Genomic DNA, 69,042 nt, shown 5'->3' with positions numbered 1-69,042 from the left:
TTGACTTAATCTATAAATAGAAAGACTGCATCTAAAAGCAAATTAGTTGAAATGTTTGAAGTAAAATTCGCACGAATAAGTTATATATCTACCATAAAATATGACAACGTTAGAGACCTTTTGTGTAAATTTCAAAAAAGGAGGTGAAGTTTGTTGCTTTATTTATTTTTCACTTTTGACCTTAACTTCAATATTTATCATTTCCTTATGTGGGTATTAATTTATTTTCTACGTTTTTGTTTAATTATTATTGATAAAGTTTAAACCAAATTAACCTAAGTACCTAGTTAATTATGATTTCATCTAAATCCTAAATTTCGCAACAAATTTAATCAAAGCCGGAGTTAAAAAATATTCTGACAATTTCTCATATACTTTTATTCTATTGTATCTAATAATTAAAATTCAATTATTATTTCTTGCATGTTTTTCTTTCCTCAATGTGTTTTTCTTTTTTCAAAATCAAACATGGCATAAAAGTTATGAAGAAAATAAAATCAAGAGGATTGGTTTGGCTCTTTCTACGTCATGGAAAATGAAATAATTGATAAATTGAACGCATGAAATAAATTTGAGGAGAAAATGTAGAGTGAACCTTGAAAAAAATGTTGATCGAGTACATTGAATTGAGATAAAGTTAAAACACGTGGAAGAGAAATAGCAGAAATAGGAGATATTAGTCGGAGATAGAAACGACGGTGTTTTAGGACATACAAATAGATAATGTGTTTTAAGATTAGAAATTAATTCAATAGAAAAGTTAATATTGTTTCGATCTCAAGTACATTGAAATGTTTTGAAACTGGAATTGCATCAATATTTTGTACCTCGCAGAATTAAGAAATAAAGTTGCAAAGATATAAAATTTATGGTTTTTTTATTTTTTATCAGCGACATAAAATTTATGGTTAAGAGTGACTTAAAAGTGGAAATATATTTATTTGTGTAATTAATTTAACTTTTTTAGTTATGAAAACATTAAAATAACAATTAAAAACTATTAAAGTGTGAATGTTAAAGTTAATTTCATATATAATTTAAAGATGAAATAATATAACAAGACAATCTTAAGGGCATGTTTTCGTGAAGAAATATTTTTGGAAAGTGTGTGAAGATGAATTTGTGTAGATTTTGGTAGATAAATATGTGTTTTTTTTGTGTGAATTTAAATGGTTAATTGCCTGAATATGAATGCATGAATTTTGTAAAAGTTAATGAATAATTTGAGTGATGTGATAGATAAAATAAAAAATTATAATAGATGGAATTTAATGAATACTAAAATACCATTGGTGATAAAGTATATAAAATAATTTGTAGGTTAGTTAAAAATATTAAGTTTTAAAAACTATTATTTAATAAATTTTAATAAAAAATTAATAAAAAGTTAAATAATATTAAAATATTATAATTTTTTACGATAATTACTATTATTTGAAATTATTATTAATAAAAAATATTATTATTAATAATTATTTTTATTATTTATTGTTATATTTAATTGCTATATATATTATTACTATTATTATTTAATTTTATACATATATATATATATATATATATATATATATTATTCAATATATTAATATTATATTTTCAATATTATTAATTATTATAAAGATATATGAGTCTATAAAAGAAAATTAACTCTCATCATTACCTAATAAATAAGGGGCTCATTTTAATGCATTAATTACGTAATCGATACTAGGGTAACACAGGCACTATGGCGCTGTGTATGCACTTTTTAAATATGCGTGATATTATATTAGTAGGTGATAATATTATAATGTTATTAAGTTAATATATAAATTAAAATTATATTTATTAAAAATAAAGTGAAATATATCAGAACAGATAAAAGAATAACCATTGATAAATAAAGAAGAATAGAAGAAGCATAGACATCCGATTTTATAAAAAAATTGTAAAAGTAATGGTCAATTTTTAAAAATTTAATAAATTATTATATTTAAAGGGTAAAATCGGTATTTTGAAAAGTGGACACAAAAAGGGGAATCCCCTTTCTATATTGTTATAGATGATTGAAGTAAGAACATAAATACATGAGTTACATAATGTCTCTATGTTAATCATGTTAATAAATGTATGATTTTTTTTTTTTGCTATAAATACATGTAGGAATATTGTTATGGTAAAAAATCAATTTATTCCCAAAAATTTTCTCTACACGAAATGGAATGAGAAGTGTATCCTACAAATTTGTACTCTCCCTCTCTCAAAAATATATTCAAGGGAACATGACATGTTTTCGCACATATGTTCCTCCTAATAATTTCAAACAACAAATCAGCTTAGACGAATATAGCGTAAAACTTCACAAGATTCAAATTTTTCCTTCTTTTTAAAAGCAATTTTACTTTTTTATTAACAAAAAGTTGTAGTAATTAAAACATTAACTTTGATTAAGAATATGTAAATTCACAACTTATCCTTCATTTTCATACACTTCACTCATTTTCCTTCATATACAAATTACTGGTCAAAAAATTTACCAACGAAATTTACAACTATAATTACAATGATAAGTTATGGACAATAATAAAAGTTACAATTTTTTCACCGACAATGTTAACGAACTTTTGTTGTTGTAATTTATTGACAAAACAATCATTTGCTAATACTAATTATATTTTATTAATTGATTTTTATGAAGAAGTTGGGATTAACACAAGCGTTATCACTAAATTAAATTGTGAAATTCATAAGAAAAATTGGTCGAGAATTTTGAATCGGAAATGAAAATACAAAGTTTGAAGTGAAGTGTGTTTGAACAATATTAAATAATTTTTATTGTTAATATAGTGTTTAAAACTATATTTTAAATTAATGTGGATACCATAAGACAAAATCGAAATTTAAATTCAAAACTAAGTCACCTTAAATCCAATGGTTTTTAGAAAGATTCTTGGGATCGAAACATATTACCATGAATGTTTGATGTTCTTATATTTAATGTTATTTCTTCCTCCATATTAATATATTGTTTCTGTTAAAAGACCATTTTCTTTACCAATGTAAATTAGAAAATTTTAATTAATATTTATTGTGAATTTTTTATTAATATTTTTTGTATTTTTAATTATGAGTATTATTTGTTTAGTTGCTTAGGATTTGTTTCATGACATTTTAGACATAATATTAATTAGAATTATTTTTCATCAATGTTAATTTCTATCAATGCTGATTAAGATAAATTTTGAGAAAAACTTTTAATAAGTATTGGTAAAATTTTATAAATGAAAAATTCAATCGTCAACTTTGTAAAAACATCCTTAATAAATGTTAATTTAAATAATTATGCTTGATATTAATTAAAAAATTATTTCAGTAAATATCAAAAGAAAAATTGTCAATATATACCTTTAATAAATTTCGGAAAGAAATTTTTGAATAACTTGTTTTTTAAATAATTTATATTATTGAAAACAATTTCAATATATATATATATATATATATATATATATATGTATATATATATATACTTTACTAAAATTATCCATACTTCAATAAAATTTTCCCAAAGCTGAGTATTGTAGCTTGTAATTGACTTTTATAAGCTTAAAAATCATTTCAAAATTAAAGGTAAAAACAAACTAAATTTAAGGATAAAACACGTTGTAAATGTTTCTTATAATGTTGAATAAAAGTCTTTAACAAGTTTATAAAAGTTTAATAAAAGTCTTAAGGGTGGTAGACCAAGATAATAATAGAGAACACCTTTTATTATGATCTTTGAAAATATTGTTTATATCTCAGCTGAAAATATGCCATTATGGTATTAATTTTTAATTGAACATTGGGATTTTGGTATCAGAACTTTTTTTACACTTATTTAACATTATTTCTCATTATTTTTCAATCTCTCTTTTTCTTTAGAAATACAAAAGATAATTTTTGCTAAAACTATCTTATTTACAAAACTTGTTAAATGACGTAAAATATTTTTTTTCTTTTATATTTAATAGATATACGAGAAAAATATTATTAGAATTTGTTTAAAGAATTTAAAGTGAAAATAGTATACGGATGTACAAAATAAAATAAAATAGATTAATAATTCAAATCTATAATACACTAATCCCTCACAAAATTATTCAGTGAGGAAATGAAGAGGAAATATTATATATTAAACCTTAATTAATCAAGTTATTAGTTTCTTTAAGATAAAAATAGAGATTTTATATTACGAAGCATTTTTGTTTCGAAAAATTTGTACTTATAAAATGCTTATTTAATTATCTGTTAATAATTTTTATAGAGTAAAAAAATCATAAAAAGAAAATACAAACTTCCCAATTAATATATATATATATATATATATATATATATATATATATATATATATATATAAAGAATTTTGTTTAATATCATTATCTTTTTCTTGTCGGCAAATGAATCTTTATACGTTTGAATGACCTTCTAGTTTGGAAGTTCTGGTAATAGTTCTTCTACAAAGTCAAACGAAGAATAATATGTCATATAAGACAAAACAACAATTATTATATTGCGTTTTTTAAAAAAGAAATTGGAAATTAAGATAACTTGATTAAGGACTATCTTTATATGAAAAAATATTACCAAATTTAAGGGTTTTCTTCAGTTTCTTTTTTAAAATATGATTTAGCATATTAAAGCAGGTAAGTGTGTACAAATATTTCTTTATTACAACCCTTAATATGTGAATTTAAAATATAGTAAAACAAACACATAAAAAACTGAGATATAAGAGTAACTTCGATCATTATTTTTTAGTATGACACTCGACATCAATAATATTCCAACTGTAAGCATGTTACGTTACTATTTAAAACTCACTTTTAATTATGTCATCATTTTTTAAAACATGTTTCAAAGAATTAAGAGAAAATGATGTGTATAAATTATAATTATTAATTTCGAAAAGTATATATATCTCACTTCTGGAAGTACTTAAATATAAACAAACAATAAACATAAAATCCAAATATTGTGAAACTAATATTGGAATTGGATATCTGTCCTATCTTGACTATTTGAAAATTTCATTCAAAATTTGCTGCACATAAAGATTTTGGATAGATTTAGTCTTATCCATATCACTAAGTTAATTGATTTTTCCTAAAAGTAGTAGGAATTTTGGTTACTTTCACTACCCATGTGTTTTTTATTTGGGTATATAGGTGAGGCTCTGGAAACTATAATAATTATGAAAATAGTTAAACAAAGTTAAATATTAAGTAATTGATAAAATGAATAGGTGATATGATTTAAAAAATTAATATTTTATTAATTATTTAATTTTGAAGATTTATTTTACTTAAAATATTTTTCGATGAGATTTAATAAATAATTATTCAATTAAAAAGATATTAGATATCATATTAAGGGATGTTATTAAATATTATTATGTATTAATATAAATTATGAAATAATTTTAAATATTCTAATGTTTTGTCTTTACATGTGTTTTTTGGTATTATTTTTTAAATAAATGTTTTTTGTAAATTAAAATCATTATTTTATTAATTTTATATTTTAAGTCTGCGTTTCTTTAAAATTAATTATTTTTTTGATTTTTTTTAAATTTAATTATTTTTTAATTGTAAAATTATTTACAAAATAAATAAGAAATATTTACAATTAAAAAATAATTTTATAATTATAATAGTAATAATAATAACAATTTTATTATTTTTTTATTATTAAAAGATTATGAACACATGTGCGTGCATGTGTTTTAATAGTATTATTAAATATAATTAGAAATTATGATATGTTTTTAGATATTTTATGATTATACATTAGATATTTTTAGATATTATGAAATATCTTTAGATATTATGAGTTATTATTGAATATAATTATATATTATTAAATATTATTAGAAATTATGAGATGTTTTTTGATGTTATGATGTATTGTTATTAAAAAGTGAAATTAAAATATTGTACGTCTTTATAGATATTAGGTTCATGAGGCTAATGTTTAACGAAAACAATTTAATAGAAAGGATTAAATATGTTTTTTGTTCCTCATTTCTTAAGTTTAAGTAAAATTTAGAATTGGTTCTCTTTGAAATTTTTTACCAATTTAGTCTTTTATCTTTAGAAATGTATGAATTTAGTCATTTTAATCAAATCTTGTTAAGTTTATCTGACATTTCAAACGCATTTCATGATAGTATTTGAATTGTTTACACTGTTTGACCCATTTTCATTTAAATGCTAACTCAAATATTATCATAAAACTCATTTGAAACTTCAAAAAAACTTAACAAAATTTGATTAGAAGGACTAAATTCACGCATTTCTAAAGATGAATGACTAAATTGGTCAAAAATTTCGATGATGGATTAATTTCAAATTTCACTAAATCTAAAGAGACCAAAAACATATTTAACCCTAATAACAATTGTGGCAAGTAAAAAAAAAAAAAAAACCCGAATACTTAATGGTTGAGTTTCAAAAGAAAACAAAGAAATACCAAAAGAGTAAGATGAATGCATCAACTAACATTATTGTTTTTCTTCTTATTTTTATTGTCTTTAAGTTTGTATGGTGAATTGGGTTAAACCGTAACTATTTTTGGTTTGATTATTATACTTTTGAAGTTGGAAGAGATCTTATTTGAAGAGTGTCGAGATTTTGAGAGAAAGATGATATTTTCATGTGAATAGGGTATATGAATCTGTGAATATCTCGAGTCTTAAGAGAAACTAACTTTCATGCTTATAATGTATTGTTAAGTTAACTGGATTATGATTTTTATTTTATTTTAGTATGTTGTTGTTATTTGATTATCAAATTATATTTTTGGTGGTGAAGGTGTTTGAGGTTTTGATTTTTAATTATTATTCTAGAGTTGGAAATTTTATTGTTAAAAGGTGATTACAATAAACAGAGTTAAAGTCATGCTTTATTTATTCCTTTGTTATCGCTATCATAAAGTATAATATTTCACTAATCCATACTTATAAAGATTTTTTGTTCACATTTGTTTTTTAATTTAATCTTTTATATGATTTTTTTAATTAAAATAATTATCTTACTTATTTTGCTTTTAAGTGACCGTTTTTTTAAATGTTAACTGTCTCTTTTGGTTTTATGATTTCTCAAACTTAACTATTTTTTAAATTAAAAATTAAAATTTTATACTGTTTTTATTTGTTATTATCATAATACACATGTGTTATATATATATATATATATAATATTTATTAAGAAATAAAATATAATATATTTTTTTTATGTTTATTCTGATGTAAAATTTTGGTCAAAATCATATGTACAAAGAATGTCTAAAGCTGGAGCGTCTATATTCCAACATGATTTGAAGTGTGGAGAAATGAAGGGTGATGCGTGGTGACAGTAGTTTGTGGAAAATGAAGGGTGTAGCAGTGGATTATTTTGATAGAACATGTTTTCCACGTTTTAAATAATTATAAAATTGGGGTTGATGTTGAGAATGGTTTCAGCAGTGATCTCATACTAACAATGAATGAGTGTGATTTTGTTGATCTTGATTTGAAGGTTGGTAGGGTCATGTGAAGGGAGTTCCTCATGGGAATTGCTCTGTCACTTCAAATCAAACCACGTTCCTGCGCGACACTGACAGACACATATTATTATCCTCTCTCCGATATAATTTTTATTTTTAAACTTAAACTTAAAATTAAAACTTATTTTTATTTTAAATTTTTTAACTTTAAAACTAAATAAATATTCCTTTTAATTTAATACGTCAAATTTATATGTTAAATAATATTTTAATTAAAATGTATAACCAACTCAAACATCCACTTAAACATAGATTAATATATCAACAATAACTTATATATTTAGATTATAAAAATTATATTTATGAGTTTTAAATTTGATAATAAACTACATCAAAATTTAGAAAAAGTTAAATTTTAATTTTATTCAAATTTAAGAGTTAAATATATTCTTTAATCAAATATAAATAATATAACTGTTTTATACAAGAAAAAAAAAAGAAATTTATTGTTAATGAACCATAAATATCTAAAGGGTGTCTCTTTCATATATTTATAGTGAAAAAAAGTAGGTTACGTTATTTCTTTTTTTTCATTTTAGGTAGTGGAAATTGTCAAACATAAAATGAAGTTTTTTTATTTGAGAGCAATGTAGATTTTGTTTGTATAGATTGTTCGTATCTTAATATCTTGAAAGTTGTATTGCAATCCATATGGTGAAGCTACTCATAACCAAACATATTTGATTTACTCATCATTTCGGATATAGCAATATTATATTTATATTTCTAAATATCCAACTTTTGATGGGTAGTATATTATTTTATTCATTCTTTAACCAATACTAATTGACTTTAATGTCTTCCAGTGGCAATTGTGGGAGAACAAATAAAATGACGTCATTGATGACTCTGAATCTTTTGCTACAGAGACATAAGATCTACTTGTATTAATATCTAAATATCTAAATTTACTGTTCTCGAAAACCAAAACATGTTTTGTTTTCAAACAGTGGCAGTATACTTAATAGATAACAATAAAATGTGTCAATTGATGAGGAAACAGTTTTGTAAAATCTATCGCCGTGGGAGATAGTTTTGTAACCGTTTGTTTTTTTTTTTTAACATTTTAAATGTGATAGTTGAGGTTTTTTTTAATATTTTTCATTTTTTTTATATTACAGGTAGTGGTGGTGCAAGGTCATCGAATAATATAAGCTACTCAAGAAAGAGAAGAAAAAAAGAAAAAGGAAGAAATTAAAAATGAAAAAGTGAAGAGAAATATATTTCAAAATTTCTTTCTATCAATAACATAAAACTATGTTTTAAAATAAACGTATCATATCAATTATTTTACATTATGAAATAAATATATCAAACATGAACAATTCAATGTTTCAATTTCATGAATTTTGATCCGTCAACTATCAACTAACTTTCCAAAGTTTGACTAGATTTACTAAACATAATAATTATAGAATCAAAAGAAAAACACTTTGAGAGTTAAGAAAATTCTTGTTCTTATGACATCCTTTACTTGTATACCTAATTCTCATGACCCGGTCCAGAATAATTGCTGGACCTTCCAGAAACTTCACATGCCTCAAGAAGTTTTCAATGTACGAAGAAGAATAAACACACAAGTCAGAATATTTGACTAAGTAATAGTCAAAGTTTTCAATTAGTAGTTTGAGGTTGTATTCAGAAACTTCTTCAGAAGCAAAATAATGCACTTTGAAAGTGTAAACCCTCTCCCACACATATTTGGTAAGAAAAATCCATAGGGTTCCTTCTTCTTACACACCCATATTTTCTTTCTGCACCTGGTGTTTTCATTCAACCTCCAAAACTTTCTCTTTTATTCACTGGTATCTTTTATTGTTAAGGAAAATTTTCAATAGATTTTACATTGATTTTTGAGTTATTTTAAAATTATGTAATATGAAATTATATTATATTAAATGATCCAACATGATAATTTCAGATTTGGTAAAGTCAGAGGTCATATGATTCGGAAGTCCATCTTAACATTTTGGATTATTTAATTTGGGGTTAAATATGTTTTTGGTATCTCAAGTTTCAGTGAAATCTGGAATTAGTCACTTTTCAAAATATTTGACCAATTTAGTCCTTCATCTCTAAGAATGCGTGAATTTAGTCCTTTTAACCAAATTTTGTTAAGTTTATATGATGTTTCAAGCACATTTCATGATAATATTTGAATTGTTTACACCGTTTGACACATTTGCACTTCAATGTTAACTCAAATATTATCATAAAATGTGTTTAAAATGTCAAATAAACTTAACAAATTTGATAAAAATGATTAAATCTACGCATTTCTAAAGATAAAAGACTAAATTTGAGAGAGCAAAAGCATATTTAACCCTTTAATTTGTAATAGTAATAAATTAACATGTTGATTCTCAATCTAAAAGGACATCGCATAAGAACAATTTTAAATTGTACAATCCAAGTTGTAATTTTAATTTACAATTTGTAAAGTCCACTGGTTGTTTCCATAAAACACAGTAAAAAATATAAGGGTTAAATATGTTTTTGGTCCCTCAAGTTTCAGTGAATTTTGGAATTAGTCTCTCATCAAAACTTTATACCAATTTAGTCTTTCATCTTTCAAAATGTGTGAATTTAGTCCCTTTAACCAAATTTTGTTAAGTTTATCTGATGTTTCAAGCGCATTTCATGATAGTATTTAAGTTAACATTGAAGCTAAAATGTGTTAAACAGTGTAAATAATTTAAATATTATCATGCAATGCGCTTGAAACGTCAAATAAACTTAACAAAATTTGGTTAAAATGACTAAATTCACGCATTTTGAAAGATGAAGGACTAAATTGGTCAAAATTTTTAATGAGGTACTAATTCCAAATTTCAAAATTTCACTGAAACTTGAAGAACAAAAACATATTTAACCCAAAATATAAATAATGAATTTCAGATTGTAAAATGTAAAATATAATTTTAGATTTAATCCAGAAGTCATATTCACATTTGGAATACACGATTCAAAAATATAGTTTGAGTTATACAATTCATAAGTTTAATAATTTCAAATTATATAATTTATAAATATATTATGAATTCTGTAATAAAAAGATATTATGAATTATGAATTAAATGGTCCATAATATATGTCCAAATTGAATTTTTGTTTTAAGATACATAACTTGAAAACATATTCTACATTGAAATATTTTCATGTATTATATAGAGAATTTAAACTTTTCTCGTACCTCGCAAAGGAGCAGGGAGGAATTATGGTGGTACAATAAGGAGAAGGCAATCCATTAGTATCAGTTTAACAACATCAAATGCCAAAGCCCAAAAATTGAGATACAATGATGCCTATCCAATGATAAACAAATAGAAAGAAATTACTTCCTGCACGTCCCATTATTATAATGGGTACGACAAAGGAAAACATCGCTTTCTTCTGAGGATCGCAAATTTGGCCACCTTGGACTGGGGGCTTCAGCCCATCCAAAATGGGACGGACTGGTTTGTTAGCAGCCCAAATACGGTCCGGAATAACCTAAACCACTGATATTTTTTAATTAAAAATTTAGATAAAAATATTTTAAAAAATAAACTATTTAATATTATTCTTTTTTTAAAGTGTAAATATTCAATAATTTTATAACTTAAATTATTAACAATTAGAAATTAAGTTTATAATAGAATAATTTAACCTGTATATGTAATAATTATTTTAAGAATTAGATATGTTTATAATTCCTAAATTTGATAAGAAATTAAAATTTGTTATATTTTATCTCTTAAACTTTAAAATTAAATAAATATAATATTTTTGTGTTAAATGACATTTTACATCGGATTCTGAAACTTCGACTTAAAATGTCATCTAAGACATAAATATGATTAGAAAAATTATATTTATTTATTTTTAAAATTTGGAGACAATATTAAAGTATGAGGCAAAATCAAATTTCAATTTTATGTTAAAATTTAAGGCTGAAAACATTAATTAATGAGTTGAAAGCTTAAAATATATTTAATAATTAAATATGCTTTAATATCTATTTTTATATACAATTAAAAGTTTAAGGGTTAAGTATGTTTTTAGTCTTGAACTTTGACCTAAAATTAGAATTTGTTTCTGTCTGAAACTTCAATACATTTTGATCCATAAACTTTACAAATAGATGAATATAGTCCTTTTAACCCAATTATATTAACTTGTGTCGATTGCATTTTCCAACAAATATTGAATAAAAGATGTGTGAAACCGTGTAAACAAATTTAATACTAACATGAATTGTGTTTGACAAAAAAATAATAATAATGTAATTGAATTAAAATGATTATATTTATTTACTTTTAAAGTTCAGGAATAAAAATGAATTAAAATTTCAGACAATAACACATTTTAGTTTTAGTTAAAAGTTATGGTTAAAAAATACTTAACCCAAAAATTAATGGACGAGTTCAGTGATCCATCTTTTAACAATAAGTTAAAATTCTAACCCGTTTTAATGTGACTGACCGGTCGGATTTAACTTTTTTTCATTTATCAAATGAGACGAGTTAAAATTATCTGTGTTGGTACCCTACTTTCTTCGCTCGAATCAAATACCATGTGAAAATGTTGAAAGAAATCATGGACATGAATGAACAATTATTCAAAATAAATGTGACCTAGATGTATTTTGTTATAATATACCACTTGAAGAGTTAGCATTTCGTCTTTATAATATACCACTGAGTTCCAAATAAATATATAAATTCGTAAATTATAAAGCTATTTATTTATTTCCTAATTTTTATATTTAATTTTTGCTCTAAATAAGCTGTTTGCGGTCATAATAAATTTTAAATATACTTTTTTTTAAAGATTATTATGTCAATTAATCATTTGAAATGTATATAAATAATCTGAGTATCATTTATTTATTTGTTATATATTACGCCCTCAATCTAAACATTCTTCACACTTTGTATTTTTATTTCATATATTTAATGATAGTATATTTAAATCATTCGACTGTTGACAAATAAATAAATTATAAATATCATACTACTATATAACTTACACGATTTTTTATGCATCAAGTAAGTTAGTTCATTTTATTTTATAACCATATATAAAACTGCAGGATTTAAAAAGTAGTTAAAAAATTATTATGTACTAAATTGAAGTAAATATCATATCTTATTATATTACAACTTATTTTTAATTTTTATGAAAAATATCAAATTGAAATTTGAAAAGTATTTTTTCAAATTCCATAGAAAAAATTTCGAAAGTAACTCATCTTATATTAGTTTTTCATATTTGATTTAACTTATTTTGAAAATAATAATTACTATTTTGATTTCTTAAAGATATTCTCATTTTTTTATACTTTTTCACATGAAAAAAATACTTCTATTTATACTATTAATACTTTGATAAGTTATTTCGTACTATACGTCTACTAATTAATTCATATTACGCAGAACAACGTCAATTTTATGGTCTAGTAATATAAAAAATGGACAAACTATATTAAATTAAAGTTATTATCTGTAAAATCACAATTTACACCAGCAAAAAACACATGAGTTATCTACAACTTTATTATATTAAAATAATATAATTTTATTAAATTTTCCTACAATTAATTAATATAAAAATAATATAATTTATGAATATATATATATATATATATATATATATATAAAGATTATTATGACGGTTATTTTTAAAAAAGGGAATTGTTCAATTATTCGAAATAAAGTGAAATTTCTTAATTATTTGTTTTATCAAAGAGAGAAATTATTTTTTATTACATGTCCATTTAACAACATTGTAAATTAAATTACCAAATCTCTTAACATAATAACTTTACCAATCTTTTATTTATGTCTAATTTAAATTAACAACATTTTTATTTATGAAAAACAAAGAAAAATGAAAAGAGTGAGTGTGTAAATTAAAGAAGGTTGTATAAACCCATATTTTGACAGAACCTAAACAAAACCCTCGCGCTCTCGATTCGCATCGCAACTCACTCTCTCTCACTTGCTTCGCCCCAACCCTACCTTCTTCCGCGGTCAGTTTCTCGCGTTCTCTGTACTTGAAGTGTTCTACCATTTATGCATTTTGATTCTCGATCTTGTTTCGGTTCGCAAGCTCCTTTATGTTGTGTTCTGCATCAGCTTCTTAACTTCTACCATTTCAAATCGCGTTTCTTTTCTTCCTCCATTTCTCACCCTCGCGTAGTAAATCTATGCTGCTTTCTATTGTCCGAGCCAAACCCTGATTCTTTCGTTTTTTGATAGGATGGTGTACAGGAATAGCTAGACCTGAATTTTATTAAGACTTGAGAATGACTTAGTTGATAGAAGTGAGAATTGCATTTGCAGTGTGTAACCTATAACTAGACACAAAGGATTGAGGTTTTATTGTGTGGACTTTGGACATAGTGGATTATTTAATTTTATTTAATATACAGGATGTATATTGTTTTCCTGTTCTCTTGATAGATCTGTGTTATTTTAGTAGTTTGATGGTAAAAACTACCATATTTATAGTTTTTTTAAGCGTAACCCGAGTGATGTACATGATAAGAGGCTGGTTTATTGTGTAAGGTGGAAGGAACAATGTAATCTGGCACTATATATGCATAGGGCTATAGGGCAGTGCTTCTTTAGGGTGCATTTATTTTTTTACGTGATTGTGTTGTTGTTCTTTTTCAGTTGGCCTGATCCTCTCATATAAACGTAGATACTTTTTTTTTCTTTTTTTCTGTGATTGATTACGTGACATTATTTGATTCTGTATTCAGGTGATTGCATTTGAATTTTCCTGTAATGGCGGTAAGTTACATGCTATACAATTTTGTATTTTTCTATTCCTACCTTTTTTTTTTTCATCTGAGGATTTCTTTTGTGGTGAATGCTATAGATTGATAGAATTTTTAAAGATGAAGCCAGTGAAGAAAAAGGGGAGCGAGCCAGAATGGTTAGCATGTTATGATCTTATGTTTGTGCCTTGTTTTCTTGAGAATAGTATAATGTTTATGATCTGTATCAGTGAATGTTTCCGTGCATTATTATTTTTACGAGTCTAGGAATATTTGGTTTACTCTAATTATCTATGTTGAATGATTTGGTTTTGTGCAGGCTTCTTTTGTTGGAGCCATGGCTATTGCTGACTTGGTCAAGACAACCTTAGGGCCAAAGGGAATGGTAAAATCTCTTCTTGGCTCATTTTGATAAGTGGTGGTGATAAATGCTTTATTTTCTACTCTTAGCTAATTCATATGTCTTGGATGTGATTACTGCAGGATAAAATTTTGCAGTCTACAGGTAGAGGACGTGAAGTTACTGTCACTAATGATGGGGCTACAATCTTGAAGTCCCTCCATATTGATAACCCAGCTGCTAAAGTCCTTGTGGGTATCCTTATTAATTTTTATTGTTGTGGTGAAAACAGCTTAGAAAATTTGGATTTTGGAGAGAGCTAATGTGAAATTCTTATTCATGTTACCTAAGGGTTTGATAGTTACTTGATGAATAGTTTTTTAACCATGGAAAATGCGTAATATAATGAATCCAAAGTGAGAAGTCATGATTTTGAATTTCTGAAGCAGATGTGAAACTCCTAGTTTCATGGAAGTCTCTAATCACCGTAAAGTTAATTGATGTAGGTCTGGAGCCAAAACCAAAAAACAGACTACAATCTGGATATTTAAAGGATACCATTAATTTAAGGAACCAGCAATTTTAAAAGACATACTAGGATACATTTATCTCCTTTTTGAATCTGCAGAAGAAATGCAAAAGTACTATGTTCTAGTTCACCACTATATGGCACCCACCAATGTGAGGCAGCATAAGTGAACAAAAGCAGAAAAAGGATCTCCAAATTTCTCAAAATAGTAACTCAAAAGTCCCTTTACACTAGAATCATGGATGTGGATGGCCAATTTTTGAATAATTTTAAACTAGTGGTAATGTTATATGCTACATATTTATCTTTAAGGTGGCAAGCAATTTGTTGCAGAACACCCATCCAGATAAGGTTGAGTGTTTGCTCATTTGTAATTTTGCTTCCTTGTGAGTTATAGTTCATAGTTCACAGTTTCAAGTTTTGGAAGCAACCTCTCTAGTTTGGAATGCGAGGGTGAGGTATAATGTTGTGTGCATACCCAACCCAGATCCTACTTGGTGGGAACCATGTTTGTTCGGTCATCCTTACCAGTTATTAGAGAGCATTGGTGTGGGTATATTTTTCATTTTTAAATCTTAAGATAACCATCCTTAATATAAGTTAGACATATCAAAAGTACAAGATGATGAAGTTGGGGATGGAACCACCTCTGTCGTTGTTTTGGCTGGTGAACTTTTAAGGGAGGCGGAAAAGCTGGTTGCAGCCAAGATTCATCCAATGACAATAATATCAGGTTCAATTCTTTTCTTTTCTACAATGGCTCAACTGCCCTTATCCTGAAAATGTTATGTTTTCATATTAATGAATTTTCTACTGGCAACTTCAGTGGTTCACACTTTGAATACAAGACAATATATTCATTAAGTAACTGTATTGGATAAGAAAGCTACATCTTCCTTATTGTGCATCATCTGTTTCTAAATTGTATTTTGAATAGCATGTCTTTCGTTGATGTCTGACATATCGAGTGTTACTTTGAAGCTTGATATTAAGCAGGGAATGCAAAACCTAGTGTTAAACAAATTTCGTGCTTGTTTTCTAATTAAAGTAAGAATTAATTTTTTGATGCTTGTTATTGAGAGGTGTAGTAATATAAGTAGTCAATGAAAATTCCATTGTCAATCTTTTATTTCCCTTGTTTTGAATACTTCCCTATATGTACTTATTTTTCCACATGGTTTCTAGGTTTCCGAATGGCAGCAGAGTGTGCTCGAAATGCATTGTTGGTGAAGGTTGTGGACAACAAAGATGATTCTGGTATTTTTTTCTTCCACTCTTTTGTAGGATTTGTTTTCAGGGTTTTATAATTGTCTCTATTGTCTTGTAAACACTGTAGTTATGTTAGAAGGACCTGGGCCAGGTATTTAGGCATTCTTGTGTCGTGTTATCTGATATATTGATATAATTTACTGGAATGTGCAGAGAAATTCAGGTCAGACTTACTGAACATTGCAATGACAACTTTGAGCTCCAAGATTCTTTCACAGGACAAGGAGCATTTTGCAAGTTTAGCTGTGGATGCTGTAATGAGGCTGAAGGTAAATTCGTGCGTATCCTACTGAATACCAGTTTTCAATTTTAATAGATATAGCAAATGGAGTCTTTGCTGTTAGCCAAATTTTCTTCCTTAGACAATTTCTGAACAGCAGATGAATTCCAGTCTTGATACACCGGATTCAAACTTAATCAATTTATTTTACCACATACTTGACTGAACTTTCTTGAACCTTTCTTGAACGCATTAGTAGAAAGTTGGATTACATAACTATTTTTATAAGATTATGTGCTGCTTCATAATAATTTCTTATAGTGTGAATGTGGCTATTCAAATGTATTCCAATCCATAAATAACAATATACCTGTGGTACGATTTCATAATAGTGAATTTGGAATACTCTGTAAGAACTAACAAATTATTTGTTTAACTCTTTTTTTTGCTGGCTTATGACAGCTTTTCATGTAGAGTAGTGATTTTTCCCATTTCTAGATGGCCTTAAAATAGGAAGTTTCCTTCAGTTGTTTTGTTAATTTTGTAATATGGGCTATTCAATGATTTTGCAGTGCAAACAAATGTTTATTATTCTTCAATATTTATTTTATTAGTTTGAGTTATATTTTGATTAAGTATGTCTTTTCATTCTTTCATCTTATATTCATCCTTTCCATGGTGTTTTCAAATGCAGGGAAGCACTAATTTAGAATCTATCCAGATTATAAAGAAACCTGGAGGCTCACTGAAGGATTCATTCTTAGATGAAGGGTAATATTGCTGAAAAGTTGGACTATTTTGCAGTTTGCAAATAGGAATTCTTCAACTTGTTGCTGAATCTTTATTATCTTTTTATGTTGAGTTGCACAAGCTGTTTCCAAGAAACTTTCGCAGAGTCGTGCTCATAAAAAAAACATGATTATCAACTTCTGCAATATCTTGCATAATGAAGGATTTTGTGATAGCAATTTTTTCTTTTTTTCTTATAAGCATTACTCTGGCAAAGTGTAAGCTATATTAATTGAATTCATATTTTTTGCCAGATTCATTCTTGACAAGAAAATCGGTATTGGACAACCCAAAAGGATTGAGAATGCAAAGATACTGGTGGCCAACACTGCCATGGATACAGACAAAGTGAAGATATACGGTGCACGCGTTCGTGTTGATTCTATGGCTAGAGTTGCTCAGATTGAAACAGCTGAGAAAGAGAAAATGAGAGAAAAGGTGCAGAAGATAATAGGTCATGGTATCAACTGTTTTGTTAACAGGCAGTTGATTTACAATTTTCCAGAGGAGCTCTTTGCCGATGCGGGGATATTGGCTATTGAGCATGCTGATTTTGATGGTATTGAGCGTCTGGCTCTGGTAACTGGCGGTGAAATTGCATCAACCTTTGATAATCCCGAGTCTGTTAAGCTTGGGCAATGTGACCTTATTGAGGAGATTATGATTGGCGAGGATAAACTAATTCATTTCTCTGGTGTTGCCATGGGGCAGGCCTGTACAATAGTTCTGAGAGGTGCTAGGTACATTTTATTCTTGTTATTACAAAATTCCTTTCTAGTGTTCTTTTACATAGTTAGGCAATTTAATCTTGATAAATGCTACATCAAATTTTGTCAGCTGAAGTTTTTTGTATTTTGGCCATAGGGTTTGTTTGTGATGTTCTGCTTCTATCAACCTTGACCAGAATCATTAACTATTTGTGGTGGATTATAATCTTATGCTGTTTCCATGATAACACAGTGATCTAACTACCAAGTGCTGGATTTCTGAATGCTACTTACTTTATTTGCTTGTCTTAATATCTTCATGTCATCATAATGAATTTAGGCCTTTATGTAGTGCTGTTCCAATATTATATTTCAGTCAGTGCATTGTGAGCTGGACATGCTCAGGATTGTTTTATTTGTATGAATAGACCCTTTTTTTAAACAAACTAGAACAAATGTTGTTTGTATGTGCAACTTTAAGTCTGATGCATCTGCTTTTTTGGCAGCCACCATGTTCTCGATGAGGCTGAGAGGTCTTTGCATGATGCCCTGTGTGTGCTATCACAGACTGTAAATGACAGCAGAGTGTTGCTTGGAGGTGGGTGGCCCGAGATGGTGATGGCAAAGGAAGTGGATGCATTGGCTAAGAAAACTCCAGGAAAGAGGTCTCTTGCTATTGAGGCATTCTCCCGTGCACTTTTGGCTATCCCAACAATCATTGCTGATAATGCTGGTTTGGACAGTGCTGAGTTGATTTCTCAGCTCCGTGCAGAGCATCAGAAGGAGGGCTGTACTGCAGGAATTGACGTTATTTCTGGTTCTGTAAGTATTGAAACCAAGAGTTTGGTGAATTTGTTGAGTGATTATTATGATGTAGGATATTGCCTTGTTTCTGTTTTCTCTTGGGTCTGTTGTATGAAGTGCACTCTTGTCAGAAGAGCCATTTCATTTGTAATGTAATGTTTTATTGTCATCTTATTTATATTGGTAGCTGATCGATCGTTTTTATTTTTCACTGGTCATGCACTGATTTCTGGTTTAGGGTTAAAGGGTTTTTAGGTTCATATACTGATTTTTGGTATTTAGTTTGATGTGCCCCATCAAAATAAAAAATATATGTATATGTTCGTGGAGGGTATGTGCCTAAGACTGGGTGAGTTAGGACCTGTCATTAATGAGTGTGTTCAAGTTTAACATGTTAGTAAGAGCAGGATTTTACGAGGGTTTATGTATAGTTGTCTGCATTTTTGTTCTACTTTTACCTGTGTTTTTGTTTTTGTGGAAGGTTGGAGACATGGCTGAACGGGGTATATGCGAAGCATTCAAAGTCAAACAAGCTGTATTGCTATCTTCAACAGAGGCAGCTGAGATGATCCTCAGAGTTGACGAAATAATCACGTGTGCTCCAAGGAGAAGAGAAGATAGAATGTAAAATATGGTGAAGGTACCTTGGCATTTTCTGGCGTACCATTAGCGAGTGCTGTGATTTTGATATGGTGGTTGTGATTGGAAAAACTGTTTGTAATGCTAAAAGTTTGTTAGGTAAATTTTTGATTTGTTTTGCAACCCAGTCGCATGCTAGTGGATTGGGGTGGGTGGCAGGGTCAGGTTAATGGATAAATTTTGCGTAATTTATTCCTGCCCTGTACTTATAGTTAATTATGTTATTTGAATTTAAGACACTCTTTCGAAGATATCAAGTTTTTTCCTTTAACTTGCGTCATACACCCACTTCTTACAAAAAAAATTATAGACAATATTTATTCTGTTACAAATTAAAACTGGTTTCAAATTTGCTTAGCTAGTTAATTACTACCATTAGAAAGAGACAAGAATGACTTTTATGTTGTAGTGATTTCATCGAATGGGCAATGCCACAGAAATCAGAGTAACCTTTCATGATTGTAGTGAATGGGCAATGAATCATTTCAACATTTTCTTCCTGCACCCCACAAAAGTTGTAATTCCCAAACCATTTTTACTACAATTAAAATAAAAATCATTAAATATCATTATTCTTTATACTTTCCATAGTGGGTGTTGTCTCAACTAACTATGCAAGGGGAGAGGAGACGCAAAGGTAAAATGGAATATTTGAATTTAGGGGTTGCAGGGACAAAAAGTGGGGTGCATGAAGAATAGCCCATTTCAGCAATTTATAAACATCTCTATTCAATTGGTCAAGATGACAGAAAGAACATTTATTTTGAAATCCATTGAAAACTGTTCCACCTATTACCTTTAAAACAATATTATTGAAAAAAAAGAAAACTCTACATTTATAATCCCTTCATGCCCACAAGTTTTAACCTTTTCTTCTACTCTTATCTTGATTCTTTCTTCAACCTGTATCAAACATATCCAACAATTACGGCACGTGAATGCTTCTATTAGGAAGTTTCACTGGAAAATAATTATGGTTGAATACATTTATTATAAGGAATTGATTTGAAGAAGATTTTTTTTTCTCAAAAAGGTATTTTCAGGTCAATTGGAGAAATAATAGACTTGAATATATATATATATATATATATATATATATATATATATATATATATATATATATATATATATATATTGATTTGACAGAATTGTTGAATTTTGATGGTTCTTTTTTTAGTAGCAGATGAAAATTGTTTTTAAAAGTATTTTTTACAATACAAATGTCTTTGTTAGACGGATCAATTGACAGCATAAAAATGGGTTATTTCTTAAAAAGTATTAATAATTTTAAAACTATTTATTAGTTTTTAAACAATTATAAAAAATAAAGAAAACTTCATTAAATATATTTATTTAAAAGAAAATCAAATATTTATTTAAAACTTCACAAATCCACTCATACCTCATTCATCTCATATTATACTTTCTTTTCCAAAACTACTTTTCTACGTGTCTTCATAAATTACTAAATCAACTATTCATGGTCCTAACAAATCAACTACTTTTATATGAAAATTTCATATTGTAATTTAAGGATACGGTGATGGTGGAACCTGGAAGTGTAGGAACTATTATTTGCTGCATATAGTATTGGAGTGACAATCCATGAAGTACCCACACAGATTAGGACAAGACACAGACACGACGATATATATAAATTAAAAAAAAATATATTTTATGATCTAATAAAAATCAAGATAAACAATTATAAAAAGAAACAAAGTCTAAAAAAAATTTCTATAGTAAAAATTTATATATAAAAAATTTCTATAGTAAAAATTTATATATAACTGAAAATTAATATTTATATAAAAAATAGTCTATCAAGTATATTTCATAATCTAATAAAAATCAAGATAAATAATTATAAGAAAAAAAAATCTAACAAAAAAAACTTTTGTAACAGAAATATATATAGAAAAATATATTAATTATATAATCACATAAATTAATATAATAGAAATTAAATTATTTAAACATAAAAATAAAAAATGTCACAAATTAAAATTAATTATAATATAATATATTATATACTTTTAAAAAATATTAAATTATTAATTATTTAGTGTTATGTTATATTTTTAATTTTAATATCGTTATTGTAAAACATAATTTAAAATTTATTTGTGATTCTTTAAGTAAAAGTTCAATTTATTTTTCAGTACTTCCGTATCCAATATAATTTTGAAAGTATTTTCATAAAAACTCTTTCTCTTTCCTTACTTTCCTCTTTCAGCGACCCTATTTCTCTTTGCAAAGCTTCGAGAGTAAAATGGGGTTTAGAGAAACGGCCGCGTCTTGTTACCGCGTCTAATAACTGGGCCGTGTCTAGACCAGAGAAGAGTGTCCGACACCGCGTCGTACTTGCTTCCGACGAGTGTCCGCGTCCGCAACGCATCGGAAGCAGGGAAGCGCCGTCTCCGAGCCGTGTCGGAGCTTCCTATGGCAATGCAAATGCAAGTTCCGGTGGGAGGGAGAGTGCCCACATGGTTTTCTCGCCGGAGATTACTGGAAGAGAAGCTCTGCTACCTCCACAAGTGCACCAACCTCAACCATGTCAACCAAATCCTTGCCCAAATTCTCAAAGCTAATCTCCACCGTGACCTCTTCGTCGCTCCCAAACTCATCGCCGCCTTCTCCCTCTGCCGCCACCTCACTGCCGCCGTCAACGTCTTCAACCAGCTCCCCCACCCCAACGTCCACCTCTACAACTGCATCATCAGAGCTTACACCAACAACCATTCACACCCCTCTTTACCCTTCAACGCTTTCCTCCAAATGCAGAAAAACGGTCTCTTCCCTGATAACTTCACCTACTCTTCTCTCCTTAAGGCTTGTATCGACTCTTCCTCGCTCCCCTTGGTCCGAATGATTCATGCCCATGTTGAAAAAATCGGTCTTTACGGGGATATTTTCGTGCCCAATTCACTCATTGATTCGTACTCCAGGTGCGGGAGTTCCGGGCTTGATGCGGCCATGAGCTTGTTTTTGGTCATGGAGGAAAGGGATGTGGTCACTTGGAACTCTATGATTGGTGGGTTGGTCCGATGTGGGGAATTGGAGTGTGCGTGCAAGCTGTTTGATGAAATGCCTGAAAGGGATATGGTTAGTTGGAACACGATGTTGGATGGGTACACCAAGGCGGGGGAGATGGAGAAGGCGTTTGAGCTGTTTGAGAGAATGCCTGAGAGGAATGTTGTTTCATGGTCGACTATGGTTTGTGGGTATAGTAAGGCTGGTGACATGGACATGGCAAGGGTGCTGTTTGATAGGTGTCCGGGGAAGAATGTGGTGCTTTGGACGACGATAATAGCGGGGTATGCAGAGAAGGGGAATGCGAGGGAGGCGACGGAGTTATATGGGAAAATGGAGGAGGCTGAATTGAGGCCTGATGATGGGTTTTTGTTTAGTATTTTGGCGGCCTGTGCTGAATCTGGAATGCTTGAGTTAGGGAGGAGAATTCACACGTCTGTGAAGAAGTGGAGGTTTAGATGTAGCAGTAAGGTGTTGAATGCGTTTATTGATATGTACGCCAAGTGTGGTTGTTTGGATGCTGCATCTGAAGTCTTTATTGGAATGATGGCGAAGAGAGATGTGGTGTCTTGGAATTCCATGATCCAGGGGTTTGCCATGCACGGACATGGCAAGAAAGCGCTTGAGCTTTTCTCTAGAATGGTAGACGAAGGTTTTGAGCCAGATAGATGTACATTTATTGGCCTCTTGTGTGCTTGCACCCATGCAGGACTTGTTAACGAAGGGCGCAAATGCTTTTACTCAATGGAGAAAGTGTACGGGATCGTTCCTGAAATTGAACATTATGGTTGCATGGTGGACCTTCTTGGACGTGGGGGACACCTAGAAGAAGCTTTCACGCTTGTGCGCAGCATGCCTATGAAACCAAATGCCATTATATTGGGTACTCTTTTGAATGCTTGTCGGATGCATAATGATGTAGATCTTGCAAGAGCGGTGTGTGAACAACTGTTTAAGTTGGAGCCATCAGATGCTGGGAATTACTCCCTTCTGTCAAATATTTATGCTCAAGCAGGAGATTGGATGAATATGGCCAATGTAAGGTTACAAATGAAGAACACAGGAAGGCAAAAGCCTTCAGGGGCTAGTTTCATAGAGGTAGAGGAAGAAGTGCACGAATTTACTGTATTTGATCAGTCACACCCTAAATCTGATGATATATATCGGATGATTGATAGATTGGTTGAGGACCTCCAGCAGGTTGGATTTGTTCCAATGATACACCAATAGAGGCTAATGAAATCATTGGTTGCATTAGCATGAACAGCACAGCTGATTTGATGCTTCAAGAAATGTATATGATTTTTTAGCCGCGCTCAGCACTTTGCTTGTTTGCCAAAAACGAGTATACAAATCGTGTTATTGGTTGCAACCACTGGTTCTGCAACACAGGCCAATTATTTGTGTACTTGTGAGACATAGAGGTCGGTTGTGGGTTATTATGATTTTCGTTTTTTCATTTCTTGTTACTGATATCTACTTTTCTTCATTTCTCTGATATAACTTACATGTTCATGAAAGTGAATGACACTATTATTACCTATTTTCTCATATGTTTACTATGAAGATTAATCAGGAATTCTTGTTCGATCTTGTTTCCTATCCCACTATCAATGTTGACAAATGATAGTTGTAGAGGCTGTTGTTTGTACCTATCATTATACTTGTTTCCTATCCCACTATCACTCATTGTTATAGCTAATGCATACCACTTCTAAAATTTTCAGATCTATAATCTCTGTATAGAAGAAAGTTATGATCCTGCTCACTTTTATGGACGTGTGGAAGCATACCCCTTTGATGATAACCATGTGCCATCTCTTCAAATGATCAGAGATTTCTGTGAAAGTGTGGATTCATGGCTGTCAAGTGACCCCAAAAATATTGCTGTTATTCATTGCATGGTATGAGAGATCACACTTCTTGTTATAATCTTTTGTAAATTCCAAATAGGATTTAGAATTCATCACATTAAATTTTGGGGAAATAAATAACTCAATAAATATCATAGTATGCTACAAATGGGATTAAGTTGTTATGAACTTCACTTCATCTTCAGAATGAAACCTTCACTTATCTAAATTAGTTTTAAAGTTGTTTGACAGTTTGCCACAAATGGACTTAAGTTCTTATGGATGATTCCAAGATTAATTAGTTTGCTACAAAGAAGAGAATTCTTTAGATGTTAAATTTAAGAGTAAAATATTCTCTCCTCTAGCTCATCGAACTATAACTAGTTACATTTTTTTCTTATTTGTATTCTTTAGTATTATGCAGTAGGAAAAGGTAGAACTGGATTAATGGTGTGTGCATACTTAACTTATTGTGGCATGTCAGCAGATGAGGCTCTTCAACTGTATGCGGATAGACGAACAACCAATAATGAAGGAGTAAGTTAAATTAGGTATAGTTCCAACAATTTTAAAAGTAAATCTATCTTCACTAACAAAAGTTTTTGCTAATGTTTTTATCATTTTCAAAAAAGCAATGACTATCCACTAATGGTAAACTGATAAGAAATGAAATGGTTCTGAAAGTGAAAATAATATGTACTTTCTTTCAACTCAAGGAAATTAATCAAAGAATTAAGTTCATTAAATGTTATTGCCTATGTGGGATCAGGTATCAATACCAAGTTGTGGCATATTGGGATAGTCGACTTTCTAATTGTGTTCCAAGAGGAATTGGAAATGGAACACCACAAGTGAAGTTGCCTCAACCGTCTAGCTGAGAATTGCGGCGAATCAGGCTTTATGATACAGTCAACATTGACACTATATTCTTTGTCATCTCAGAGCTACAAGAGGCTAGTTCACCACTATCTATGATGCAACAATGTTTGGAATACTGAATTATCTTTCTAGAATGGTTTATAAAGGACACATTATATTTATTTTCTTGTTGGCATACTAATTTGGATTATTTACACGTTAATAGTCTGATTTAGGTTGGAATACTTGTACAAAACTGGTAATTGAGCTAATTATTAGTATTTCCCAACACATCTGTAGGATATATGAACATCCCTAAATAATGTATTAGATATAAGACTTGGTTTTTATACTCATCAAGATGGGTTTCCATGTTGTTTTCTGATGCAGGGAAGCACAAATTTAGAATCTATCCAGATTATAAAGAAACCTGGAGGCTCACCGAAGGATTCATTCTTAGATGAAGGGTAATATTGCTGAAAAGTTGGACTATTTTGCAGTTTGCAAATAGGAATTCTTCAACTTGTTGCTGAATCCTTATTGTCTTTTTATATCGAGTTGCACAAGCTGTTTCCAAGAAACTTGTGCAGAGTCGTGCTCATAAAAAAGGATGATTATCAACTTCTGCAATTTCCTGCATAATGAAGGATTTTGTGATAGCAATCTTGTCTTTTTCTTATAAGCATTGCTTAACATTGCATTGCTCTGGCAAAGTGTAAGCTATCTTAATTGAATTCATATTTTTTGCCAGATTCATTCTTGACAAGAAAATCGGTATTGGACAACCCAAAAGGATCGAGAATGCAAAGATACTGGTGGCCAACACTGCCATGGATACAGATAAAGTGAAGATATACGGTGCACGTGTTCGTGTTGATTCTATGGCTAGAGTTGCTCAGATTGAAACAGCTGAGAAAGAGAAAATGAGAGAAAAGGTGCAGAAGATAATAGGTCATGGTATCAACTGTTTTGTTAACAGGCAGTTGATTTACAATTTTCCAGAGGAGCTCTTTGCCGATGCGGGGATATTGGCTATTGAGCATGCTGATTTTGATGGTATTGATTGTCTGGCTCTGGTAACTGGCGGTGAAATTGCATCAACCTTTGACAATCCCGAGTCTGTTAAGCTTGGGCATTGTGACCTTATTGAGGAGATTATGATTGGTGAGGATAAACTAATTCATTTCTCTGGTGTTGCTATGGGGCATGCCTGTACAATATTTCTGAGAGGTGCTAGGTACATTTTATTCTTGTTATTACAAAATTCCTTTCCAGTGTTCTTTTACATAGTTAGGCAATTTAATCTTGATAAATGCTACATCAAATTTTGTCAGCTGAAGTTTTTTGTATTTTGGCCATAGGGTTTGTTTGTGATGTTCTGCTTCTATCAACCTTGACCAGAATCATTAACTATTTGTGGTGGATTATAATCTTATGCTGTTTCCATGATAACACAGTGATCTAACTACCAAGTGCTGGATTTCTGAATGCTACTTACTTTATTTGCTTGTCTTAATGTCTTCATGTCATCATAATGAATTTAGGCCTTTATGTAGTGCTGTTCCAATATTATATTTCAGTCAGTGCATTGTGAGCTGGACATGCTCAGGATTGTTTTATTTGTATGAATAGACCCTTTTTTTAAACAAACTAGAACAAATGTTGTTTGTATGTGCAACTTTAAGTCTGATGCATCTGCTTTTTTGGCAGCCACCATGTTCTCGATGAGGCTGAGAGGTCTTTGCATGATGCCCTGTGTGTGCTATCACAGACTGTAAATGGCAGCAGAGTGTTGCTTGGAGGTGGGTGGCCCGAGATGGTGATGGCAAAGGAAGTGGATGCATTGGCTAAGAAAACTCCAGGAAAGAGGTCTCTTGCTATTGAGGCATTCTCCCGTGCACTTTTGGCTATCCCAACAATCATTGCTGATAATGCTGGTTTGGACAGTGCTGAGCTGATTTCTCAACTCCGTGCAGAGCATCAGAAGGAGGGCTGTACTGCAGGAATTGACGTTATTTCTGGTTCTGTAAGTATTGAAACGAAGAGTTTGGTGAATTTGTTGAGTGATTATTATGATGTAGGATATTGCCTTGCTTCTGTTGTATGAAGTGCACTCTTGTCAGAAGAGCCATTTCATTTTGTAATGTAATGCTTTATTGTCATCTTTATTTATATGGGTAGCTGATCGTCTTTACTTTTCACTGGTCATGCACTGATTTCTGGTTTAGAATTAAAGGGTTTTTAGGTTCATATACTGATTTTTGGTATTTATTTTGATGTGCGCCATCAAAATATAAAATATATGTATATGTTCGCTGAGGGTATGTTTTTACAAGTATTTTAAGCAGCAGTTACATTAATTTATGGAACCTGCAATTTTAAAAGACATACTAGGATACATTTATCTCCTTTTTGAATCTGCAGAAGAAATGCAAAAGTACTATGTTGTAGTTCACCACTATATGGCACCCACCAATGTGAGGCAGCATAAGTGAACAAAAGCAGAAAAGGATCTCCAAATTTCTCAAAATAGTAACTGAAAAATTCCTTTACACTAGAATCATGGATGTGGATGGCCAATTTTTGAATAATTTTAACTAGTGGTAATGTTATATACTACATATTTATCTTTAAGGTGGCAAGCAATTTATTGCAGAACACCCATCCAGATAAGGTTGAGTGTTTGGTCATTTGTAATTTTGCTTCCTTGTGAGTTATAGTTCATAGTTCACAGTTTCAAGTTTTGGAAGCAACCTCTCTAGTTTGGAATGCGAGGGTGGGGTATAATGTTGTGTGCATACCCAACCCGGATCCCACTTGGTGGGAAGCGTGTGTTCGGTCATCCTTATGCTACCCATCCAGTTATTAGAGAGCATTGGTGTGGGTATATTTTTCATGTTTAAATCTTAAGATAACCTTCCTTAAACGAAGTTAGACATATCAAAAGTACAAGATGATGAAGTTGGGGATGGAACCACCTGTGTCGTTGTTTTGGCTGGTGAACTTTTAAGGGAGGTGGAAAAGCTGGTTGCAGCCAAGATTCATCCAATGACAATAATATCAGGTTCAATTCTTTTCTTTTCTACAATGGCTCAACTGCCCTTATCCTGAAAATGTTATTTATTTGCTTGTCTTAATGTCTTCATGTCATCATAATGAATTTAGGCCTTTATGTAGTGCTGTTTCAATATTGTATTTCAGTCAGTGCATTGTGAGCTGGACATGCTCAGGATTGTTTTCTTTGTATGAATAGACCTTTTTTTTTCAATAAACTAGACAAATGTTGTCTGTATGTGCAACTTTAAGTCTGATGCATCTGCTTTTTTGGCAGCCACCATGTTCTCGATGAGGCTGAGAGGTCATTACATGATGCTTTGTGTGTGCTATCACAGACTGTAAATGACAGCAGAGTGTTGTTTTTGTGGAAGGTTGGAGACATGGCTGAACGGGGTATATGCGAAGCATTCAAAGTCAAACAAGCTGTATTGCTATCTTCAACAGAGGCAGCTGAGATGATCCTCAGAGTTGACGAAATAATCACGTGTGCTCCAAGGAGAAGAGAAGATAGAATGTAAAATATGGTGAAGGTACCTTGGCATTTTCTGACGTACCATTAGCGAGTGCTGTGATTTTGATATGGTGGTTGTGATTGGAAAAACTGTTTGTAATGCTAAAAGTTTGTTAATTATGTTATTTGAATTTAAGAACACTCTTTCGAAGATATCAAGATTTTTCCTTTAACTTGCATCATACACACCCACTGCTTACAAAAAAAATTATAGACAATATTTATTCTGTTCTGCGAGTTAGTTAGTACTATTAAAAACTGGTTTCAAATTTGCTTAGCGAGTTAATTACTACTATTAAAAAGAGACATGAATGACTTTTTTGTTGTAGTGATTTCATCGAATGCGCAATGCTACAGAAAACAGAGTAACCTTTCATGAAAGGTTGGGTGAGTTTTCCGGTGGACATTCCAAACAAAATGGGTCGCTGTAAACGTATACTTTATTTTTTGGTATATATATATATATATATATATATATATATATATATATATTTTTTTTTTTTTTTCTTGTGAAAAATAGATAATAACGTCCTTGAACGGAAAATCTAATAGATTTGCGAAAAGTAAAATCTAATAGATTTGCGAAAAGTCATTGTTTTTGCAGTTGCAAAAGTGAAGGAAGTGTTGGACAACCGGTTGAAAATCGCCTTTGAGGGTGGTGTGCGACGTTACTTTTTCTTCTCTGCATTGTTCCTTTGTTTTATGTTTTCCCTCATTACTTCTTTCATTTTCATAATCAACTGAAAAAAATAAAATTTTCGGACTTTTTATGTAAAAGAAAGGCTTCAGTACCTATATAGACTTTTTTCGATTGTATTTTTGAATTGTTTTATATTACTTTATTCAACTCAATTACATGTACAGTAAATATTCACTTAAGTTCACATTTTAATCTTTAAGAGTTTAATGTAGACTTAATTGAGACGAAACTCATAAAATTTTAAGAGTCATATTACAATATACAATATTAGGTGTCATATAATCACAGTATGAAATATTACGAGTGTTGAGAATTTGAAAGAATTGTAAATATATGAGAGATATAAGATATATGATGAATATAAAAGATATGCTACAAGATAACCTTATTTCATATATTTTATTTCACTCTTTACATACATATATATATATATATATATATATATATATATATATATATATATATATATATATATATATATATATATATAAAACAATTTGCAAAGAATTCAGATAAAAATATAGTTAAACTTCAATAAATCAAAGTCATCTCCATACCCATCCCCATTCCCACCCTCATCTTCGTTATTGTTTAAATCATTAAAATACTCAGTTTTTTAAATAACATTGTAGACACACTACTCACTTTCTATTCTTTATTTGTTCTAATTCTTTGAGTTGTTATGAAATTTATTTAGATCTAAGATACTTATCTTATTATAACATTTTTGCAATTATGTTCAAATGATATATGTCCATAAAATATTTTGTATGTCTCACATTTGAATAATTATTCTCTTTCTTAATTTTTTCTTTATTGTCTGTGTATTTTTTTTACATAAGAATGTTTAACTCTCAATTTAAATGTTCAATAACATAAACCTTTCATTTAATAGTTAATATAAAAAATTTATCTTCTTTATTATTTTATTATTAATTATTTGTTTCATTTGAAGAACCCTTTTGTTCCACTAAGACAATTTTTGTTATCCCTCTTTTAACCATAAGCTGTGATACCTGAACCCAACCACATAAAGCATTGACACTACTCTCAATCCAAAACCTTAAGGCAATGGGTTGATGGGTCTTTATCCTTATATAGTGCTCTACTTTCTCATCTCTAGCCAATGTGAGACTTAGAGTCACACTTTGATTCCTAACTGTTGATATTTGAAATTTTTTTTAGATCATAAGATATATTTTATATCATACTCACAAATATACATTTGTTTTCTTTTGTGTGATTTCATTTAATGATCTATCCAATTATTTCTAAGATACATTTGACAATTTCTTTTAATATTTTTATTTGTTATTTATTTTTATCTTGTAAATTACAGTTTTGATATTTTTTATATAACTATTTTTAATTTTTAACTCATTATCATAATGTAATTTTATCAATATAATTGTGTAAATAAGTTTTATTTGTTATAATATAATAATTTAATGTAATTGCTATGAATTTGTTTTCAACATATATTCATATATTGAAGTTCAAAAGATGAAACATCTATATTAAATTTTAACTATTATTAGTTTAATCTTTATTCTTTGTGTGATTTTGATCAAGTGATGTATAAAAGGACATTTATTTATTTTTTAAATTTATATATTTGTTTTTTTTTAAATATTTTTAAATTTTATCAACTAAATTTTATTCATGTTTATAAATTTAATAAATCTTTTGATTATCATGAAATTTTATTTGTTTTTTGAATTTGAAATATATATAACTATAATTTCTTCTCAAATATTTGATATTAAAAAAATAAAAATATTCTTATTTTAATATTGAATATATGATAATATTATGTTTTTTTACGTATATTTTTTTTTATAACAATTATATAATTGATATTGAAATATTAAAAAAATAAGTACGATTATATGTATAAATATATATATATATATATATATATATATATATTACTTGACGAAAATAAATAAATAAAAAATTGATATTCGTTAAATTTTAATATAAAAATGTAAATGATATTTTTGTTTGAAAATGAGGATTGAAGAACGAAAATTGTCCCGTCCGTATGCCCTCCGTATCCGCCGCTTGTATAAAGTAGCGTATGAAATTAAATAAAAAATGTTTAACACAATGCTAAAACTGAACAAGGTAGCGTCACGCACTGAGAGTTTTAGTGACCACAATTAGGTAAGATGTTAGGCTCGCAAAGGTGATGGATATCCAATTTTTTTGACTTCACTTTATATTGTCACCTCCTTCACACTTTAAAATGTGTTTTTGTGATTTTTATATTGTCATATAATTTTTAAATTAATTTATATTTCATTTTGTTGTAATTAAAACAACTATTTTTTTTAATTTAGATTTAGCAATAAACTTAAAAAAAATATAATTCTTATTTTATTTTTAAGCAGCAGTTACTTTAATAAAATTAACATGTACAAATAACTCTTCTATAATGAAGTAAAAGATACAAAAATCTTAAAAAGATTAAACTAAACTCAAATTATAAAGAAAAAAGTAAATCAAATCTATTTATAGAAAAGGACAGTTAATAAAAGTTAGCTCTCCCAAAATATATTTTCCATAGATAGCCATATCACTGAACTGTCCACTACATTTTGAGATATCCCAATAAACTAAAACTTTTAAGTCTCCTCCATATATGTCTTCGGCAACCACACCAACAGAAGTGTTGCATGGTTTCTGCACAACCCATTACCACACAATCATTTAAGCTCTCAAAAAGAAAAAAAAAGGGCATACATGCAACCATAAATGCCACATATCAAAGAAAAAATACTCACAAAAATGTAATGATTCTCATTTGAATAAGAAAAAACATAGGTACCTAATTTTTGATTTCGTTTTCAAAGAATAACTCAATAATTTTCCTTAAACATCCAAGTAACCCAATACAGAAAAAAAAATCAAAATTATAAATGGACAAAATCTTATGGTAATCAGCTGTCAATAAATTAAAATTATCGATAATATTTCAACAAAAAAAAATTTCTTAATAAAATGCTTATTGATGAATAAAACAATTTATCAATATTTACCAATAATTACAAATTCATCAATAATTATTCGTTAGTAGATATCCACCTACAATTATTGACAGATTTTGACCATTAATATAATCTGTCAGTAAATATCATGATTAAGTTATTTTTTTTCTCTCTCTTCCTTTATTTTCTTCTTCTACCTTTACTTCCTCCTTCTCTTCTTCTTTCTCCTTTTCATGTTCTTTCTCTTCTTGTTTCCTCTTCCTCTTCTTTTTATTTTTTTTCTCTCACTCATCTCCAATTAATTTATAAACATATTTTCTTTGATTTGTTGGAAAATTTGGAGCCTATTTTACTATCAGATTATCAATAAATTTTAAAAGAATCCAATTACTCAAAAATTAAAAAAAATGTAATTGATAGATTTACCAATGAATTTTTTAAAAAATCCAAATATCGACAGATTGACCACAAAATGGTCAATCCAAAATAGAAACCTTGATGCTCATTTTACCAACGAAAAAATTCATTGGTAACAAAAATTATAATTCACTATCAATTTTTCCCAATGGATTCATTAACGACAAAATGTTTTATCTATAATTAAAATTCTAAAATTTGTTGGTAAATTCTATTTTATTGACGATTTTGTTTCTGTCAATAGAATCTTGTCAATAATTAAGCAAATTCTTGTAGTGACTTTTACAAATATCATAACATGTCATTAGTCTAGGTATTTTCTTGTTTTTCATCAATGATTTAGTAATAGTCTCCTCCAAATTATTTCAACTAATAATGGGTATGTCTATTCAAATACTTTAAAGATAAAGAAATAATATATATATATCTTGAGATTGTCATTATTTATACGATTTCTAGTGAGTTTTTAACTAGGTTGGGCCATGTGATCGTTAATTCTTTATTAGTTGTTTTATAACGTTATTAATGACCTAAGTATAGATTAATATGTATACAAAATTTTCAAGTTTAAAGTTTATTATTGAGTAGTTTTTTGTAGATCAAGATGTTTAGAGACTTCTGGCCGTACACATGATGTTGTCTGTAAAAAAAGACAACTAGTGATCGACCTTAGTCACCAAAAACTAAAGTCACAATGAGTGACCAAACAAGTGACTAATTTATTTTATACTAGTCATTGGTATGTGTTGGGAATCCAAGTGGGTCTAAATCTCGATCGATAGTGAAATATTAGTTTAATAATTTATTTAATGAGCCTGTTTTATATTAATTTTTTATTTTATGAACATAGAAGAAAAAATATTATACTGTGTGTTTTTTATAACCGAATTTTAATTGTAGTTCCATTATATGTCTTGAGTTTCTCACATATCTTTTCTTGTTTCTGAAGAGAAAAAGATCTATTATTTTTGCTCTCATCTCTCAACGATTTTCTTTCATTCTCGAAGAAATAAAGAAGAAGGTAATTCCCTCTTGTCTCACTTGATAGTAAAATATTAGTTTAATCATTTATTTAATCAGCCTCTTGTATATTAATTTTTTATTTTATGAAAATAGAAAAAAAACATTGTACCTTGTGTTTTTTATAACTGAATTTTAAGTGTGGTTTGATTATTATTGAATTTTCTTTTGACAATTTTTTAGATATGTGTGATTTCTTTTTTAGTTATTGTTATACTAAATTATGTATTTATTTTTATTTTATTAGTGACAATAATTAAATATATAAATTTTTGATGTATTATTTTGGCTCCTCCAACAATTTTTGTCAAGATCCGCCACTGGGAAGAGGTACATATTTTTTCTTCTTACTTAATCATGGCTTATATATATCTAACATGATATCAGAGCCATTGTTTAAAAAAAAAAATTAAAGTCTATCCTAACGAACTTTCTTGTACATTCTGTTCCACCCGCTATCTCGGGCCACCATCGGACCATCCATTTATAGTTCCACGCACGAGATGAATATACCTCTGCGTGAGGGGGTGTGTTGGAAGTGCTACATTGATTAAAGATAAGACAATTTAATAATATATAAGTGGGGTGCAAATCTTACCTTACAAACTAATTTTATGGGATTGAGTTAGGCTTAAAGCTCATAACAATTAGTAAATTTTTTTTATACTCTCCGTTAACAATGCATATGTGGACAAACGTTTGAAATTTATGTTTGAATTATTTATATTGTTTGACACATTTTAACTTAAATATTAATTTAGAATATTATTTAATACTTAAAAAAATTATCATTGAATTAGGAGGACTATATTATTATTTTTAAAGTTTGAGATCAAAATATAGATTAAAAACAAATTTTAATTTTAAATTTAGGAACTATTAAGCTCTTAAAAATATTTATTGAAAAAATTGAATAACCCATATGCAAACTATTTCACTGCTTCAACTTATCTCCATACCGCGAGCTGTCAGCACAGTTAATGCATGCTACGTTGATGACCAAGACAAGACTTTAATGCATTTCGACGCATTAATCATCTTTTCTATTTTTGTCAATAAGCTTTCATTTCACACCTATCGATATGTTGATGTTTTCCTATTATAAAAAAAATTCAAGAAAAACATATAAGCATAATAATATTCATTTATATATAATTTTACTAAATATCTTCATGTATCATTTTGGTATTAATGTGTTGCTAATAACTTGTTCTAATGCATTATATAATAACCAATTTATTAGTTCTTAGAAGTCCTACATCAACTTAAAAATAAGGTCAATTTATAATATATAAGTAGATACAATCCTTACTTTACAAATTGATTTTGTGAGATTGAATTAGACTTAAAACACACTTCTAACATATTAGGTTGTTAAAAAGTTAATTAATTTATCCAATAATTTAAATTTCTATATATTTTTTTAAAATTATTCCAGAAACATTTATATTGGAGGATTTTAAAAGCTGCTACACCGACATTTTCGGTTTCTAATAAGACACAAACGTTTTTCTCAAATAAACAATACAACCAAGGAAAAATATTTTTTCACACTCTCTTTTAAATCTACATTCACTTGACAATTGATTTTATAATAAAATATTATATTAACATAATAAAAATAAATAAAAATAAAAGATTATATGAAATAATAATATATAAAACTAAAAGTTGAGTGTAAGAGAAAAAAATGTTGAAGTCAAAGAAAAATCACCCTACAATCAATCCAAGATATTTTGTGTATTGCCTACTTTCCAATAAATATAGTTAACGCATTTATGATGAATAAAAGTGTTAACTAATACTGTCCGCGTCGATTAAATAGTTAACGCATTTATGATGAATATAAGTTCCAAAATATTTTAGTAGCTTTTGTACACTACTTATTTTTGAAATAGAAAGCGTTAAAAAATATAAAACTCAATATTATATATATATATATATATATAATATAATAAACACTTAATTAATATCTCTAAATTTTATACATATCATAAATTTATATTATGATGTGAAAAAAGAAATAAAAAAATAATAGTTATGGCAATGTTTACCAAACCCTAACCCTGCGCTTTCGCTATTTGGATTCTTCTCTCTCTCTATATATATAGATAGTTATGGCAATTGGAAAAACCATGAAAAAGCTATGCAACACTCTTCAATGGAGTTTGGAAGTGTTCACAACTTTCTAGACGGAAAAACCATTTTAGTTACGGGTGCAACGGGATTCCTTGCGAAACGTATTTCTTTCTAACTTGTAACATATTTTGTAGAACACAGAATTTAATATTAGTTCAGTATGATTAATCTTTGTGAGTGTTAATGCAGTTTTGGTGGAGAAGATATTAAGGGTTCAACCAAACATCAAAAAGTTATACCTTCTTCTAAGAGCAGCAGATTCAGAAGAAGCTACAAAACGGCTGCACGATGAGGTAGTGATCAAATACTTAACTTATGTTTATTTGTAATCATAAGTTAACCTAAGCACATATGTAACAGGTTCTGTCGAAGGAGTTGTTCAGGGTGCTACGAGGTATGTGGGGTGCAGATTTTGTCTCCTTCATATCTCAGAAAGTGTTGGCTGTTGGTTGCGATGTTTCTGTTGAGAACTTGGGAATTAAAGACACAAAGCTCAGAGAAATGTTGTTGGCGGAGACGGACATCATAGTAAATGCTGCTGCTACTACCAATTTTTATGAGAGGTTAATTATTATTAATAATATAATTTAGCTATACGAAACTGATCATTAATTCATTCTGCTTCGCCAAATAATGGGTTAAATATATTTTTGTTCTTAATTTTAATTTTTAGTAAAATTTAGAATTAGTCATTCTTCAAGATTTTGATCAAATTTAGTCTCAAAATTTTAAAAATACGTGAATTTAATCTTTTTAATCAAATTGTATTAAGTTTAATCGACGTTGCAAAAGCGTTTCACGATGTTATCTTAATTGTTTATATTATTTGACACACTTTCATTTCAATATTAGCTAGGAAACATGTTTGAAATGTTAAATAAACTTACAAATTTTGGTTGAAAGGACTAAATCAATACAATTTCTAAAAGTGAAGACTAAATTGGTCTGATGTTTCAAAATGGGCTAATCATAATTTTCATTATTAAAAGTTAAGGAAGAAAATCATATTTAATCCCAAAAAAAGTATACTCCTTTCTTTCTTAATTGTAAGACTTAAGTGAAAAAGGATGTTTGTTCTAAAAATAGAGTAAGTGTCTTACAGTGACCTATTTTATAATTGTCCTATACGGTAATTAATACAATGAACTAAAATATGAATTTAAGACATAATTATTATTATCAGTAAAAGTAATCATTTTTCTTTTTATAATAAATTGAAAAATTTATTTTATAAACAAAAACAGTAGAAGTAAAACATAAAACGTAAAATAAAAGAAAAATCTTAAGATTTTTTTTTCTTAACATGTTTATTATCATCCATTAAATTAATTAATTTTTTAATTAGATGAATTCTATAATCGGTCTAAACAGAAAAGGAATAGGAGTAAAACAAACGAAGAATAAACATGAATAGAATTTGATTTGATGATTTATATGATTATAAAGAAAGAAAATGATTTTCATTATATGTATATTACTTGATTTCTTTTCCCCCACAGATTGGATGTTGCGATGGGGATTAATACGATGGGTGCTCTTAATATTGTGAACTTCGCCAAGAACTGCAGTAAACTACAAATGCTTCTTCATGTATCCACCGGTATGGATAAAAATGAGGAAAAATGTTATTTGATATTATTTTACAATTTATATAAGAATAAAATAGTCTTGACAAAAGTTAACTTTTATATTTTTATAAGAAAGTGAAAGTAAATAGTTATGCAAGGTAGTGTTCGATGGTAGTAAAATAAAGAATGATATTAAAATATCAGTGTCCTAAAAATAAATTTGGAAAAACTTTGGTGATATTAAAAAAATATGTTTATTGATGGGTCTATTTTTCAATAGGATTCAACAGAGAAATTATATATATGTGTGACTTCATATAACTAAAAATCTCGAGGTATTGAATTATTTCTAACATTTATCTTATGGCACATTAACTAAACATTCATTTTTCTTTTCAGCTTATATATGCGGTGAGCGAAAAGGACTTGTGGCAGAGGAGCCTTTTGCTATGGGCGAGACCCTAAATGGGTCCTCAAAATTAGACATCAACATAGAAAAACTGTTAACTGAAGAAAAATTGAAGGAACTTGAGGCAGAAAATGCCAGTGAAAAAACAATCACATCGGTTATGAAAAACCTTGGAACTATAAGGTGATATGTGGAATTCAAGTAAAAAGTTAATTCATTATTTTTCCTGTATTTTTGAAACCCTAAAATTTTACTCTTATATATGTTTGGCAATGGTACATTTGAATTTAGGTCAAATTTACATGGATGGCCAAATGTGTATGCATTTACAAAAGCAATGGGGGAAATGATTTTGTTGAAGATGAAAGGTGATATACCATTGATCATTGCACGCCCCACCATAATACTCAGCACTCACTCTGAACCATTTCCCGGTTGGATTGAAGGTGTGAGGTATGTGTTTCCAAGAATTATGAGAATGTTTTGGAAAATGAACACATAAAAGAGATAAAGGTGATGAGGATTTTTAATGACGTGAATGCAGAACTGTGGACCTCTTTGTTGTGATGTACGGCAAAGGAAAATTAGGGAGAAGCGTTGGTCGTCGGAGTACAATTATAGACGCGGCAAGTTATCAATTTATTCATTTTTTTTCTTTTTCTCTCATCTTTTTTTATATTAAAATGGAAGAATAAATTGAAATAATTATGCATGCAGATACCAGCAGACATGGTGATAAACTCCATGATAGTAGCACTGGAAGCTTGTTCAAAGAGTTGTTCAAAGACATTGATTTATCATATTGGTTCTTCACTCAGAAATCCATTCAGAATTTCTGATCTTGAGGACTTGGCCCATCAATACTTTACAAAACATCCTTTGACAGACATGTTTGGAAAACCAGTGGCTTGTTCCAAGAAAGTTTCGTGGATGTCTAGTGTGAGTTCATTTCACAGATACATCAACATTCGATACATGCTACCTCTCAAGGTTTGCACTTCAATGGAAATTAAAGCACACATAGTTTTACCTTATATATATTCTGGTGTTTTTTCAGATTGAGTCAAATTTTTGTTTCTTATTTTGGTGCTCTACTTTGAAGGGATTAAACGTGATGAACAAAGTGTGCTGCTACAGTCACGAGGCTTTTTACAGTGAAAGGAAACTGAAAGTGAAAAAGATGATGGGAATAATGAGACTTTATAAACCTTATCTCCTCTTTGAGGGAATGTAAGTAGAAAACACTCCAAAATTGATGTTCCAACATCGGTTTTATGTATATATGATATTGTTTTTGTGGATCTTGAATGACACAGCTTCGATGACAAGAACGCAGAAAATTTAAGGATGACAAAAATGAAGGCAAAAGATGACGATGATGTTGGAAGATTTAACTCCGATCCCACAACTATTGATTGGACTCATTATGTGTTAAACGCTCACATTCCTGGACTTGTGAAGTATGGTGTCAAGTAATTAAGGTATAATAAATTTGTAACAGAATAAATATAGGTGGCAACCTAGCTCTTCCATTGCTGAAACTTAACATAGAAGAAAAAAAAAAGGTTAACAAAATTTCAGAATTTCCATAGAGGCTGTGTTTGTTACGCAGTTTCTTTTTCATAACTGCTATGATAAGATTTACTGTCAATAATTCGATATAGAAGGAAAACAACAGATGACATTGTTGGTGCTAGACATCTACAGCACAAGCCTCATTCAAGGTTGTGGTTTTAGAGATATGTTCCACTACCAAGAGTTAACCTAAATGTTTGTGCTAGCAAGATGTACTTGAATCGTAATATATAATATATGATTAATTAGTTGTTATGTTGTTTAGTTTTTTATCTACTTGTTTTAGGACTTATTATTTTAATTTTCTAATCCTAAATTAACACAACATGTCAAATCTGCTTTCTATAAAAGCGTTTCTAATAATTTCTAATTTAATTTTTGTTGGTCCATTATTTTCTTGAGCATTGAGTTTAGTTATTTGACGGTTGAGTCATAAGATGAATGACATTTCTGTTGGAATTCGAAATAGATTTAAATGTGAGCCTAAATTTCATAAGGAATGAAAATGAAGCGACAATGTTTTGCAAACATTTTTTTCTTCTTTCTTTCTAAAAACTAAAATCTTAGTATTCCAACTGTTACAAAGTTGCTTTTAATATGTATACCTATTTTAACATTACATGAGATGAAATTTTTCATATGCACTTGTTGTTCGAATCTAATTGAAAGTCATTCGAGAAATTTGAAATATTTTTTAAAATTTGTGTGTACGTATTATTGTAATGTTATTAAGTTAATCAACAAAATAAAATTATATTTATTAAAAATAAAGTAAAATGTATAAAAAAAATATAAGAAAATAACTGTTGATGAATAGAAGAAAAAAATATAAAGATAAGTAAATAATTTTGTAAAAATTTGTAAAAGTAACCGTTAATATTTAAAAATTTAACAAATAATTATATTATAAAGGGTAAAGTTAAAATTATGAAATGTAAAGAGGGAATCCTCTTTATATAGTTAACCGTTAATATTTAAAAATTTAATAAATAATTATATTATAAAGGGTAACGTTAGAATTATGAAATGTGTACACACAATAAGGAATCTTCTTTATATCTTTATATAGTTATAGATTAAAAATATAAATAATTTTCTATTAGTATTATATAAAATATATATTTTTATAATATTCCGTAAAAAATTACATAAATATAAACTATATATAAATCTTATAAAAAAATTATTTTATTTTTTATCAAATAATAATTATTTACTTATTAGTCACGACGTTAGTACGTTATGGATACGTGCTGACACGTTAATTTATTAAGCTGTAACAAACATGAGTAGTATTTTCACTAACAATATTATTATACTGATTAACACAGGCTAGACTAATTATTTTGGACAGTTATTTTTACGTCAATTTCCGCTAATATTACTTTGACACACATTATAACTGGACAACATACGGTAATAATAAAATAGCCATAAAAAAGTAAATTTATCTATATGTAAAGAAAAAGATAGTGAAAAATAGTCAGATAAAATTAAATGCGTCCAAAAAAGTTTTGTAAAATTTGGTTGGCGAAAGTATCATTACTCATTATTTTATTACTATCCGATTAATAAGGCTTCTCTTTCAAATATCAATTATTCCCACATTTATATTTTTTTCGGATTAATATCAATAAATTTTTACATCTACTTTATATTTATGATTTATTTTTTATTTTCTATAAATACAAAATTATACTTTTTTAATACTATATATTATTCATGAAATTGGATTGTCAGGTAGTTGGTGTCAAAAAAAATCAAATTCCTTTTTTTCTAGTGTCGCTATTTGTAACAAATGAAGTATTAAAGCAGGTAAACATTATTTTATTTTATTTTTATAACTCAAAAATCATTATTTTTTCAAAGGAATACAAACATTGTTATAAGTTGTGTTGGATGGTGTTTGAGTGTTGCTTGTAAAGATGACGAATGAACGTGTGAGCATGAATATTATTTAAATTCATCCTAATTTTAATAATCTTTATATTGACACTAGTGTAAACACAGGCGCGACGCATTTTTTGAATTATATTAAGAATTGATGATATTGTAATGTTATTAATTTAATAAACAAAATAAAAGTATATTTATAAAAAATAAAATAAAATGTACGAAGAAAATAAGAGAAAAATAACTATTGATGAATAGTAAGAGAAAAAAAGAAAAAAGAGATAAGTAAATAATTTTATAAAAACTTATAAAAATAACCGTTAATTTTTAAAAATTTAATAAATAATTAAATTATAAAGGGTAAAGTTGGAATTATGAAATGTGGACACAAAAGAGGGAATCCCCTTTATATATAGTTATAGATAAACGAATGGATAATATACAATTAAAAAATTGAGTATGAGATTACTATAATGATAAAAAATAATTTATTATTATAGTTATTATTATAAATAAAAAATTAAAAATACTACTTTATAAATTAAAAATTATTAGTATTCAAAATAATCATTATTATAAATAAAAAATTAATTAGTTTGTGAATTATAATTTAAATTAGTCACTAATTACCAAAGTTTTAAATACTAAAGAAATCAATTTCTAAATTGGTTGTTAGTTATTATGGTTTTCACTAACGAAATTATTAATTTTTATATTGGTCACTAGTATCTAAATTAGTCCATATGATAATCAATTATTTTTTTTCTCTAAAATTAATTAATATTTAAAATTTGTCTTATAGTAGGCAAGATAAATATATACACATTGACCTCATTCCATACCCATCCAATACTCGTTCCTCGTTCTCGTTTTAAATTACTAAATAATCCCTTTAGTTTATAGGATAATCTAAAAATTTATATGAAATTTATGTGTTCTTTAGCTTATAAACTTACTTTAAAGTTACACACGAGATTGTTACACTTTTCTATAACTATTGACATCTATCCGATTATGTAATCCTTTCTTATCCCTGTGTTGCATGGAATCCATTATCATTGGATAATACAATAATATAAAGAATTTCACTTCACATCCAAATTTATTCTTTACGTACATTACACCTATTTGCTGTAATTTTTTTTTTCTTAAAATAAATTATTTTATTAATATCTAAAAAAATAAAGAGAAGAGTAAAGACACCGTTATATATATATATATATATATATATATATATATATATATATATATATATATATATATATATATATATATATATATATATATATATATATATATATATATATATACTATATACTCATGTTTTATGAGAGGAAGATGAAACAAAAATTTTATATCTATTAAATATGAAAAAAAAGACGAAAGGTAAATTTTTACTTTAAAAATATGAATATAGTAAAACCCACACCTTCGTTATCATTCCTGTTGCTCTTCTATTTTTTTTTTTTTACATTAATTTGTTGGAAATATGCATCGAGTGATCGAAGACTTGAGTAAATAAATTTTAAAAGAATTAATGGTAGGGTAATCTCTAGAAAAAAAAAAGAGTTGAATTCATCTCTATTCTTTACGTTTCCAGAACATTTTCAAGAATAATCCGAAAATTATTTTTAAAATGGTCATAATTGATATTATTGTTATTCAGAGCACTCACTTGTAGAAAATCAAATTTTAGTATCTTGCATTACAATAAAATGACGACAATTGAAAAAAATAAAAAATATAATATTTAAAACCAACGGTAACTTTACCTATATTATTTAACATTCATTTCGTAATTTTATAAGCGTTTCGAATTTCAGGATTTCCAATAGTCACTCTTTCCTTTTTCTTCATTTCTTCATCGATCTTTATTCGCTCGTCGAAACAGAAACACTGATTCGTGATTCACTGTGTATGACGAGCGTTTCAGAGCTATTCCACACCAGAAGTCATCGATTGGGACGAAATGCTATCGATCTAGGGTTCGACACAAAACTCCAAGCCGCCGATTCTTTCCGCCGTCGCCACCACGTGCGTCGCCTCCGTCACCACCTGTTATATTCATTTTCTTTTTTGTTTTTTCCATATTCCACATATCCGTTACCGCAATTGAAAGTTGAAATTCCTGAAGATTTGTATGCATAGTATCGGTTGAATGTTGAATTGTTATTAGGAGCGGAAAGTTGATATGATATTAGTGTTGTGGCTGTGACGGTTAGATTTTTTATGAGGTGATTTTTGTGGTCATTAGGAGAATGCATCTAATAGAGTCGGTGGGAGGTATCGACGGTCTTTCGCAAATGATAGCGTTATTTCTGAAGAAAATTTAAGAGGCAGTCTTGGAGCGAGTACCGGTGAGAGGCTACCCGTGGGTTTTGTTCTTGCTTTAAAAGGGGAACCTCAGTCTAGAAACAGGTGTGCTTTTACTTCTGTGTATGTTAACATATTATCTACATTATGTTATTGCCCCCACATTATCATGTAACCTTGTTAGCATCCTTTTCGTCTATTTACTGATATGTATATTGGATGACATTGTATTAGTCTGTCTTCATTAATCGTGGTCATGATTTTACTTGTTAATTGAGTTCTATTATCCTCGTGATACTAAGATCAAGTTAAATTCTTTGTTGAGATGCTTATTCCTTTACCAAACATTGTCTGATTATTTAATATTGATAAGTGTTACTATGATGTTAATGTGACACTTCTTTCTTGATGTCGTTGCTTAAATGTCCAGTTAACAACCTTTGGGCATACATTCCTTTGATGAAAAACAATCTTTTGGCTGTTGAAATAACCATGACCAAGGGTGACACTCTTCACCAAATGAAATTTGCTTACAACCATTTGGTTGCAATATGATATTTTTATCCAAAGAGGGATTGAATGTTGGTTTTGGAGACCTTTATTGAATTTACGAAATTCAAATGTATTTTTTCTGTCTAATTTAATTTTGAGGTGGGTTATTACTTCAAATTTTGATATTCGATATTGGTCAAAAAATCAAATGGAATTGGGTTACGTGGGTATCCTAAGTTCAATTGACTTGATGTGGTTTTCAATTTTTATTTTTTGTAAATTTTGCATGGTGTATGTAAAAGTTGTCCCTTTGAATCATTTCATGAATTCTTTATTATTGATCACAAGTAACAATTGTGTCTCTAATTCTGAAAGTCGTTTAACTTGGTTTGATATTCTGTCTCCAATTTTTGAAAGCTCTATAATATTCCTTTTATTCAGAATGCAAATTTCATATGCTTTGCTCATAATTCAGTTTCGAGATGAATGGTTTATTCTATTTATGACAATTTCTTGAGGTTGAATGATATTGAGAGATTACAATTGGAATATTGGATGCGAAATTTGGGTGTGCAACCACATTGAGAGATTACAATTGGAATATTGGATGTGTAATTTGGGTGTGCAACCACATTGAGACAGAGGAAGCAAAATTCGAAATATGTAATCATAGTCAAGATAAGTATGAGTTTATCTGAGTTAAACTTTGAATCATTTTGCAAGGTGAAAATGCTCAATTATCACAAGAAACAATGATGGTTTGTGAGCTTAATTTCATGGGGAATTGTCAAATTAAAATTTGACTATGATTACATATTTCGAATTTTGCTCCCTCTGTCTCAATGTGGTTGCACACCCAAACTACACATCCAATATTCTAATTGTAATCTCTCAATACCATTCAAACTCAAGAAATTGTCATAAATAGAATAAACCATTCCTCTCGAAACTAAATTATGAGCAAAGCATATGAATCATTTTGCAAGATGAAAATGCTCAATTATCACAAGAAACAATGATGGTTTGTGAGTTTAATTTCATGGGAAATTGTCAAATTAAAATTTGGTTTTATATTGAATTTATGACCAACATAAATTGTTATTGATCTTTGTATGGAGTTGACATCTTACAGATATATTGTTTTATTCGCCCTTGTCAAATCTGAGTTCAAATTGTGGCTCCAATTTTGAAAACCCTATAAGTTAAGTTGGGCGCTTACCCTAAATGGAATTGTTGAATAACACTTTGTTTTCTTGGTTCACAGTGCAAATTTCATAAGGGTATATTTTGAGTTGTCCCACCAGGAATTATCGAATCGCAATTTGATTTTCTTGGTTCATTGTTGAAATTCCTTATGGGTATATTTTTAGTTGTCCCGTCGTAAAACAAATTATCAAAGTGCACTTTGACTGTCTTTGTTCACATGAGAAAATTTTGAGTTGCCTCCTTGTATTCGGATTGCTGATGAATTCTTTAGCTATCTTTTGATGCATTGTTGGCCCAAAGTGGAATGATTCTGAATTATAATCTTCATATTTATTGACTTTGTAAATACGAGTTACATTGGCATTCGAAATATAGTTGATAGAATTTGAATAATTTTGAAAATTTTGGATGACTATATCTAAGTTGACCCTTATAATCTGATAATATGACATTTCTATCCAATAAGGGATATACAACCCGTCCTGTATAGGACGGGCTAACGGGCTGGGCCGGGCTGGCCCGTCTAGTTTTTTTTATTTTTTTTAATTAGTTTTCAAATTTTTTAATTTGTTTATATTAAAGTCATATTTAATCAAATAAAATATTATTTTAACTTTTAATTGATTAGTTAATGTTTTTAATTAGATAAGTTAAAATAATTATTAAATTTACATATTAAATTATTTAATTATAATTAATAATTCAAATTTAATTTGTAGGTGTTAATGATTTAAATTACAATACTATTATATATTTATACATTTAAAATATGTAATCTAAAAATTTAATCTTTTTAATTATTTTTATTTTTATTTTTTTTTTAAAACGGGCCAACGGGCCAAGACGGGCTGGCTCGTACTTTGGCCCGTCAAGTTGACGGGCTGGACAGGACGGGCCAGAACGGGCTGACGGATTGAAATCTTCAACCTAGCCCGCTCCTTTTAGCACAGGCTGATGGGCTGGCCCGTTGGGCCCAACCCGTTTTGCCACCCCTACATGGATCGCACTATGGGTGATTGCTTGATGTAGACCATGATGATGACATCTCTTCTATGTTACTCTTGCCTATTTTTTTCTAGTATAGAAATTTAGATTTCAGTGAATGGACAGTTCATTTTAGAGCCTCTTTGTCACTTATAGTTTCTAAATCTCTTAATCTTGTGAATCTTATACTTTATGATCCGTCTTTCATTTTATTGGGAATTTAAGTTTGAGTCTAAGTTCCACAACAAGCAGAAATAAGAAAGTTGAATACCTTATAAGAAAAAAGACTCATAAGTTCATTTTCTTTTGGTTTTGAGTTAAAAGTAGTATCAATCTCTTATATGGATTAGACTTAGATCACATTTATATAATCTTTTCCTAATGAATTTTCTCTTGAAAAAAAAAGAAAACATCAATGGTATAAGAACCGGTCTAGGAAAATGGAATTATAAATTTTAGAGTTTTAAGTTGTTGCAATTAGAGTTTTAAGTTGTTGCAATTGCATGTAGGTTAGAACCTCAATATGGGATATGAAAGAGAAATTTAAGTTACCAATCCAAAAACAGGTATATAAATTAGAATCTTGTGGTGATAAATGTTATTAAATGAAGCAAATCACCATGAGCAATTCCGATTGGATAGCATACACTTTAATTCAGTGTTTACTCATGTATGCTTCTCTAGCATTTTGTAATTGCAAAAACAAAGTACAAAGCCAGAGGTAACGGAGAAAAGCATGAGCAGGAGTAGTTATATATGTTATATTTCCCATGACGCTTATGTCTCTTTTTTTCACATATGAAGAAAATTGTTTATAATTGTATCTAATTGATTTCATCCCCTTTATTGTCAAGCCTGTTAGAGCCTGTTAATGAATGAAATTTTGAATAACTAGAAATATAGTTATAGATGAATACATCTCAAACATTCACTTGTCACTCAAGTATAATTCAATTCATATAAAACAGAGTTTTGCTATTGAAAAGTTTGGTTTGCTTCTAAATTATCATTGTTGGCATTTTAAAACTTCTTTCTTATTAAAAAATACTTTTGCCATATCAGCTAGAAAAGGTGAAAATTATATTCATGATTTAATTACTTAATTATTTTTCTTTTCAAATGATATATCCTACTGTGTTGATATTTATATCTTTCAGAAATATGTTATAATAAGAGATACCAATTTGGACAATCCGTTATAGCAAGTGTTTTCATATCAGTGTTGTTAACCAATCTGGAAACGTTTCGACATTGGGGCTTTGTTCTTCCTGGTACTTCCACATTTCCAACTCCAAATTACTGCAGGCATGAACAATCAAACTTTCTAATTTAGGACAATTTTTCCATCCAGCAACAAAGACTTAAGACTCTGAGAGTTCGAAACGCCCAATGTTTTAAGAGAAGGGAATTCCTACTTGTATTTCTGTGATTAATAATATCTTAGTTTGATGTTGAGAGATCTTGAATAGCAAATTATGTTAGGGGAAAGATTTCTCCATTATACTTAGGGGAATGAAAAATCAGAAGAAACACAAAATTAGTTCCTCCACAAGTTAAAATTAGTTTATGCATTATCTAGTTTACAGAAGTTGTTTCCTATTTGCTTTTTCAAAATCTGACTTTTAATTCGTATATGATCTGATTTTAGCTCAATCATTGTTTTAAGGTTTTCGGGTGGTGGTGTTTTGGTTTCTTATATGAATTTGTTTATGACTTAATGTAAAAGGAACTCACCTTTGAAGTTTTTTCCATCGAAGAACCATAGAAAATCTACTTTTATCCTGGTTTTGATTAGCATATGAGCACGAACTATTAGTGAGATCATGACTGAACTTCACCATTCACATGATATATTTCTTTACACTAAGGTAAATCCCATTCTTCAACGATATATGTTACTTTTTTCCATTTTCAAAATTTGTTGCCATTATTAAAAATACAACTTTAATTTATAGGCAAGTTTTAGTCCAACATGGCTATAGTATGGTCAAGTGCAAACACTATCTGTATATGATTGATTAAATTTTATTTTCTTAAAAGAATAGACTTATTATTGTTTGGTGTAAGACAATGACACTGCAAAATATCTTTTCTCGACTCTAGTCAACAATGTAAGACGTGTAATCCCTCAAAAGTCAAAAACAGTTTCCATCGACTTAACCTCTTCAAAAATTTCAAACACTGATTGTCCAGAAAATCTCTTCCACCGTTGTGATTTCCTGATAACCATGGCTGAATTAATCGTCTTCAGCATCGCAGAATCACTCATAGCAAAGCTTGCTTCTTGGACATACGATGAAACTTCACACGTGCTGAGGTTATACCACCATCTGCAAGAGGTTTCACAAACTCTCTTATTAGTCAAGGCTGTGCTGTTAGATGCCGAGGAGAAGCAGCAGGAGAATTATGAGCTACGGGAATGGCTGAGGCAGATCAAACATGTCTTCTTTGATGCCGAAAATATGTTGGATGAATTTGAGTGCGAAACATTGCGAAAACAAATTGTCCAAGCTCATGGAAGCACCTGGTAGCACATTTCTTCTCAAGTTATAATCCTCTTGTTTTTCATTATAGAATGACTCAACAGATCAAAACAATCAAGAAGAGATTGGACAAGGTTGCAGCAGACAGACATAAGTTTGGTCTTGAAAGAATTGATGTTGATAGACGTTTTGTACATAGGAGGGACATGACATGACATACTCCTACGTTATCGATTCGGATATTAGACAACATGACATGATCCTTCATAGTTGAAACGTAAGAAGAAGGAAACAACAGGGTGCTGGCAAAAGGATGTGAGAGCAGAATGATGATCAGAGAGAACGAAAGCAATAATGAATCGTTACATAGCATGAAGTACTAGAGGAACAAAGTTCCTTATATACAGAAAAGGAAAAAGAGTAACAGCGGGAAAAACAAAAAAACTGATTATTAGAATCTAAAACAAACAAAACAGAATTTTAAAATAGATTCTAAGACCCCCTACAAGTTGGTAATATATATTGAGATTGCCAAGCTTGGAGTTGAGCTACGTGAAGATTCCAGGAGGAGAGCCTTCGTCATAATGTCGACAAGCTGATGGTTGGTCCTGACAAGGAGGAGTTTGACCAAGCCTTGCTGAATCTTTTCTCTTACAGTGTGACAATTGATTTCTATGTGCTTAGTACGCTCATGGTAAACAGGGTTTTTGGCAATTTTGATGGCAGAAGTGTTGTCACAGTAAATAGTTGTAGGTTGTGGCATTGTGATATTTAGATCGTGCAGCATATGAGTAAGCCACTGAACTTCACACACAGTTTGTGCTAAAGCCTGATACTTTGCTTTAGAGGAGCTCCTAGATATAGTGGCCTGTTTCTTTGATTTCCATGCTATGAGGGTGTTCTCAAGATAGACCAAAAATCATGTTACCGATCATCATGTGTCAGTGCATCCAGCCCAGGCTGAATCACTACAGGATTTGAGATGAATATCACTCTTTGTATCAAGAAAAATCCCTTGTTTGATGGACCCCTTTAGATAACGAAGGATTCTGAACACAACTTGATGATGGTTCGTAGTTGGTGCAGAGACATATTGACTAAGATGATTGACAACATAAGTGATGTCGAGCCTTGTGTTGGTCAAGTAGATGAGTTTTCCAATGAGTCTACGATAAGCTGTGGGATTAGGAAGGACTTCACCATCTGTATGATACTTGATAGAAAAATTCATAGGAGTGCTCAGGGAGAGAAATTTAACGTGCCAGTTTCAAACAAGTCAATAGTGTATTTTCTTTGAGAGAGAATTATTCCTTTATTGCCTCGGGCAATTTCAAAGCCAAGAAAGTAGTTCAGATTTCCCAAATTCTTTATTTTAAATCATTGATCAAGCAAAACAGTTATCTTGATTTTTATGAATGAACTAGGAAGGATCAGTAGATGATTGTTTAAAGTTGTGACTAAGAAGAAAAGATGATAGTTGTTTTTTCAGATTGAGTCAATTTTTTGTTTCTTATTTTGGTGCTCTACTTTGAAGGGACTAAAGGTGATGAACAAAGTGTGCTGCTACGGTCACGAGGCCTATTACAATGAAAGTAAACGGAAAGTGAAAAAGATGATGGGAATAATGAGATTTTATGAACCTTTTCTCCTCTTTGAGGGAATGTAAGTAGAAAATACTCTAAAATTGATGTGCCAACATCGGTTTTATGAATATATGATATTGTTTTTGTGGATCTTCAATGACACAGCTTCGATGACAAGAACGCAGAAAATTTAAGGATGACAAAAATGAAGGCAAAAGATGACGATGATGTTGGAAGATTTAACTTCGATCCCACAACCATTGATTGGACTCACTACGTGTTAAACATTCACATTCCTGGACTTGTGAAGTATGCTGTCAAGTAATTATTGACCTGTAATAAATCTGTAATAGAATAAAGTTTGATGGAACTTGGAAAATAAAAATAAATAAAATTCAGAAAAAATAATTGAGCTATAATAAATTTGTAGTAGCTACCCTAATAAATGTTTGTGCTAGATGTACTCGAATCCTCTATCATTAATATTTTCCTCTTCATCAAGTTCTTGATTTGTTTTCCCAACGATTAATTATTCCTCTCATCTTTATCTATAATAATCTATAACAATATATAAAAGGATCCTTTTTTTATCCACTTTTCAAAACACTGATTATACTCTTTAAATATAATAATTTATTAAATTTTTAAAAATTGACCGTTACTTTTACAAACTTTTTATAAAATCATATGTTTCTGCTTCTTTTTTTTCTTCTTCATTTATCTATGGTTATTCTTTTATTTGTTCTGATATATTTCACTTTATTTTTAATAAATATAATTTTAATATATATATTAACTTAATAACATTATAATATTATCACCTACTAATATAATATCATGCATATTTAAAAAATCATACACACAGGCGCTATCGCGTCTGTGTTACGCTAGTAATATATAAAGAAAATTCTCTCTTTTGTATCCACAATTTATAATACTTATTCTACCTTTTATAATATAATTATTTACTAATTTTTTTAAAATTAATGGTTATTTTGAGAATAAAAAAATAGAGAAATGAAGAACCATTTAAAAAATGTCAAAATTTAGTAATGAATAAATTATTTTCCCTATTTTAATTTTCTAAGCCTCAATTACCCCCAGACGTCAAATCCGCCTTCCATAAATGGCATTTCTAATAATTTTTAATTTAGTGTTTGTTAATTTCTAACGTAAAACCCACTTTTTTTTCTCGTCTTTATCAATTATTTGATGTTTGAACATGAATAACGTCTCATCAATTATCTTTCAGTACAAAAGTTGTTTTAATATGACACTTTTTAAAGTAATCACTTCTTAAATTATAATACGATAGTTATTAAACCATCATATGTTCTTTAGTCATCTTTTAAATACACACTTAAAAAAAATAAAATTGATATCACAAATGTCATAATCGGTTGAAAACTGATGAAATTCATCGGTAACTTGTAATTTTTGAAGGATTATCGACGACATTTGATTCATTGATAATTTATTCGTTTGTAGAATTTTTTTAACAAATGTATAAAGTCTTTTGATAATTATCGATGATATATAAGACGTCAACAATTTGATATTATTGATGGATATTTTTATCGGTATTATACACATTGATTTGTAACATTACATACACAAAAATATGTTAATAAATTGTACACTTTAACATGCGTCTCTAAAGATAGAAAATTCATTGTTAATCGGAAAATATGCAAAAGTGCATGTGTTATATTCTCTGCACCTAAATAAACCTGCCAATATTTGTATACAAATAGAAGACAACCCCAAGACAAACTTGTAAATATTTCTAACCATACAGATTGTGATGGAACTTGAGCTAAAATTTTGAAGATGCCAAAATTTTGGTTGAATTAATCTTTTGGTCTATTTTTTCATCCAAAAATATTATATTAATCCTCTAGTTTTTTAACCTCAAATTGGTCTTAGGTTTTTAAAAATTGATGCAATTTGATCATTTTGGTTAAATTTTTTGAAGGAAGAAAGGAGTTTTTATCAAAATTGATAATGAGATTATGTCAGTTACATCAACAAAGAAAATCATCATTATTTACAATTTCAATTTTTATGAAATTTTGTTGATCCAATTCAAGAAATTTAACAAAAATAAGACCAAATTGCATTATTTTTTAAAAAATTAGGACCACTGAAACTAAAAATAACTAAAAGATCAACTTGATATTTTTGAACTGAAATAAAAATCAAAAGAGTATCTCAAATCTTTTATATAAACTAGTAAAAATATTGTATTTATTTTTTTATGATAATAAAAAATAATAAAATTATTATTATTATTATAAATTAAATATAAATAATTTTTATTTTACTATAATTAATTTTCATTTATATTGATTAAGTTTAAAAAAATAATTAAATAAAAAGATAGTTAAATTAAACAAATAATCATTTAAAAAATATTAAGAAAATAATTATTTTTATTTAAAAAAGGCCAAATTAAAAAATAAATGTAGATAATAAAAAAATATATCTTATACATTAATATATAATTCTTTTAAAATATAAAATATATAAAATCTATTAAAAATATTAATTTTAAAAAAAATATATTTAAAAATATATAATAAATTATATACGTATAAAAATTTTTGAGGGGGCCATGACCCCTATGTCATAACGTGGTTCCGTCACTGCATACAGAAGCATGCAATACTTGTCGTACATTAATTTACAGCATCGTTTTTTGAATTGGACTTTTCTCATGGTTGTTCTTTGTTCAAAATGGGTTTTTTTTTTTTTTTTGTATTTGAGGATCAATTTTAACTTTAATTTATAGAAAATGGTCCGTCTAATTTTTTTTCGAAACAGGGTCAAGTTGTCAGGATGGAAGACGACATTAAAGGTGAAATCGTCCTCCATCCAGCCGATTTCATTTTTTTTTTTAAAAACAAAGTCGTTAGAGGCAAGATCGATTTTTGTTCATGTGAACAGTGAAGTCGTCTTCATAGATGATGACTTCACTTCTAGGTTTTTTTTAACAGTAAGTGGTAAAAAAATTGGAATAAAAATAAACATTAATATAGTTTAACATTATTATGTCATTTTTATTATCTAAAATTTTTTATTAAATTAATTTATTGTACCAATAAAAAATAATTACCAAAAAAATAAATATAATTTTTACTGTTAACAAAATTTAAAAAAAAATAAATAAGAACCGGCTGGGGGAGGATGGATCCTATTTTACAAATTCATGGTCAAAACTGTTAGGTTTTTAAGAGGGGGTATCATTGGGGAGAACAAACACCAATGAGACTTGAGCCCAACCACATAAGGAATTGACACCACTCTCAACCCAAAATCTTAAAGTAATGTGGGACTTAATTCTTATATAGTGTTCTACTTTCTCATTTCTAGCTAATATGGAACTTAGATTCACACTTAGATTCCTAACAAAAACAACTCAAAAATACAAAAAAGCCTTCAAAGTACGTACACACTTTAAGTCGAAAAATTTAGTGTCCATGGTTTTGGATTCCATTCATATTTATAACAAAATTGCCTATTACTTAAACAACAATTATCATTCTTTACTACAATAAGATAAAAAGCAATGAAAAACTAACTTATTTCTAATAAATATACCGTCTGGAAACATATACATCACAAGTACAAGTACAGGATTAAACATCAATTGATCTTGGTCTTAAGTCTTACAAACATTAAATTTTACCATAATAGATTTCAGATAATTCTTATACCATCTTAAAAAAAAAAAAGACAACTTATAAAATAAAATTTGTTCCTACTTATGTACTATAAAATCATCTTATCTCTTTTATCATGTTCCACACTTATTTTGCAAACCAAAAACTCTACAACCATTTGAAAGCAGAAACTTGAAAGATCAATCATTTCAATGCATACTTTACAAGACCAGGAATGTGTGTGTTCATCATGTAGTCTTTCCAATCGATGCTATCAGGGTCGAAGTCCAATCCATCAACCTCCATGTTATTACCTGTTGCTCTTCGTAAATTTTGTGTGTTTGAATCATCGAAGCTGAAACCGAAAATTCGTATGAGAATTATAGTTACGAATCAAAGTAGTTCATGTATGATTTGTAGTAACCACAGACGAAGGAAAATACACATACACGCCCTTGAAAAACAGGTATGGTTTGTAAAGTTCAACCAGTCGTGTCACCCTTTTGATTTTTTTGAAGCTATCATCGTAAACATCTCGAGAGCATTGACAAAACGCTTTGTTCACCAAATTTAAGACCTAAATATATGAAACCATACACAATGATTAATTAGAATGAAACCATAAAAAACATTAATTATAGCAAAATATATGATTATAGTTTTTGCTTCATTATTTGGTATTCGACAAACCTTTAGTGGCAAAACATATCGGAGTGTCATGTGAATGTCGAAAGCAGTCCTACTTGATATCAAATTTGGCTTGGGCACTGTTATTGGGTTTCCAATTTTGTTTTGGTTGGGGAATTTAGTGAAATAAATATAGCATAAATCACGAACATCGGCAATTCTGAATGGATTGCTTAACGATGAAGAAACGTGGTAGATGAAATTCTTTGGAGCTTCATTTGAACAACCAACAATTGCTGTCATCATACAATTCACAACCAGGTCCGCAGGTATCTGCATAATGTAATCATAGTATAAACATATGTAATAAGTTTATAAAGTTATGAAATTTTGAAAAAATCGTTATATTTGTTTTTATTAATTTTATGCCGGAACCATGTCAAAATTATTTCTGAAAAAAAAAATCTTCTGAATTTAACATTTCATCTATACATATTGTACGAATGTTGTATGTGTTTAATATGCACGTACTACTAAAAAAATTTATATTTTTTGTCAAATTTTTTTAATTTTCTTTAAAAATTTTAAATTTTGTTATGAAAAAAAATTTAAGAATTACTGTCAATTTTTTTTGTATAAAACACTTTTCATAACAAATTTTATAAAATATACTTATAAATTTTATAATATTGTAAGAAATAATTATTCACGAAAAAATTACACATCAATCAAAATTCCTAGTAAAAATAATAGAAAAAAGTATTTTTTTATAAATTATTTTAACAAATTTAAAAAAAAAAATTATGTAATATAAGAATTTTTAATAATAATGTCATGCTATTTGCAAGAAAAAATCCCTTGTATCGACTTATTTTATTCTTTAGACAGATGTTTTGCAAAATAAAACAATGTCTTGCCTCTTAGATGTGGAATGATAAGTAGTCTAAACTTTTGAAGTTTTATTCTTCAAATAATTATGTTTCTTTGTATCCATATTATATATATATATATATATATATATATATATATATATATATATATATATATATATATATATATATATATATAGCAAGCAAACTAAATTTAATATAATTTAACTTACGGTATCCAAAATTGTCTTGGGATGACCAAGAAAGGTTGTTAATTTTCCTTGACCATAGCTACATATTATGCTGTCCAGAGTTCTGTAAATACAAAGTATATCAAGATTATATATACAGGTCTAAGAAATAATTAAGAATTATTATTTTCTAGATGTTAAGTATAAATTCTTAATTAAAAAATCAATTTTAAAAACAAAAAATAATTAGTAATTAATAAAGTCACCAATTTACTAAATTTTAAATTATTGGTTACTAAAATAGTCACTATTATAAATAAAAAATTATAATTGGTTACTAATTATTAATTAAAGACTAATTTAAAAACTAATTCATTTTGGTAGTCAAAATTTAAGTAGTTAATTTTTAGTAGCAAATTTTCTTTGTAGCAAAAAATATAATAACTAATTTTAAAGACCAATTTAGTGATCAATTGTAATTTTTTATTCATAATTGTGACTATTTTAATAACCAATAATTTTTTATTTTATAAATTAATATCTAAATTGATGTTGTAGTTACTAATAATTATTGGTCACTAAAATTAGTCATTATTTAAAATTTTGTTTCTTAGTTATTTTAAGTGAAGATATAAGGAAAATTCAACTTTAGTAAATCATGAACAAGTTTATATAAGATATCAGAATATCAGTTCTAACTTTCAACTCATTCTGAATTCATTGGAATAAAATACACATTGGAAATATATAGATATATACCTTAAGCCTTCAATCCAACCAGGAAATGGATCCTTAAGGGTACTGGTAACCATGGTGGGACGAATAATGATTAGTGGAAGATTATCTTTGTGATGAACCACTTGCATCTCTCCCATGGCTTTTGTGAATGTGTATGTGTTTGGCCAACCATAAAACTTTGCTCTGATGCATCACAAAATCAATTTCATTTATTGATCAATGAATATATATATATACAACAGAATAAGAATTTTACGTACCTTTCAATTCCGTAATCTTTCATTACATATTTGATTGTGTTTTCATTAGCATTCTCTGATCGGAGTTCATCTATTTTCTTCTTCAGCAGATTCATTTCTGCAGTGATGTCTAATTTCGAGGTCTCTTTCAGGGTTTCACCCATCTCAAAGGGTTTCTCTTGCACAATTATTTTCTTATCCTTAATCTCTCCACATACATATGCTGATATTCGTTCATATATACCAAAAGAAGTATTACAAATGGAAATTAATTAGCGTAAGTGAATAATGTTTTGGTAAATATACTAATTGCATTATGGTAAAGTTATAGTTAACTGCAATTACCGGTTGATGTATGCACAAAAAGTTTTATCTGACGACAATTCTTTGCGAAGTTTAAGACATGTAAGGCACCCATTGTATTTACACCCATTGAGATGTCAAATCTGTGGACAAATAACAATGAATCCAAATGTCAAATTTATTGGAGAAGCAAAAATAAGTATCGATCATGGTAGGTTTATAGAAGAGGTTTTAGCAGAAAGATACAACACTAATGAGACTTGAGTCCAACTACATAAGACATTGATACTATTCTCAACCAAAAACCTTAAGGTAATGGATTTATGGGTCTTTATCCTTATATAATGTTCTACTTTCTCATATTTAGTCAACGTGAAACTTAGACTCACTTGAATTCCTAACATATTATTCGTACTAAGATATTAATGTACCTCTCGTCAAATTTGGTAGATGCTGCAAAATTCACGACAACGTTGATCTCTTCCAACATCTTACTCTTAAGCTTTTCATCTTTCAGACCAAAATTAAGAAGAGAAACATCTCCTGGTATGACCACAATCTTGCTCGAAATGAAAGAATCAAAATCTTGACCACATTGGTCCCGTAACACTCTAAATAAATCTGTGACAATGACCTGTAATATGACCATTAAAGGAATGCCACAATTCAGTATATACAACTGAAAATGAATCGGTGTTCACATTTAGTTAGAAAATTGATTTTTCATTATTATTCTGACAAGTACGGACAACTAGAGGGCCCCAAATTCAATTTCCAGAAAGTTTGTGTTTTGTTTAAATAAATTATTATTTTAATTAAATTTTTTTAATTTAATCTCATCTTCCACTTGATCGCTCTCACCCTCTCTTTCATGAACCTTTACCACTGCACCCTTTACTATTGCCGCCACCACCACCACAACCATCACAACCCAAAAGCCATCGCCACTATCAAACTAAACCCACAACTACCACCACCACATCATAGAACAACAATCACCCTACAACCACCAACACGACCACCCCCTACAACCATCATCACCTCACTAAAATCACCACCACCACTACCACCCCTACAATTACACTAAAATCACATTCACCGCCATTACATTAAACCCACCAACAACAACACTCACGGTAGTAGAGGTTTTAGTGTGATGGTGGTAAATATGATTTTAGGGTGGTAGTGGTGGTAGTGATTTTAATGTGGTGGTGGTGGTTGTAGGGGGGTGGTTGTGGTGGTGGTGGTAGTGATTTTGGTTGTGGTGGTGGTGATTGTAGGACGATAGTGGTGGTTTTGGTTTGATGGCAGCGACACTGGTGGTGGTGGCAGTAATAGTGGTAATGGTGGTTGCAGTGGTGAAGAGTCGTGAAATAGAGAGTGAGGGCGGTGAAGAAGTCCATGGTGAAGGTTATGATGAAGTGGAGGTTGAGGGTAATAAAGTGGAGAGTGATACTAAATTGAACAAATTTAACTAAAATTATGGACTTATTTGAAAAAAAAAACACAAATAATCATAATTACAACAATCTACGTAATGTGAACAGTGTTAACATGTACATTCTGTTGTTATCAATTTAAACGGTATCAACGAAAAAGGACAAAATTGAACAACATTTAGCAAAACATTGACCAAATTGAACGAAAAAAAAAAGACCAAAAATTGAACAAACTACACATACCAAAATAATATTTAAACCAAAAGAAAATATCCACAAATATTCAGCTTAAAATTGTGTTAGAAAATAATATCAATTTGTTATTATATGGATAATTCATATTTTACAAGTGCTTAATCTCTTCTGTCTATTCTAGAAAATAATTCCTTTACCTCATTTTGAAAGCGTTTTGAAGCCAAATCAATGTTTTCTGCTCGTACGACAAGATACAGTCTTTTAACTTCTGGTTGTGTTCTTAGAATCTTTTCCAAGAAAACTGCGCATAAAATAGAGAAATTCAATGGCAGAAGAAAAACTTGATCAAATTATTTTTATATACAGATGCATTGTACCTTTTGCTAAGAAGCCCGTTGTGCCAGTCATTAAAATGGTCTTTCCCTTGAAGAACTCAGGCTTTCTTTCCGACTCCATTTCAAGAAAAGTGCTATTATTTTGAGTCAAAAACGAAGTAGAAGAACAATACTTTATTAAAGAGAAGAAGGAATATAATCAATAAATAGAAATCATAGAAGAATAAGACATTGTCATCGAATGAGATCCATAATATAGAATAAAATAAAAGGTTTATGATTGTTAAAACTTATTTCTTTACTTTCAACATTGTAAATAGAAAAAAACATCAAAACCTTTTAAAGCCTTTTTCCCTTTGACTTGGCAACGATTTGGAGAAGATGAGCTGAAGTGGTAGTTGAAATCAGAGAAAGAGTTATATGGTGAAGATGATTATTTAGGAATGCTTTTTCCCTCTATGTATATATAGAATAAGAACTCTTAATGCCACCAAAACATACCTACCAGTACCACCTCAATAAATGATGGAGCAATTTTAAACTCTATGATTGAGTATATAAATGAATTTCAGATACCATCCAAAAAAAGTTATATTAATTGCACTACTAATTAAAGCATTAATAATTAATATTAAGATAAAAGCTAAATAAACATATATTGTATATTTATAGTCCTCCATGAAATTATTAATAAATTTTCATGATATATTAAATTCCAAAAAAAGTGGAGGCAGTTGTACAATACAAAAATTTACACATATACAATAATGACTTGCTAACAGACCATTGGTAGGCTCGTTGCTTCACATGTCTCCTACCTATACTATTTTATGTTCACATATAAAATATGATCATTGTAAGTGTACACAACACAACAAAAACGCAATGTTAAGCTAGAGTAAATTTAAAACATATTACTAGTTTTAAAGCATAATAAACGTACATTTTCACAAGTCACACATCACACTCAATCATTAATGTCAAAAAGAATATCATGCATGGCTCTTCTACACGTAGATATATATCTGACTCGACCTTTAGAGAATTGAAAACTAGTGTATATCAGTAGACATCTGAGTAAACTCTTACCCTGAGTTTTCCTAAATACTCCTACTAGTCCTTTTGTCGCTATTAGGAGTAAGAATGGAGCTAATAGATTTGATAATCTTAAACATTTTTAAGTTTAAATTCCCTTATCGGATTACTATTAACCAAGACAGATATAGTTGATGATTGTAAACATTCCCTTATCCATTTAATCCACTTAGAGCAAAATCCTAAACTTTGTATCATGTATGAAAGAAATTAATAATAACTATAATTATAATTATTATAATAATTATATGTATATTATGATAACATTGTATATTATAATATATATTTATATATATTATAATAATTAGCATTATATAATAATAACAATAATAATAATATTATTATTATTATTTATCATCAAATAAATATTTTTGTAAATGAATTAATTATATAAAATAAAATAAATTTAAATAAATATGGAGATATAAATTAAATATTTTATATTATAATTATTTCAAGTTATCATTGAGAATAATAATAATTTATTTTAAGTTATTAATGATAATGTAAATAAATTATATTTTTCTAATTTTGAATAATATTTTTAATTTTATTTTAATATCATTTATTCTATTTGCATTAAAGGGTAAAATGGTAATCATATAATTTATTCTGTTCAAAATTATAATTTATTAAATTTTATCAATCACATCATATACAAACTTTCATAAATTTTTCACTCATATCCACCCACATCATATCATCTTTTTATTAATCCAAACAACCACATTTTTATCTACAAATAACTCAAACCAACACAAATCCACTCCCCCAAATTTACACTTCAATCCAAACACAACATTAAATATTTCCCTACTTAATTAATTAATATATATTGAGAATTGTGTTTTTTTTTTTCAATTCTAAATCTCTTTGTTGTTTAAATTTATAGGTTATGTATCAATTTGAGTTTTTATTTTGTTTTTTACTCTTTGTGCACGGGTTATGAGAACTCAAATTGTTTCATTTAACTACTAGTTGATATCAAAAGAGAAAAGTGAAAATGAATATAGGTTTAGCATATAATATGATGTAAAAGAAAGAAATAGAACAAAATTATAAAATATTAAAAAATTATTTGAAAATATTAAGATACCTAACTTTTTATGAAATGGTAGTAGGATGCACTTAGGGAGATTGAAATATGTTATCAAATCCAAATGGTTAAAAAGATACATGGTATTAGGTATTTATGTGTTGAGTAATTTTTATTTTATGCCTCCTAAAATACTATGATATTTGGATAAAATTATTCACTGATGAAATTAGTTGAAATTATATGAATATAATTTTCTTTTAGGTAATAATGCAATTAATATGTAAAAAATAATAATTGGGTTATTTTATTATCTCTTTCAGTGCGTGTATCAAGTGGACTAGAACAATTTTATGTTTCGGGAATTATCTGTGTGATACATGAGACACTGAACACATGAAAAGAAACACGCACACGCGCATTTTTTATCGTTGAACGTTGAATATTGATTGTTGAATGTTGAAAATTGAATATTTTAATTACAGTCTTAGGTTTTGATGTTGTGTATCAGGAAATGGTGTTCATTTGAGTGTATTGAAACACGTTTTTAATTAAATTTATAGTTATTGATCATGTTGTATAAGATTTAAAAATCCCTTATGAATTTTACACAATATTTGCAATATTTAATAACATAAATTAAATTATCGATTAACTTAACATTTAAATTCAATTTTCAAGTCTTATCACATTGATTTTTACACATTACTTGCATTTTATTTATTTTATAAAATAATTAAATTATTGGTTAACTTAACATTTAATTCAAAATCTTAAGTCTTGTCACATTAATTACATTGACTTTTACATCGCATCTCAACGCACCATATCAAAATCAGAACGATTCCAGAAATCTCGTGATACCGTCAGCCATGACCAAGCCGCCGGCAACAACGCCGTTTTAGCAAATTGCGAGCCTATGCCTCTTGAGCGAAATTTTACTTTCCCGACTGAAAAAATTTATATTTCATGCTAATTTTATTTTAAAATTTTTTTATAAAAAATATTTATAAATTTTGTTATGAAAAAAATTGTAAGAAATTGCTGTTAATTATTTTTGTAAAATATTTTGTATGAAACACTTTTTACAACCAATTTTGCAAGAAATACTTACGAATTTTATAATTTTGTAAGAAATAATTATCTATAAAGAATTATTTGTCGATTAAGATTTTTAAAAAAATAGCAGAAAAATGTCTTTTCTTGCAAATTATTTTAACAAATTTGCAAGAAAAATTCCATGTAATATGAGAATTTTTAATTGTGTTTGAGAGAGAATGCTACGTGGCAACCTCTAATTAGATTATCTTTAACTATTTTAATTAATTTATCAGAGCATATTTTTAATTATCAATATATTTTTAATTAATTTAATTATATCTAAAAATGTCAATCTAGAATAATTATAAAATATTTTTTAAATTATTTAAATTTTTGGATTATTTTAAAAATATTTTTAGATAATTAATCCGATAATAGCATTTGAGAATATTTTCTAAATATTTTTAAACTTGATAAAATTTGTTAATTATTTAAAAGATATTATATCAAAAGATAAAAGATTTTGATAGGAAAGATAAAGTTAAAGTAATCGAGTATTATATAAAGAGACCAAAGAAAACATAGAAGGGAAATTCGAAACTTTGGAGTTTAGAAACCCTTATGGGACCCAAATTTCCTTCTCTCTCCCCACCTTCTCTTCTTATATTTTTATTTTATTTTGCATTCAATTGAGAGTTAAGCTTCAATGGTTAGTTGCACTATAATTTCTTAATTGATTTTTAGGTTTAGATGAATAAATTTGTTTGTTCTATTGATTCTTGTTGTGGTTTATTTTCATCTATGTCTTTTGGTTCTTAATATAGTAAAAGTAATGATTTTTACATTGGATCAAGTTAACATACTATTAAATCTACACAACATACCAATCATATGAGTTCAAGGGTTTTTAAATTTTAATTGATAAATTACTTTGGCTAAATTTTGTTTCATATGATTGAACGGGGTTTTTACTAATAATTGAGAAGTTACTCTTCAAAACTTTGATTAGAATTAATTAAGAAGTTACTTTTTTGGTTCATTAGTTTTTTACTAGATATAAGAGGTAAAAGAATAGAAATGATTATGATTAGTAATATTTACTTGAGAAGTTATTTGGTTAAATTTACTATGATTAATCTATAAATGTCTTGCTTTTGATTGAGAAGTTACTTTGGTTCGAAATGATAACGCCAACGAATTACTTTTACTTGAGGAATTATATTGATTAATTTGAAATCTTAACCAAAAAATAAATAACAATAATATTTAGGAAAGTAATGATAAATCCTATTTTGAAAAAAACAAAAAACAGTGGAATCAATCTATTTTTTTATTATTGTTTTGTATCTATTTTTATCTTTTCAATTCTATTTCTTTCGTTGTTTATCTTAATTCTCTTATATTTTTATTATTTTATTTGACCAACTCTTTTGTATAGTTTTTATAAGTACTAATTTGTTAAAAATCAATTACGTATTTGTTAGAAGACGACTTTGGGTTACTTTATCCTTTCTATTTTGTTGACTACTTTCTTAACAAAACTGAAGTGGTTATAGATAAGTAGTATTTATTTGATCACATCAACTACAACATTATCAAATTTGGTGTCATTACTAGGGAATATGGTTAGAATTTTTATCATTTTATTTCTTTTCTTTTTTGTTTATAACTAATGTCTTATTTTTCACAACTTTTTTCTAACATCTATTTTATTTTCTTTAGTTATTTTAATTTTGTTCTTAAACATTATTTTTGGGCGAGGAATTTTGTTTAGAAATTTGTTAAGCTAGTTGGGGAACACTTTGCCTAAGGAAAAATAAGGTACTTAACTTGTCCATTGTGACACACCACTCTTTGTTGGAAGTTTACTCAACAAGATTCCAACTTATTTCTTTTCAGAAAACCTCTTTTAAAAATGCAAAATCATTTTTCATACGAAAATAATCAACAATGTGATTTTCAAATGAATTACAATTATTATCCACAGTAACCATATGTTCCACATAGTTTTCAGCAATAATATGTACCACTACAGCAAGTTGAAACAATTAATGGACCATCTTATAGGGAAGTTATGATACTAATGGGTGAAGTTATAAAGAAATTAGAGATCATGGATGAAAGGTTATTAGTTGATCAACGATGCAAATAAACAAATATTATCTGATATGTTGAGGGATGCAAGTAACAACAAATTTATATAATTACTTGTAATTGTTAATACCACCTTCCAACCCCATCAAAGGTCACCTGAAACTCTAGAATTTAAAGCACTTCGTCATGAAATAGAAGATATGCTTCTAAAGTTGGCCATTAGAGCTCAACAAATGTATGAAGGTTTAAGTCAACTAATGAATGATATAGTTCGAAAGGTCACTTTGGAAAATTGGATGAATATGATGACTGAAATGATAAAAACAAAGATCAATGAAATGAAACAGCGGATGGATACAGCAGAATCACATCACATTGAGATATTTGCTTATATGTATGACGATGCTCATAGTAATATGTCTACTGATGGACATTTTAATTTTACTAAGGATGTTATTGAAGTTAATGAAGAAATTGGAGATTCTCACGTTAACATATCTATTGACGAATATGTTCATGATGCTCAATGTGAATATAAAGTTGTACATGTTGATGAGGATATGAGTACAAATGATCATTTTTAAGAGTAAAGTTATGAGGATAATACAATGGAGGAACCAAGTGCAGTGGAAGAAACAATGATATTCGAAGATGCAGTTAAGCATCTACTACTACAATTGGCTAGGTTAATGATAAAGTAGTAGAATAAACTACTTTAGGTGCAAATTTTTGCTCACAAGATGAGATTGTGAGGATTACTGATGATCCAGTTAACCATCCAAATGCACATGATGATGCTGAAATTGAATTAAAGTCAAGCACTCCACCCATCAAGTTTGTTGATATGAATGATGAAAATATATTTTTAATAGTGATTTTTGTTGACTTGGCTATGGAGAAAGAAGAAAGGTTGCGGCAACAGGTAAATAGGTTAGATTCAAATTATTTTGAAAACATTGTTGATAAAAAATTAAAAAAGTAGGCATATTTGTTTTATGATTTTGATTTTAATAAAAAATTTAGAAAATTTTCAAAAATATGTATTTTGTTTTTAATTTAAAAATTTTAAAAATTGTACAAGCTGAGTTATACTTACAAAATTTAAAGAAAATAAATTTTGACATATGGCCATATTGAGTCAACACTCACAAAATTTTCTGTCTCCTCCCCAAAATAAGTCCATCAACGACAATTTTTGAAATAAGTGTGGAGGAGACAAACTGGAGGTAGGATTTTTTTATGGTTTTTTCAATTTTTTGTTTTCATTTAAAAAAAAAGAGAAAAATTGTGACTTCTTTTCGAGAAAATTGTAAAAGTATTAACTTTTTTACTCCGTGAAACTTTTAAACAATATGTCCCATAAGAAATCCATCAAAAATATTTATCTGCTTTCAATAAAACATATTCACATTGGATTTTTAGGATTTCATTCGGTAATTGGGATGATCATAATTCTGAAGAAATAAAAGTCATGTTGATATGAGTGGATTGTTTCTATGATTTACTAATCGAGTTGATTTGAGAATTTCTTAATTGATTCTTTTGTGAAAGAGTTTTGACCTTGTGAGGCTTGAGCCTTAATATAAAGAATGAACTGTCATGTGCCATTTTTACTTTTCCTAAGTGACTGAGTGACTTGCTCATGTTTTATTTATACTCTAATATTTAACTTGATTCTTTTATTTTACATCTTAAGTGAATGTGCATGATTTGATATGTTTTAGACATTTCTTGTTTTTAGTTACTTAGTCAAATAAGTCCACCTTGATATTAATCCATTGATAGTCCCTTCAAGCTTTAAACTTTTTTTTTTCTTGTTTTAAGCCTATTTCAAAATCTTAAAAAGAAAAAGACCATATTTTTTCTTACCTTAGGAAAAAAGAAGGAGTTGGTGGATTATGTTAGGAATAGTTGAGGAATAAAGTGTCTAGATGACAAATGAATAAAAATAGAAAAAATGATAAAAGAGATTTGAATATATAGGAAAATGAAAAATAATTGTTTTCTGATAAAGAGCAAGAAGCAAAAAGGAGTTGTTTTTGAAATTATATTTCATTATTATTTCTATATTTGTATTTCAAAAACATCAAAATCCTAAGTTTTTTCTACTTTTGCCTTAGTCTCATTAACGTGTGAAAAGTCCTCATGATCTTTGATTGCATGATTTTTGATAGTTTGTGAATATTAGAGTCTTGTTAAATATTACGAGTATTTACTTTCACGAGTATTTTGAGTGAAAACACAAATTAAAACACTTCAGTAGATTTTGGTGAAGAATATATATATATATATATATATATATATATATATATATATATATATATATATATATATATTTCCATTATTATATGTATGATAACTAGCTTTCTATAATATTGATTTGTCTAGACCGATGTTCAATCTTTTTATCAATATTGATGTGAAATAAAATAACTCACATCAAGTTTTGAAATTACTTGTATTTTTTATTTTATTTACTATAATATTTAATGAAAATGAAAATATCTTTTCGAGGATTAAATAAGACTACTTTTTTAAATTATATATAATTGTTAGTTGTCAAATTAAAAACAATTTTAAAGAGCTGTGAAACCAAACAATATAAAACTGCAAAAGTTTGATTTAATTTGTTTGGGATTTTATATTTTATTTGATATTCGAATCGACGTATAAATTATGGATTGTAATGTAAAGTATATTTTTGAGTGAAATTAATGTCCAATATTATGACAATAATATTTTTAGAATGTTATATAAAAAGAAGAAATATATTGCTGCTTTTTATTTTATTATTTTATGTTATACATTATTTAGGACAACTCAATTATCCAAATTTTAAATTAAGTGAATAAAAAATATATTTTCTGGAAGAAAATATATTTAAGCCTAAAATATTTTATTTATTGAACTTTCACATTATTGTAATGATATCTTTCGAATTAATGTATTTTCTTCAAAAAAAAAATTATGGTTGGTTGACATTACAATGATGTGTCTCATTGAATCAAGTATCTTCTTCACAAAACTTGAATTTAAAACGGTAACTAAGTTATTCAAATTTAGTTCCATTTATATGAATAAATAAGAGTTAAATTTCATTAAAACTGCATTATAAAAGTCTTCCTATTTATTTTAGAATAAAGAATAAACATATATGAATTTTGGTGGATCACATACATACTTGAACGCAGAAATATAAACGTGAAACACATTATCACCTATGAAGTCAACTTTTAAAACCCATAACCTTAGCCATTATCCTTTGTTACTTAAAATAATTAGAAAATGAAGTATGAAAAATAATTAAAGTAATCCTAAATTGTTATGGATAAGAAAATTTAAAGGTTAAGTGCGGATAAGGAAACATAACTAAATAATGTAATATATATATATATAAAGAAGATCTCATATTTTTTGTCCATATTTTAAAATATTAATTTTATCCTTTAAATATAATAATTTATTAAATTTTTAAAAATTAACCGTTATTTTTATAAGCATTTTATAAAGTCGGCTATTTCTGCTTATTCTCTTTTTTTTTATTTATCAATGGTTATTCTTTTATTTTACTTTATTTTTAATAAATATAATTTTAGTTTATATATTAACTTAATAATATTATAATATTATCACCTATTATAATATCATGCATATTTAAAAAAATTCATACACACAGACGTGATAGCGTCTGTGTTTACGTTAGTAGGAGATTAATAGCAATTCGTCAAACTAACAAGGTGTATGACACAGTTTAAAATATAATTAAATAACATTAAATTTTTTAAAAATGTATTATTAATTATAATATTAAATTAATTATAATTTTAATAATTTTTTATTTTATTTTATTTTACGTAAAGGACAAAAATATTTATAAGATTATACGTCAATAATTAATAATTTATTTAATAAAATAATTATATTTTAATATTATTAAAAATTAAATATAATTAAATATTGAAAAGTTAATTAACAATATTGATTAGTTTTTTAATATAAACAATATTATGTTAATTATTTTAATCTTTTTTATTTAGAAAACAAATAATATTTTATTTTTTGTTAATTTTTAAAAAATATTAAATCATTATTATTCTATTATTTAATTATTTTTTAATTTTTTTAATTTTTTATAAAATAAATAAATTATTAATTATAATAATATAATATTTATAAACAATTTTATCTTTTAAATAAAATAAAATTATATAAACAATTATTAAAATCAAAATTTATTTTAATATCACATCTAATTATTAAATTCTACAAATTTATTTTTTATTAATTATACTTTAAAAGATATTCTTACAAAAATTAGAAAATTACAAGAAAACAGAAGCTTAAATAATGTAAGGGAGAATCAATGGTGATACGTCCAAGTCTGGACGTAACAACACATTTCCAAGTTGGTTACCAAGGAGACAAGCCGTATGTCGGTTAATTAATGACATTTTAAGAGCTTAATTTCGTA

General features: G+C 28.1%; 5 protein-coding genes and 1 pseudogene across 16 annotated transcripts; 5 read left to right on the top strand and 1 right to left on the bottom strand.

Annotated features, from left to right (window-relative positions):
* The first annotated feature begins 13,455 nt into the window (after nucleotides 1-13,455).
* Nucleotides 13,456-19,894, top strand: LOC114169642 (T-complex protein 1 subunit beta-like). The gene is made up of 12 exons (XM_028054884.2): nucleotides 13,456-13,573; nucleotides 14,309-14,339; nucleotides 14,428-14,484; nucleotides 14,646-14,711; nucleotides 14,810-14,921; nucleotides 15,800-15,928; nucleotides 16,381-16,452; nucleotides 16,618-16,733; nucleotides 17,379-17,455; nucleotides 17,728-18,213; nucleotides 18,687-19,002; nucleotides 19,466-19,894. The coding sequence occupies exons 2-12, from the start codon at nucleotides 14,334-14,336 to the stop codon at nucleotides 19,610-19,612; spliced, it is 1,584 nt and encodes a 527-aa protein (XP_027910685.1). The 5' UTR covers nucleotides 13,456-13,573; nucleotides 14,309-14,333; the 3' UTR covers nucleotides 19,613-19,894.
* A 1,944-nt stretch (nucleotides 19,895-21,838) lies between these two features.
* LOC114168259 (pentatricopeptide repeat-containing protein At3g29230 pseudogene) lies at nucleotides 21,839-25,834 on the top strand (annotated as a pseudogene). 7 transcript variants are annotated; one of them, XR_014986457.1, is made up of 5 exons: nucleotides 21,839-24,080; nucleotides 24,384-24,560; nucleotides 24,997-25,046; nucleotides 25,279-25,462; nucleotides 25,758-25,834. The product of XR_014986457.1 is annotated as a pentatricopeptide repeat-containing protein At3g29230 pseudogene, transcript variant X2 (transcript). The 7 variants fall into 7 exon arrangements; XR_014986456.1 differs by having other exon boundaries at nucleotides 24,997-25,060; XR_014986461.1 differs by having other exon boundaries at nucleotides 24,934-25,046.
* Nucleotides 25,752-29,114, top strand: LOC114168260 (T-complex protein 1 subunit beta-like). The gene is made up of 4 exons (XM_028053014.2): nucleotides 25,752-25,834; nucleotides 26,119-26,604; nucleotides 27,078-27,393; nucleotides 28,796-29,114. Exons 1-4 carry the CDS (start codon nucleotides 25,752-25,754, stop codon nucleotides 28,940-28,942), a joined length of 1,032 nt encoding a protein of 343 aa, XP_027908815.1. The 3' UTR covers nucleotides 28,943-29,114.
* A 7,092-nt stretch (nucleotides 29,115-36,206) lies between these two features.
* LOC114170016 (fatty acyl-CoA reductase 1-like) lies at nucleotides 36,207-40,025 on the top strand. The gene is made up of 10 exons (XM_028055481.2): nucleotides 36,207-36,302; nucleotides 36,391-36,494; nucleotides 36,562-36,764; nucleotides 37,701-37,801; nucleotides 38,169-38,361; nucleotides 38,470-38,631; nucleotides 38,723-38,804; nucleotides 38,896-39,168; nucleotides 39,281-39,408; nucleotides 39,495-40,025. Exons 1-10 carry the CDS (start codon nucleotides 36,209-36,211, stop codon nucleotides 39,652-39,654), a joined length of 1,500 nt encoding a protein of 499 aa, XP_027911282.2. The 5' UTR covers nucleotides 36,207-36,208; the 3' UTR covers nucleotides 39,655-40,025.
* A 3,418-nt stretch (nucleotides 40,026-43,443) lies between these two features.
* Nucleotides 43,444-51,142, top strand: LOC114170017 (uncharacterized). Of its 5 annotated transcripts, XR_014986660.1 has the most exons (4): nucleotides 43,444-43,680; nucleotides 43,901-44,064; nucleotides 50,659-50,786; nucleotides 50,873-51,142. XR_014986660.1 is itself a non-coding variant. In XM_028055483.2 (3 exons), exons 1-3 carry the CDS (start codon nucleotides 43,564-43,566, stop codon nucleotides 49,170-49,172), a joined length of 561 nt encoding a protein of 186 aa, XP_027911284.2. In that variant the 5' UTR covers nucleotides 43,444-43,563; the 3' UTR covers nucleotides 49,173-50,624. The 5 variants fall into 5 exon arrangements, 1 of the variants encoding a protein (XP_027911284.2); XR_014986662.1 differs by lacking the exons at nucleotides 50,659-50,786; nucleotides 50,873-51,142 and adding an exon at nucleotides 48,901-49,038; XR_014986661.1 differs by lacking the exons at nucleotides 50,659-50,786; nucleotides 50,873-51,142 and adding an exon at nucleotides 45,716-47,792.
* A 3,146-nt stretch (nucleotides 51,143-54,288) lies between these two features.
* Nucleotides 54,289-59,773, bottom strand: LOC114170454 (fatty acyl-CoA reductase 1-like). Its single transcript, XM_028055931.2, has 11 exons — nucleotides 59,642-59,773; nucleotides 59,348-59,439; nucleotides 59,168-59,271; nucleotides 57,768-57,970; nucleotides 57,379-57,479; nucleotides 57,055-57,256; nucleotides 56,816-56,977; nucleotides 56,099-56,180; nucleotides 55,060-55,329; nucleotides 54,819-54,946; nucleotides 54,289-54,724 (listed from the first exon to the last, which is right to left on the bottom strand). Exons 2-11 carry the CDS (start codon nucleotides 59,424-59,426, stop codon nucleotides 54,574-54,576), a joined length of 1,482 nt encoding a protein of 493 aa, XP_027911732.1. The 5' UTR covers nucleotides 59,427-59,439; nucleotides 59,642-59,773; the 3' UTR covers nucleotides 54,289-54,573.
* Nucleotides 59,774-69,042: the final 9,269 nt, after the last annotated feature.

This window comes from Vigna unguiculata, chromosome 11 (assembly GCF_037176805.1).
Source record: "Vigna unguiculata cultivar grain cowpea cultivar isolate G323 ecotype 2 chromosome 11, ASM3717680v1, whole genome shotgun sequence".
In the NCBI taxonomy this organism is placed as follows: domain Eukaryota; kingdom Viridiplantae; phylum Streptophyta; class Magnoliopsida; order Fabales; family Fabaceae; genus Vigna; species Vigna unguiculata.
Note: the sequence above shows the minus strand (reverse complement) of the source record. Positions and strands in the feature narration are given on the sequence as shown.

Excerpts from the sequence above, each read along its gene's own strand:
- LOC114170017 (XM_028055483.2), top strand. The coding sequence starts at position 43,564 with ATGACGAGCGTTTCAGAGCTATTCCACACCAGAAGTCATCGATTGGGA. Across the intron at positions 43,681-43,900 it reads CTTTCCGCCGTCGCCACCAC|GAGAATGCATCTAATAGAGT; the intron begins GTGCGTCGCCTC and ends TGTGGTCATTAG. Across the intron at positions 44,065-48,892 it reads GAACCTCAGTCTAGAAACAG|CATCGCAGAATCACTCATAG; the intron begins GTGTGCTTTTAC and ends AATCGTCTTCAG.
- LOC114168260 (XM_028053014.2), top strand. The coding sequence starts at position 25,752 with ATGCAGGGAAGCACAAATTTAGAATCTATCCAGATTATAAAGAAACCT. Across the intron at positions 25,835-26,118 it reads GATTCATTCTTAGATGAAGG|ATTCATTCTTGACAAGAAAA; the intron begins GTAATATTGCTG and ends ATTTTTTGCCAG. Across the intron at positions 27,394-28,795 it reads TTGACGTTATTTCTGGTTCT|GTTGGAGACATGGCTGAACG; the intron begins GTAAGTATTGAA and ends TTTTTGTGGAAG.
- LOC114169642 (XM_028054884.2), top strand. Across the intron at positions 16,734-17,378 it reads ATGCTGTAATGAGGCTGAAG|GGAAGCACTAATTTAGAATC; the intron begins GTAAATTCGTGC and ends TTTCAAATGCAG. Across the intron at positions 19,003-19,465 it reads TTGACGTTATTTCTGGTTCT|GTTGGAGACATGGCTGAACG; the intron begins GTAAGTATTGAA and ends TTTTTGTGGAAG.
- LOC114170454 (XM_028055931.2), bottom strand. The coding sequence starts at position 59,426 with ATGGAGTCGGAAAGAAAGCCTGAGTTCTTCAAGGGAAAGACCATTTTA. Across the intron at positions 55,330-56,098 it reads CCAAGACAATTTTGGATACC|ATACCTGCGGACCTGGTTGT; the intron begins GTAAGTTAAATT and ends TACATTATGCAG. Across the intron at positions 54,947-55,059 it reads GATATGTTTTGCCACTAAAG|GTCTTAAATTTGGTGAACAA; the intron begins GTTTGTCGAATA and ends TCATATATTTAG.
- LOC114170016 (XM_028055481.2), top strand. The coding sequence starts at position 36,209 with ATGCAACACTCTTCAATGGAGTTTGGAAGTGTTCACAACTTTCTAGAC. Across the intron at positions 36,303-36,390 it reads AACGGGATTCCTTGCGAAAC|TTTTGGTGGAGAAGATATTA; the intron begins GTATTTCTTTCT and ends GTGTTAATGCAG. Across the intron at positions 37,802-38,168 it reads GCTTCTTCATGTATCCACCG|CTTATATATGCGGTGAGCGA; the intron begins GTATGGATAAAA and ends TTTTCTTTTCAG.